Consider the following 72,089-nt stretch of genomic DNA (forward strand, 5'->3'; position numbering starts at 1 on the left):
AAGAACAACACACCACCCCTAACTGTGTTTCATTCATTCAGGCAAAACTCACATCTGAAAATGTCCTGAAATTCCCCTTTTCTATCATTTTTCCTGAAAAGGAAAACAGACAAAAAAGAGGAGAAACCATCCAGACTCCAAAATTCTGCATTTATTTTTAATTTTTTTTTTTAATATGGCACACTGCAAAAAAATACAAAGGTGTTGGGCATGGCAGTGAGCGGCACTCGCTACTGCCAGGGCTGTTCCCCCTGCTCACCTCTGGGGGATGAACACACTGATTTTTTGGAGGACTGCAAGGGGATGCACTGGGAGCCAGCAAAACCCTCTCTGGTTGGGGTGGAATGGGCTGTAGGTACTTGCAGGTGCTGCCTGCCTGGGTATCCCCGTACCCAAGAGATGTGCATGAGCACAGATGGGTGGTTGGGTGCCACCTGCCTGGGATGGCACCACTCCTTCAGTCTCCTTTTCAGCTACAAATTACATTACAAATGGATTTTTCAAAGCCATCTTTCAGTTCTCACTCTAAGCTCAACACCCAGCATATATAAAGCTTCGTTCTCATAAAGACCGTCTTATCAGCAGTGATTTTTGGAGTCAAATGTGATCTTTTTTTGCTAGATTGTGGACAGGAATTGGGGCCAAAGCTGCCTGCTTCCTGACAGCTGATCTGTGGGTTCCAGCTTGGTACTGCTCCAAGGCACCGAGGAGATAGGCGCAACTCAGCCGGCAGCTTTGTCGGTGATGAGGAAGCGTGCTGCACCGGGTGCGGTATATTGGCAGCCCTGAAAAAACTGGAGCTGTGTTTATTTGTTGCCAGATATAGGGTGTATTTTCAAATCCCTAAGGGAGATTTTCCTCTCCAAGGCTGCCGGGGGCTACCCTGTGAGATCTGCCCGGTGGCTCCGGCAGAGCTGCCTCCAGGGAAGTAAACACAGGGCAGCCCCATGATCTTTGCAAGCTGTTCCAACCTTGCAGGATTTGCATAAGTAAGCGGTGTCAAAATCGTTTTCCAGCTTACCCTCCTATGGCTCCAGTTGTAGTGAGGGCTGGAAGCACCAATTACTTCTCCAGAGCTCATCTTTAAGGCTTTTGTGACCTGCTTTTTCTGGGACAGTTGTGCCTTTTCCACAAAAGCAAAGCAGAACGATGAACATGAAGGTCTCAAGGCACGATTCAGATTGCTTTAGCTGCCTTTCAGATCTCGATGGTAGACACAAAGATCACATCTGAATATCCTAGGTCTCTGTACAAAGCTCAGAGGGAGACTGACTGAGGGCAAAGTCAGTTTAGCATTCTGCCCTGCTTAGCACTGTTGCCAGGTTCTTCCCAACCTCCTCCAACAACTGGGAGGCATTTATGATGCAACAGTGTCCTCAACTATTATTATTTTTATTCCTGCTAAGTCAGTGTTGCAGTTAAAGAAGGAAGAGCTGCCTCTTGCCTGTGTGAGTAGCTCATCTCAGCCCCAGTGCTCCCAAGGGACCCCAATGCCTTGCCACCAACTCAGTGGAATCAGCAGGACCAGGCTCGGGTTTGTTGACATGGACAAGGTTCTGACCACTTTGTTTCCCCTCTCCTTCCCAGTACACCAGTTCTTTGAAGACCTATAGATGAAAAATAGGAGCTGTGGAGATGAGGCTTACAGATTAAAGTGATAGAGCTTCTGCTCCACCAGGGGAAATGGCCTCTGGCTCTTCTGCCTCCCAGTGTGCCCAGCCATGAGGCGGAGCTTCATCTTCTGACAAAATGTGCACTATAAGTGTGATGGAGCTTTCCTCCCCAGGCAGTAACCTGTGCTGTATTTTCCTTTCTCTGCTAGGTGTATTTGCTGTTCTGGGTGTTAACAGTCTAAACACACACAAAGCCTTTTACTAGAGCATTAGGTCTGTATATGCATTTTCAACAGTCAGATAGATGATTTATTCATCCACTTCAGTAACCATTCAAACAGGGTACAGCATTCACTACAGTGTAGAGAGCAACAAACACTGAGTGTGTTTGGTTTGCAAGAACAAATAAACAGAACATGATAACAGAAATGATTTTTCCAATGTAAAGGACTCTACTGCCATCCCCGTTAAAATCTCTCTGTCAAATTAAACACTGTTTCCCCAAGCTGTAACTCTGGAAAAGCATGGCTATTATGTTCTCGGTTAGAAACCTGATTATAGCCACTTTGTGTCTGTAAAAACACAACCTCTGATGGAAGGTGATTCGCAGATACTCTGCAGATGCGCACAAGCGTGCTTGCAGCTCTGTAGATGTGTCTCTGTGTGTATGGGGAGAGGAGGGATATCTCTCGCAGGGTGGATGAGGCACTCAATGGGAAATAGCCATTTCTCTGAAGGATAATGTTGTCGCAGCTGTGCAAATCCTGGGCTTTGGTCTTTCTGGCCTGGAGAAGAGGAGGCGGGGAAGGAATGAATACAGAGGCTTGAGATAAAGCAGAAATAGCAGACGGGTAGGCAGAGCTGGCAAAATGCAAAACAAAAATGTTGTCTTGCCCCTAAGCAGTCCTGTAAAATATTGTGTCCTGCCGAGATGCTTTAATTTTCTTCAAAGTTTGAGTTACTTTGGAAGCAAAGTAGAACTCCAGATGAAGAGATCAACTGGGGGCCATACCCTCTCCAAAATACCAGCACAGTTTTGGGCACTTTCACAGCTGCCCAGCTCTCAAAAGAAAACTGCATGAAAAATAAAGGCCCCTATAGACAGGAGTATCACTAGGGTGACAGAGTCCAAAGTAGATCCTGCATGTCCCTTGTTGGATGGAGACAAGCTGCTTCATGGGACATGACAGAGTGTCAAAAACAGGAGCTAGGGAAACAAGGGATACTGTTTTCCCCCATGGTGATTCTAATTTTTCTTCCCTTAGCATATTTTTATCTTGGTTTATTCAAATCTTGCTAAACCCCATGGCCTTATGGCCCATACCCTATTTGTAAGTTTGGAGTCATCCCCACCCCTGGCAGATCCATCGTCTGGGGGAGGTGACACCTCTCCTTGTACAGCCCAAGTGGGCCACTGCCAACCCCTCCAAATAAAAGTTCTGTTCCATTGATGCCAGCACGTGACTGCTCTATTCTGCGATGGATATTTCTTGCTGCACATGTCTGTCTCCTTCCTTAGATGCCTGCAAGCCTCTCCTTAGGTTCCCATCATCTGTGAGCTCCCAGCCTCCATGAGGACTCCCTGTGACTGACCAGCTTCAAGCCCTTCTGTGATAGTTTCTGAGCAAATTTCATGGGCTTTGGGAAAAAGGTGAGGGCTACCAAGTAAAGACATGCAGATGTCAGAAACTGCCTTTTGCAGTTTCTTGAATGAGATGAGTACTTGCTCATCTACTTTCCAGAGCCCATTCAGCTCATTTAACTTTTTGGTCCTCTCAAGTCTTTTCAATCCTTAGACCCATCTCTCTGGGGAAGGGGATCTGTGCATACGAATAGGTGCTGGCCCTGTTGGGGTACTCCTCTCACTGAAACAAACCACAGTCACACAGATATTCTTTTATTAATGCTTCTCATTCGAGGTCTCTTTGCTGTCTCATTTCTCCATCTTTACTGGGTTAGTGGGGCATTTATCTATCTCTCAAAATGTCAATAAAGATGTAAAATAATGATGCCGGCACAGCATCCCCAGCCAGGCACAGGAGAGCTTCTACATATAATGAATACTTATCACCAGCCTGTTTTCAGCCCAACCAACAATCCCCACTTACATCAAAGCCTCATCTCAATTAATATTTGATGCTGGGATTCATTCCACTATTAGATGCTGTTAAAATTCAGGGACCCCCGTTTTTCTTCAGCTGGAGACAACAACAAACCACACAGAGCACGGCCAGTCTTCAGAGGGGGGATTTGTCTCAGCCAACTTCAAATGTCTGCACTACGGCTGCCTCCAGCTCAGCCGGTTCATTATCATTTCTTTATAGTATGTGGAGTGAACTGGCACTTCTAAGGCTCTATTTTCCCTTGACCTGTGTTAGGGTAAGGTGATGCGTGTCCTGGCTGCCTAACAGAAATGCATTTTTTATGTTTCCCGTGTCACAATCCAGGCAGAAATAAGGATGAAAATGTCTCATTATGTTTCCTGCTCATTATCACGCATTAACCCTGTGATTGCTCATCTGAGTTACCTTGCACACGGCAAGAAAGGCAGTTACTGAGCTGGTGGATCCAAACATTTTAAATAAAAGCAAATCATATATGCATCTTGGTGCAAAAGATAGAAATTATAGTTTGAGGAGATGGACACAAAACCACACCACCTGCCCGAGTCCTGCCTATTGTACACGATGTTTCAAAGATGATGCACAGCAGTTCAGTAAGTCGATCAGCTAATTCACTTTACGCTGAAGTCTTAATATCACCTGGGTATAATGACTGCCAGCCACCTCATTTTTCTAAGTGTTTTCTCACCTGCTTTTTATCTGCTATTACATTTGCAAGGTCATCACCACTTCTTAACAATCCTTTTCTCTTTACTTTACTTTGCTTATTAAAAACAATATAAAAGGCAGTTCAGAATCCTTCAGCAAACACAATTCAAGATTTAAGGAAGGATCAAATCTAGTCAAAGAAAGAAGTCCATTGTGGGGAGTTATCTCCTATTGACTCGATAGAGATTGATGTTTGTCTTCTATTTGCTCTCACAGGACCTATGCAGGTGTAACCCAAAGTATGTATTATGTGTCTCCCTCTAACCACTAATAGGTAAAAATCTCATACAGCTCCCACGGGGATGAAATTCCTCAGACCAGCGGACTGAGCTTTGATCCCCTCAAAGCACTATGGCTGGGATTGTTACAGATGTTGTTCTTCAAAGCATCATCACAGTCAATGCAGCTGGTGCTGATGGTGAAGTCATTGATGCTGGGATGATGGAAAATAAAAGCCAACCACGTGACAGCGTGATGGCATTTCTTCCATGTGACTTGTGCCTCAACACTCATCCATGGGGCAGGTGCATGCTTTGCACCCTGGCCAGGCCCAGAAATTCCTGGCTGAACATTAGGGGCAAGTGCTGTGGCCCATTGGGTGCAGTGCATGGTGGCTATTACCAGCCTGGGACGTGATTTTTGTGCCTCTCTACAAGGAGGAGGAGCCCACCTTGGGGATGAGGAGCAGGGAACTGGGGGGTCCCTAGTCTCCTCTGCCTTGTGATCCCTTGAGGATTTAGGGCAAGTTGAAATGCAAACCCCTATGCGCTCAGTTTTACCACTCCATAAGTGAAGATAATCTATATTTCACAGGAACATTGCATGGATAAATCAATTAACTATGAAATCACAGATGGAAGATGCAAAAGAAATGTAAAGATTAGTTCTGCAGAGCACCCCTTCCAGGCACAAGTACATTTTTAGATTTTTTTTTCATCCCCAAATACAAATTACTACCAAGCTGCTCTTTACAGCCCTACTCAGCCCGTAAATGGATTACATGCTGCACCTGTAGATGACCATATCAAGATGGGAGTGAGGCCATCTGGGCTCAGCACCCTCACTTGGAGACCCTGTTCTGGCACCAGGTCTCCATTGGGTTGTGGAGCCCACTGCTCTGTGGTATTTCCCTAGTGAAATGCCACAGGTCTAGGGGGAAAACAACAACTCTCCTCATCTACGTGGACATAAAACAGGGGAAAAAAACATCCAAACCAAGATGCAGTAATAAGCTTTTAATGACAATGCAAAAATGCAAAAGCCAGGAGCCTAATTTAAGGACCATGATCACCAAAAGCGTTTTCTTCAGATGTCTGCTGACTCTGTTTTCCCTGAGGGCACTCTCTATTTTGTGGCAGTGGTCTCCAGCAAGATCACCACCAACAGTGAAACATGGTCTTCAATCTGGTACTGTCCTTGACATTGCCTTTGGAAAGTCAGGATGGGGGAAATATTCCTGCCCTGGCATTGCTCTTTCCTACTGTGAATCTTGTTCCCTGTTGCCTTAGAGCTTCTCTTCCTTCAGCCACTGTCCTTTGAACCCATCTTCCTGGTGTGGTCCTGCTGGAGGTGGTCCCCTGGACTATGCCATGGCTGGGCTTGGGGACCACCCTCAGGGCTACCACAGCAGGGCCTTCGTGCTCATCTCCATGGTGTGTTTGCTTGTCAGAGCTGACCACTGCTGAATTGCTGTAGTTTCTCCTCAGTGTGCCTTTTATTCCTGCAGGGCTTCACATAAGTAACATAGAAATACATTATTACTTTCCTTTTCATGAAGTTTAAGAACAGCTTTAACATCTGGAGTTTTGAAAGACTGTATGGACTATATAGAATTTCTCAAAATCAGTGTCCCAGAGATATTCAAGTGGTCCTCATTTTAAAAAAGCCACTTAGAAACATTAGTGTATTTACTACCAAAAAAGTGATAAACACCCAGAAGGTAAAACTATCTCACCCAAGGAGAGACTGCCAAGGCAGTCTGTAAGCATAAGCATCGCACTTGCATATCCCACATGGTTTTGTGTGATGCTTTATCTAGAAACAGCAAGTCAGTGGGCCCCTACAGCCTCCCCAAACCCAGAGACCTTATCCCAGCCTCAATTACCTAAAATCTCAACATCACTTTATCTTCTAAAATACCAGCATCAAATACTTGGTTGGTTAGATGTTGATAAAGTCCACAGTGTGTACACACACTGTAAGTATTCAATCTCTGCGTGTCTTGTATATATATTTGCAATAGGAAAATAGGAAAATACTCCAAACTGAACAGACTACAGGCTAACCTCATGCCTACTTGTCTTTCAGAGCTCGTTGGCAACTTTTTCAGCAGGATCATGGTGCAGAGAGCAGAACCAGAAACTGTCCTTAAAGGAGATTCAGACTGGATGTGAGGAAAAGGTTTTTCACAGTAAGTGCAGTGAGGCACTGGCACAGGTTGCCCAGAGAGGTGAATGCCCCATCCCTGGAGACACTCAAGGTCAGGCTGGACGGGGCTCTGAGCACCTGGTTTAGCCGTAGGTGTCCCTGTTCATTGCAGGGGACTTGAATGGCCTTTAAGGGTCCCATCCTACTCAAACAATTCTGTGATTCTATGGTTCTGTCAACTACAGTACAGCCTGATCATTGATGGCATCGCTGGCAGCGGGACCAACCCGGACCCCTCCTGGGTACAAATTCAGTGTTTCCTCTTTTTGATCCCTTCCAAAGGAAAAGAGCAGAAAAAACTTAAGGGTTTTCCTCTGACCTGTTTAGATTCGGAGCAAAGAGTCTTCCACTGAATTATCCCATCCTCCTGGCAGTTTTACTCCCATTGCTCTCCTCCCTTGCTGGTACATCAGCAATGCCAGCAAGCGCTCTATAAAATCAGGACCCCACCATGCCAGGGGAGGGTTTATCTACACAATAAATGTTAACAGGACAGAAAAATAAGGGATAATCAAAATCCTGTCTCTCTTAAGTTGTTCTTCCAGGAACCAAATGATCGGATATATACATTAATCCTAATTGTGTGTTACCATCATTTGAAAAGCACCCATGGCCCAGCTCTGCATATCTCAGCTCTTTTTAGTTCCCCTGTCTCCTGTGGATAAATAAGGTTTGGCTGCAATTATGTTTTAGAGCAATGTGAAAAAATATATATTTCTAAGGAAAAATGTAATCAGTGTGATCATGGGAGGACTTTACAATTTAAAAACAGCATCTTTTGGCCTATATATTGTTTTGAGAATTAGATTTTTAAAAACCAAATTAAAACCCGAATATTTTTCTACGTACAAGTATTGTTGGAACTGTCACACCTAATAAGAGCACAAAAAGAAAGATGAAAGCACCGTGCTCATTTCTGAGCAGCTGGGAACGGCACTGAGAAAAGCACAGCAATTGAGATTAAGGGAGAGCCTTCACAGCACAAGATAACCCAGCTGCTCGGAAAATCAAATCTACTGAACATACAGATTTCATGCAACAAAACAATGCCTTGCTGAGAAAGGAAAATAACAACGCTCACATGGAGCTGTACAGTCTTCGATTCAATTTGGAGATAAATGGGCAGCCTCAGATTTTTCCTCTTTAGAAAAAAAAGTCAGAGTTAGCTTCATAATTGTGACTGCTTATTATCTCTTTTTGCCAACTCCGGAAGATGGGCTCGGAGATGTTTGTGTGATAACAATGTACATTGCGATTTACTTGAAAGGGCAGTTGCACAGTAAGTTGGGATGTGCACATTCCCTTCCAGGGTCTTCCACTGACTTTAAGCACCTCCTCCAGTTCTCCTTATCGTCATTCTTCCTATGTTAAGGAGACAGCAGTTCCTTTGTGAAATGTTTTGACTTCTCTAGATGAAAACTGCTATACCCCATAATTTCTGTACTCCTCCCTAATTCATAGCAAGAAGTCAGGATAAACACAATCTACAAAGATGATCACAAAATGTTTTTCCCTGTGTTGTAAGCTGTGTGCATCATAGGATGTTACAATTTTATCTGAAAAATCCTATTTGAGCCCAAATGTTTTAGCTTTTTGAGAAAAAAAGGGGATATTTTTTCAATGGAAGCGATACTTTCCATGGTCTTCAAACCTTTAGTTGAAACCTTATTTTCCAACAAAAATTGATTTTATGGGGTCATTTTTGATCAGCTGCACAACAGCAAGCTACTCGGTTGGGATGGTAAATGTTCATTGGAATCCGATTGTGACCTAAATAGAGTATTTTACCTACAGTGAATTGTTAGTCCAGGTGCAAAATGTTGATCAGTTCCACCCATTCTCCGTCCCTCTGTTTTGCACTATGGAAACTGTGAACCCAGAAGCTCTTTTCCAAAATCAAGACCCAGCCTTCCTTCCCATTCTACAGAAATACACCAAACATTGGAAAGGGCATTACAAAAAATCAAAGGAATATAATAGTTTTATTTCCTCTAAGCAAAGCCTTTTATTTATTCATGAAAAGATGGCTAATATGTTCCCTCTGATAGTCTTTTATCAGGCTTTGGGTATTGTAATAGCTGACTAGTCACTTCTGTTGCCTGTTGTCCTGGCTCGTTTTTAAATCAATGACACAATTCTTTACCTTTCACAGAGCGACTCTAGTTTCCTTACCAGCCTTTGTGAGAAACTTCATCAAAGGGCTTTCAAAGTCCAAGGAAGCCATTGTTGACTAGTCTTCTTTCAACCCATTATTGTATTGGTGATGAAAGAGTTCAGGTAGGCTGGGGAAAGGATATCATATTCCCCACAAGATGCTGTTTGAGTTACAAGCACTTATTTCCCATAGGGTCCCCTACAGAATGGTTCCAAAGGCGCCCACAGTCAGAGCTGCTCCCTGCTCCCGCTTAGACCTGCAATAATACACATTGCAACTTGTAGTCCTGAAATTACCCTCCTGGGTAGAGCCAAAAGTCCTTTCTTGAGAGGATATAATTAACAATGTTTTGATTCTCTCTCCCTTCTTCCCAGGAGATCTGGACTCAGGCCTTTACATCTTTGCCTCGGTGTCCTCCAGCCCTTGTGAAAACGATGTGAGTTTTGGCCTTAATAACAAGCCATGCAAAATCCACATAATTGACCCCTTTTCTGAAAATAATTCAAAGCTTTCTCTTTAATCTCTGAATATGCATGTGTGAAAGGAATGCCCTCATTTCAATGGAACCCTGTTGCATTCAGCAGAATTCTTACTATCATACAAAAAGAATAACTAGGGAATAGTAAGAAATGGAGGAGTTTTCCTCCCAGATGGCCTACTTTTTCATTATGTGTGATTCTGTGAAAAGGAGCTCAATCTCTTTTATTTCTGTGCAAGGAACCCGTGGCATGACGGACATTTCATAATCCCCGTATCCAGTCAGGGTGACTGGATCTCATGTGCAGATTCACAGGCTACTGTGGAACTCTGGGGCTTGAGTGAGTGGTCTGAAGCTGACTGGTAGCACCACTCAGGATGGGAATGCTTCTAGGCCTATGCTCCAGTACAGAGAGGCACCCCAAACAGGTCTCAGGGGTGAAAGCTGGATCCTTAACCAAAGGATCTGGAAACTGCTTATCAAGAACTGGGATATATTAAGGCACTTCTGCTTTGACGCAAGGCATAAGCTGTCAACATGACCATTTTCACCTCTCTATCATTTGATTTGACTAATGCTGCCTGGCCAAGTTCAGAGCTAAACTCTAATGACTGCTGAGTCCAGTTCAAAGTCCACTTGTGTGCGGTCCTCTGCATACTGTTTTACCTTAATCTAACCCAGAGCATTTGCAAATCTGGTCACTCCTTTCATCCCCTTGCAGGAAGAATGCGATAATTCATTTTAGAGGTCCTCCCTTCTGTTTTCTGTTAAAATCTGGGGACATCTACAAGCATTGCCTCCACAACCCATTTCCAGGAATGGTATCACCATGGGAATACTGTACAATAGGGAACTCACAGTATGCGGCACTGTGAATAAAAGAAGATTGCTGCATTTTAAATAGGAAGGAGATGAGGGTTTGCTATAAAAAATTTTAGATGGAGTTTCAAGGCTTGCCTATTCACATACAGCTCCTGCAAAATAAATAAATAAATAAATAAATAAATAAATAAAACCACCAACAAACAACAACTTGAGAATCCTCTGGGAATCCTAGAATCACAGATTGGCTTAGGTTGGGAGGGACCTTAAAGATCAACTTGTTCCAACCCCTCTGCCGTGGAATCCAATCATAAGGCATAGACTGGCAGGTGAGTCTTTCAACCAGTAGGGGCAAAATGGCAGTTCTAAGTTTTCACTGCTAATTTTTCCCACTTTAGACAGCAGTGCTTCACCAAAACCTTTCTTCTCTTTTCCCTTAACATTTCTTCCTCACTGAGACATCACAGAATTGTAGAATTGTAGAAACATTTGAGTTGGAAGGGATCTTTGAAGGTCATCTAGTCCAACTCCCCCGCAATTAACAGAGACATCTACAGTTAGATCAACTTCCTTCCAAGCACTGGACTATGTCTTACCCACCGCTTTCTCACACTGCTCTGTTCATCATCCCTCTCCTATCAATCTGCCTAAAACACTCCCTTTATTCATTCATTTACAAAGCACCATGGTTCTTATTCTTTTATCTGCCAACAGGACTGAGAAAAATGATGTTGAAAACAGATTGCATAATACCTGTGGTTAAAACTCATCTCATCTCCTTCCAGAAAGAAACATCCACATCTCCATCCTTTGGAGCCAGTTAGCCCCTGCACTTGCTGCAAGACAGTTTCTCCAAGTCAATAGTACTCACATGTTTATTCAAAATCAATAGCGCTTATTACAGCTTCTGCAATTGTGCTTCACTATCTCCTTCACCTAGTTAACTCACAGCCTTCCTGGCAGACTCTGAGCTCACTGTGAAGTCTTGGAGCTGCGAGATTGAGAAAAAGAGATCATAAAGTCAGCCGGAAATTGAGACCTGCTGACAGGGGATGTCACATCTGACGGGTTGCCAAGAATTCCCTTGCCTGCTTCTCATTCCCCTCTCTCAGGCACACATGGCCAGATGAGACAGCCACAATCTTTGAAATCTCTGCGTTTTGCTCAGTTTCTTCCTTCCCTACTGCAGAACAGAGTGATAACTCATACTCAGTGCTGGGGTTAAGGCAAGGATCAGCCAGTGGAAGATCAGCTTGGAAAAAAAGCCCCACGTAACAGGGCGTAATGTTTTTACACCTTAATGCTGCCCCTGCTGAAGCAGATGGCAGGCTCCCATTGACTTTAATGAGGCCATAAAAAGCCCATTGTGTGCATGCAATATGTAACAGCTACTCTTCTCTCACAGCCCACATGCCGCGAGTGCTGCTTTCCCTTTTGTTGTTTCCACGTGCCAAGCAAGACCCCACCAACCCCCTGCAGAAACCAGCCATCCCCTGCATAAAGCCGAGCGAGAGCAGTCTGCATTCACATTTTGCTAAGACACCATGGCCAGGCAAAAATCCCACCACTAAGGGCAGTTTTCTGAAAACATCAGCCCAGTCTGAGGGATGAGAAGTGCAGTGAACACTAGGAATTTTAACAGAAGGGTTGAGAATAAAATGCAGACTTCATTATGCAGCTGTAGAAATTTCTGTGCATCCATATTTTAAAGGTTCTGTGTTATTCTGATGGCTTCATCACAAAAACCAGAGAAGGAGAGAGACAAGAGGTGATCAAAAGTGCAGAAGGTCTCTCACGGAATGCAAGAAAGTGAATAGAGAATTACGGGATTGGAAAAGTGGAGAAGAGCTGAAGATAAATGTCTTTTAAATCATAAATAGTACAGCGAAGAGGAATAGAAGAAGAGTACTGATTTGTTTCTCATCGTTTAGGAACTAGTAGGTGTGCAGCGATGTCATCAAACATTAGTTTAAAATGGACCTAAGAGAGAACTTCTCATATAGAAGTACATCATTAAACAGGAATCTATTGCCCAAAGATGCCGAGGAGTCTGAGGTAAAAATGATTCAGAAGGAAACAGATAATTTTAGAGTGGTTTTAGCTCTTTCATGGCTATTAAACACAAGGGTCCAAGCACAACTTTTGACTTAGGAATCAACTTACTCATTGCTGAGAAGCAGAATGATACACATTCCCTATTCTTCTCTCTATATCCATTAGTGGAGACCAAATACTGGGCTAGATGACTATTTGTCCCATGGCTGTGGGGTGCCTTGTGCACCTACATACACTGCAGGCCCTGTCCTATAGAGGCAGCACAGCTGCAAAGCACAGTTCTCCATGATGAAATAATAAAGTCTGGAATAAGAAGGCAGCTTTTGTGTCACAGTCCCTTACAGCAGCTGAGGACTTGGCTCATCGATAGCTCATGGCATTAACTGCTCTCTATGGAAGTTTCCAGTGAAGACCACTGTAACAGGTGTGTGCAAAATGCAGGAATATATACGCACATATGTAACCTTTCAGACTTTGATTCTCATTTTTCCGCTGATTAACTTAAAAATCAGGGGCTATTTATAACACTGCAGTCTATAACTGTCAGCTTTGTGACAAATCACCCACCCAGTGCCTTGTCAACGATGTGGAAAATAGTGGCCACGTAAACAGACCAAATGAAGTGGAAGTTAGAGTGTACGATGGTGTCAGATTGTGGCCTTTGATCTCTAAAGGCCAGAGGTCAAATTTGTCTGGACTGAGAAGAAAAATGGCTCGGCCTGGTGCATGGGGAGTGAGGAAGCAGCAGCTCTGCTCAGGAGAGGTGCAGAAGTTGTAGAGTTAAAGCCTGGGGCACATATGAGGTTTTGGGCTGGGACTGATGGAGGCCGCAGTCAGGGAAGAGTCACTGGTGGTGCTACAGGAGTACGTGATCAGGAGAAAGTTCTATTAAGAAATCTGAATCTCCACAATAAGACATACCAGACTTCAAAGAGAATCATGGGGAAAGGTGCTTCTCTATATGGCATGTTTCAGAGACTGGGTACCAGCACCCAGGATGACACCCAGGTGTACTGTGGTGCACTGCACAGGGAGCACTCTCAGGCTGAGTCCCTTCACTACTGCTTCACCTATGATTTCATATATAACAAAATGCCTTTGATTACTGGGAAGAAATAAGTTATTTTCAGACTAACAACAGCACTGGGTCCCCACCCAGGGGACCATTCCTCTTATTTATTTTTATTGACCCACTCTGCTTTTCCCATTTGATTTACAATTTAACAATTGCCTCTAACTGCACATTTAACAGTTTTTCTTGGCTGCTTTCAGTGCATGAAACTTAAATATTGGGACAAGAAATACATTAAAAGCCATTGCAGTTTTAACCCCTGGCAAGCCTGTGGTGTTGTTTTTGTTTCTTTCTTTTTTTTTTTTTCTGCAGATCTACCTGACTTCAATCATAATATTTTCAACTACATTACCTCTTGTATTTGATAAAAATACATTTGCACTTGCTGTATAGAGAAAAGAGAGACACCCACCCCTGCCACTGCTGGTATGAACGGCAGAGCTGCCACTGCTGCTCTGGAACATCAACCAGTGATTGTATTCTGCACTGGATGAAGCATCAGGGGGGCAAAGGACCCCACCGCTCCCCAATTTTGAACTCCCGAGGGATACTCCGAAAACCCATTGTTCTGTTGGAGTAGCCAAATGAAAAAAAAATAAGGTATGTTTTTGGTTGCCAGACTCTGTGGGGGTAAAGCGCTTGTCCTCCTGCTTGACAGCAGGCCACCTGTTCTGCTACAGGCAGTGAATAATCAGCTCCGCACGATGTGCATTCACCGTCTGAGATTAATTCTTATGCAGTCACGTGTGCTCGGACCCAGCAATCGGGTACAGCTGCCTCCTCACCTAGGCTGTCATCGCTACTTATCAGGTAGGAGGTTCACAGCTTCTGATGACGGCCCAGGGGGTCCCAGCAAACTGTGCTTTCAGAGATGCTGAAGTTGATCTACAGCGCCGACATGGAGCGGTGTGAAACCATCTGGCTCAACAGATGCAGCGGAGCGGAAAGAAACACCTCGTGTCACCAGGGACCTTACAGTTTATCCCAAGTAAGGACCTGCCTTTCTCATGGGACACAGACCAATCTGGCAGACCCTCAGCCCTACAGCCCGCTGTTGGCAGTGGTGGGAAGAGCTGCCCCCCTACTCAGTCCTTGTGCAGAGTAGCACAAAGTGGTGACACAAATGACAGCTCTGACACAAAAGGATGAGCACAGCTACCCTACAATTTCTACCTTCTTCACCTCATCCAAAAAAAATAAAAGGGACAGTCATTGTTTAGCTCTGCAGAAAATTAATATGCTCTGAGAATACCTCAGACATCCAAGAGAGAGCTTACCCAAGTCCAACCTGAAGGTGGGAATTAGGCTTACTCTGTAAAAATAGTCATTAAAGGAAGAATTTCTCCCACCTGAACTCAGACACGCTGAAGCCAGATGGCTAATTTTAAGCTAGTCACCCTAGACTGGGCTTCCCTCTAGCCACAGGTGTCCAGAGGCAACTTGTCTGATCACAGATGTCAATTTTGGGTTGAGATGAATGACCTGTTAGAGTAGCCTTCTACTTTTCTTCACCTGTAAGAAGAGACTAAGGTGATTAGCCCAGAATTAGATGTCTACTTTCTAGGTGTCCTAAACTGGGACAGAAAAGTCACCCCGTGTCCTTATGGGTAGGGATGAACTGCTGGGGCCAACACTCATGGGACACAACCAAAGCAGGTGGTGACAACAAGCGGATGACTGAAGGGAAGAGCTGACGTGCTCCGTGCCCTGATTAAGATGAAGAGGAGTCAGACCTGGAGTGATGTTATCTATCTGCAGTGTAACAAGAAATGCTTTAAAGACATTTCAGGGGAAATGGGTAAATATGAAGGACTTGTGCCAAGGGAGGTTCAGGCTGGATGTTAGGAAATACTATTTTTCCGAGAGGTCAGGCACTGGAATGGGCTGCTCAGGGAGGTGGTGGAGTTACCGACCCTGGAGGTGTTCAAGGAATGTTCAGATGTTGTGTTGAGAGACATGGTTTAATGAGAACTATTGGTGAGAGGTGGACAGTTGGACTGGATGAACTTGTAAGTCTTTTCCAACCTAGCTAATTCTATGATTCTATGATTCTATGATACTTCATTACGTTGGAGCAGTATAATGAAATTCACTGTCATTACTAAATTTCTCTTTAGTATATTGTGTTTTATTTAGAAATAAATACGCATATTTATGCATCCAAAGAGCAACAAGAGCCATCTCACCATCACGGACAGTCCCCTGGTGACTGACAATGGCTGACATATGAAGAATAGTAGCAGTAGCTACTATAATATAATAGTAGCATTTCCAGAAAGCACCATCCAACTGGCAAGCTCTTCAAAATGCAAGATGAGAGAAGAAACCCACCCTAACATCCACCATGGGAAAGGGCTTGCGACAGCCACAGAGCCGCATCTTAAGTCAAAGTAAACCAGGGCTCACAGGAGTTCATTCATCTACACTTTCCCAATCAATTGCTTAAGTGAGATTATCACAAGAATGATGAATTGGATCACTTAATCCAGTTGGATGGCAGCTTAAGTGGATGGGTAAACAAGGGGAGCTGGGATTCTGTTGGCCTTTACTGACCCAGAATAGCAACTGATCAAGGCAGCATCTTTCAGTGCTGCTCTTGATCTGCTACTCAGGATTGACACTGTTAACACAATGCTTATGAGTGCCACTAAAGCTGTGTGTAAATTCAGGAAATGTATTTGCCATCAGAAGGCCAAGAGCTAGAAAAATAAGTGTTAGTTATTTCTTCCTTATTTTGCACCTTTAGGAACAAATAAATTATTCCTCATTCAGAAGATAGCAACAAAGAGAAAGCAAGATGAGGCTTGAATACCTGTTCAGCTGCTCCTGAGCAAGACAGAAGACACCGTTTTGAATGCAAGACAAATTTGTGTCCACAAGGATTGCACCACTGGATTTTGGAGGGTAGGGCAGCACACCTGAGCTACACTTAATGAGGGTGCTCTGATAGCACAAGATATGCACAGCAGCCAGTCCGTCATGTGCAAAGCGCAGTCATTTCTGCCTGCTGATATTTGGTATTAATCAGCACACTGTCGTAATTAAAATTTAACACCTGAATTAGAAAGATTTTGATCATTAATGATTGCACGCAATGCCACACTCAGCATGAACTACCAGATAAGCATTTCCATTTTGTGTACGCAAATACTGTAGCTGGAAAAGGTAGTGTTTAAGAATTTTTCCTTTTAATTGAAGTAATTCCACTCTTCTGCCCTGTTAAGACCAACAAGCATTTTATCCTCTTTTCTAAAAAAAAAAAAAAAAAAAAAGATGATCACAGTGAAATAAAAACATGAGTGTGTTAATATAATATATGCAATTCATTATGGTCTGATGAATGATTAGAAGTGACATTCAACTCTGCCCTCTTACTAAGTTTTATTAAATTAATGCTTGAGCTGGCAAATGGAGGAGGGTTGAGATCTAGAGCTCTATATCTGTGTACTGAGTAAGCGGACATCAAAGGACTTCTCAAGTAGGCTGTGGGTAAGGATTTTGTTTTGGGAGGGCAAGAACAAATCTTCCTTCAAAAGCCAAAAGAAAGGCAGGGAAAGAATATGCATTTGCTGACACCAAACATTTAACTGCTGCAGCCAGAAAATCCAAACAGAGCCAAAAAAGAGAAAAGAGGAAATAGCAGAAATGAATAGCAAATGTCCACGTTTGTTGCATAATCATCACATATATGTGCATATAAATATACAAATACATATTCAAATGCACTTAGCTTACAGATGTTTTCAAAACTTAAAAAAAATAAATAACAGGTTTTTATGCGCTGGCAAAAACCTATATTTTCAGATAATTAAGCCTGATTGCTTTCACAACTGCCTGTTAATAGACTTTCTTTACTTATCAGGGGTCATTTAACATTTGCAGTGCACAAAACATTACCCCAGATCATCAAGCCACTTTCCGCGAACAAGTCTGCTTAAATAGATGACGCTGTGGGTCTGCGTTGAACCACTCCACGGCTCACGCTGCCTGGCACCAACGGCACAATTTACCCAGCAGTTTCCACCTTGAATGCCTTGAACCTCTTTATGGGTGCCTTGAGCTGTCCTGATGCCCATGTGAGGATCCTTCATTTCTGAGGAATTCAAAGATTAGCCAAGGCTGTTGTCCCAGATCCTTACAGAAGGAACCATGACTGCAGTGTCCTCAGGTAACACGGGCAGAGCCACTTGGTGAAATCAAATCTAGGATCTTTCTACAGATTTTGTAGTGAGGTGGGGCTTGGTCTCTTCTACCAGGTAATAGTGATAGGATGAGAAGGAATGGCCTCAAGCTGTGTGTGGGGGAGTTCAGGTTGAGTATTAGGAATAATTTCTTCTCCAAAAGAGTGGAGAGCCATTGGAACAGGCTGCCCAGGGAGGGGGTGGAGTCAGCATCCCTGGAGGCGCTCAAGAAACATGTAGATGTGGAACTGAAGGATGTGAATTAGTGGACATGGTGGGGATGAGTTGATGGTTGGACTAGATGATCTCAGTGGTCTTTTCCAACCTTAATGATGCTATGATTCTATGACTATGATTCTATGTAAGTTTTGTCTCCACATCAGCCCCAGTGGAGGGTGATTCCTTCCAAAGCAATGTCACCCTTCAGAGTTTGAAGCTGTTCAGAGGAAGCAGCAACTAATATGGTCTCTGCCGAGCAGATCCAAAGTCCATGGACCTCAGAGGCCACCCACGGAAGATTTGAAAGAGAGAATTTTTGACTACTGGTAGAACAGATGCTGTCTCAAACATGAGGATTAGCAGAAATTCCTCATGGTGATGTGGGGCCAGAACTGTGCTCAAATCCATGGGGATGACGTGCTGGGTAGGGGCTGTACTTTGTGCCATCTGAGCAGCAGACGTTCGCAAGGACAGACAGCCTGCACGCGTTAGGAAATGGCCACTTTGTGTAACTGTTTCTTCACAGTGTACTGTGGGAGAGACCATGAAGGTGTGTGATTCCACAAAGAATCTCCCTTGTGAACAGGTGAATAGCAGTAATTAAATAACTTCAGGCTGTTTCTTGGGGGAAAAAAAAAAAAGAAATAACATGCTGACAGACGTGTGAGTGCAACAGTTTGCTTCCTCTCCCACAACCACACTCTTCTCTAATATTCATGCAACACTGGCTGCAGCAACGTGTGAACTTCATGTTGTTTGGTGGTTTTGTCTGAAAATTGCACAAAATTAAGTCTGTTTTCTGAAATCAACTTGTGTCTTAAGTACCTTAATTTGCCAGCTCTGCTCAGCTCTGTGGTTTGATTGCACTTGTCAAGTGGAGATCAAAAGTGTCAGAGGAATATTAGAAAGAGGTAATGCTTGACTCTAAGGGAGTGCTGTTAAATGAGTAAAAGATGGAGAGGAAGGAGACCAAACTGCAGTCATTTCATGCTATTTGAGAGCTGCCACCTTTCATCTGCAGATCCTACAGCATTTTGTATTTTTTTCTGAAAGCATCAGAAAATACAAGGTTCACTTTTATAGGCAGAAACGTCTCTCTCTTGCAAGGAAAACAATGAAAATTGATGCATAAATAGAAAACAAAACGAAAACAACCGGAAGGTGGCAAGAAAGGAGACCAAACCCTCTCCAAACTAACCCAGTGAAACTTTATATGTGGAGTTTGGCAGCTTGAAATACGTGATAGCAAAATTAAAATGCCAGCTTGGAATTCTGTGAAAATGTGGGATTAATAGCAAATTAAACTTTTCAAGCATTTCTTACACAGATATTTAAGAAAGTTTGAGTGTTTACTTACTGCAGCTAAAATGCCAAAGTCTGAGAGCCAAACCAGCTGATGAAAACTTTAAAGTCTGGTTTAATGTATGCAAAACCAAAACCAAGGAAACACAATCACATTTTATTTAAAAACATGCACACGACACTCTTTGGTGAATAAAATAAGCTCAGTGCAAATTGCTTACGTTTGCCACTACAACACTGAATTTGTGTGTTGGTCTCTGATCCCTCATTCTTATAGAAGACCGTCAGTTCTGGAATCTCATCCTGGATACTTGCAGATGTTTCTAGTGTTTTTGAATATCGACATCTCTGGTGTTTCCCCCCAAACCACTCAGGAGCCCACAGTCCCAGAATGGCTGTATTTCCCTCCCCTAAAAGACAGGTAGCAATTAAAGTGTCATTAAGCTTCAGAGCTAAATCTCTTTGAGTTAAAGGGGTCAGACTGCCTATTCCATGATACCGCGTCTCTCCAGATGCCGTAACACATGAGATCAACTCCCATTCAGAAGGTTTTCTTCACAAGGAAACAGACATGGCATCTTTTAAAGGAAGATAATTCTGAGAGAACTGATGAGGTCACTGAAGAAATACTGACACAGTGCATTAGCAAGGGCCAGCCTGATCTGACCTCTGCTGTACCACTGGATATTGTGGGATTGCTTTAAATATCGACCGTCCTTCAGGGTGCGGGAGGTCATGCGTATGTGAGTGGTTTGTGGATGACTGATGCCTGTTGATTTTTGGGGCTGCATGGATCACTTGTAGTGAAAGGCACCACATGTGATTAAAAGTAACTCCTGGGTAACTCAGGATTGCTAAGGGGTAAAAGGTTATTCAGCCTGACTGAGACTGTCTACGTGCATTCACATGATTTGTGAAGGCAACTGGGTTTGAGAGGCAGAGCACAACAACAGCAAGGGCAACTTTAAATTGCCCTGATTACACTCCTCAGAGTGTGTCTACATGTTAGTTAGAAAAGCAAACATGCAGTAGTAGGTCTTCCTCTTTTCTTTTTTTCTGGAAAATCACTTGGGCTTGTTTAGCTTGGAAAAGAGAAGGCTCTGGGGAGACCTCATTGTGGCTTTCCAGTACTTGAAGGGAGCTTACAAACAGTAGGGGATTGACATTTTACATGATCTGATAGTGATAGGACAAGGAGGAATGGCTTTAAACTAAAAGAGGAGATATTTAGGTTAGATGTTAGGAAGAAATTCTTCACTCAGAGGGTGGTGAGGCATTGGTATATGTTGCCCATAGAAGCTGAATGTGCATCATCCCTGGAGGAGCTCAAGACTAGATTGGATGAGGCCCTGGGCAGCCTGATCTGGTGGGGGCAGCCCAGCTCAGGGCAGGGAGTTGGAACTGGATGGACTTTAGGGTCCTTTCCAACCTAAGCAATTCTATGATGCTATGATTCTATGATCTCTCAAAATCATCTTGAAGGACCTTAAAGAGAATTGTACAGAGGTGCCAAGACCTACACCAATGTCTGGAGGGCAGCCAGTATGTAAGAAGGGTCTTCAACACCAACTGTTTCACTAAGATTTGCTGCTGTTGTGCCACACTGTTTGCTAGGGAAACATGGCTAAAGACATTAAGCACATTGATTCCACCATAAATTCCATTATTTGTGTAACAGAGTGACATTATGAAATGGTTTAAGTACAAGACCATTTTTGCCTTGTGCAGAGAAAAGAATCCCAGCTCTTCCAAGTTGAGAAACAGATGCAATAATAAAAGGCAACATAAAGACTCCTCAGGGCTATGGTGACGGTCTCAAGCTTTGCTGAAGTTCAAGGTGCATTTGGACAATGCTCTCAGACATAGGATTTGAATTTTGAGTGGTTTTGTATGGAGTCGGAAGTTGAATTCGGTTATCCTTAGTCATGATTCTGTGATCCATGTGGATCGATTCTAACGTGGGACAGCCTATGAATCTACGATTTTCACCTATGAATCTACAGATCAGCCTAAGAGTTGCACAAGAGGTTTTCATGAGCTCAGTATGGCAGAACCCCAGATTTATAGGGTGGAAATTGTTAAAATCATTTTTTACTGCATTTCCTCTGCTACATTTTCCCCCAGTTATTACCAAAGTGGTGCACAATTGCTCCCTTTCCCTACTTTATATAACATTTAATGTGGTCAAGGACTTTCCAAAGGCCTCAGAGGTTGGATTAGACAATCAGGTCTGAACATCAACAGATGGAAGTATTCTTGATTGGTGACCAGGAAAGAAAAATGCCAAATTCAGTACCTGAAGAACTAGGGGAAGGATGGGCTGGTGAACCGGGATTCAGGCTAGAATATGTGGTAGTGTAAAACCTGTGGAGTTGAGAGCTTTCCTGTGCCCTACCCAGCTGTGATAGTTCCATATGGTCTGTTATGGAACAGAGTAGCATAAACAGAGTGTGGGTTACATACAGTACAAATCAGACATTTTCCTTGGTGAAAGCAGTAAGGAATTGCACTTATTTTTGACACATCAGCTGGGCCCTTCGTCTCCATGGCTCTTTTATTTTTTCTTAACCTCAGCTCTTGTTGAAGTGGGATTGAAGTTCCCAACCTTTGATCTTGAAGAATAAGGTTTCAAATGTGACCTTCCAAAAAATCTGAGGAAAAAAATAAGCAAAACAAGACAAAGAAAAAAAACAACCAAAACCTTTTTAGAAACCTTTTTAGTTATATGTTTTTTAAACTGATATCATTAGGGAAGGAGGGAAGGAAAGTGACTCATGATTTTGAGTGTATGGAGTTGGTACTCCATTATAGCACAAACTTTAAATCAAACCTTTCTCATATGGTAGTTCATCTGTCTGCAAGTGGAAGTACAGTCATTGTAGATGCAGTGTTAGACTCTGTATGAACCTTGGTAGAAACACAACTTGAACGCAATTGAGATCTGCAGAAAAAGAACAAAGTGGTAATTCAGAGGAAAAATTCAATTTCACTCTGATCGTGGTCCACATCTGACCCCAGGTGTCAAACAGGCTGTGTAACAAAACCCACAATTCAGTGGGCTGTCTATACCCAGAAGGGGCCCATGGTGGAGAGAGATGGAAAAATTAATTCTGTCTGCCTCTAAGAAAGAGGGTAATGCCACTGACTTAGTCGTAGCAGAGGAAGGGTCATCACTTATGTCTCTCTGCACGCTGTCTAACCGGTGCACTTTAGGGCAGGAATCACAGATGTGAATGGATCAAGACCTTTCCTGCATCTTTTCTAAGAACAGATAAACAAATATGCAGCTCCTGTATATCCTGTCCAACTTAGATCATACCTATTTTCTTATCATAAATTCCTGCTTTCTTGTGGTTTTTAATGGAAATGGATTAGGTGCACTTTCCCAGGCTGGATGGCTGAGCCCAGCACTGGGATATGAGAGCTTGGTGCCTCCATAGAATCATTAAGGTTGGAAAAGACCACTAAGATCTTCTAGTCCAACCATCAACCCATCACGATCAAGCCCACTAACCATGTCGCTACATGGGGACACCTGACCACAGATGGGATTTTGGTGGAGCTTTGAGCACATCACTTGTAACCTCATCACTGGTAACTGGATTCATGTCCCAGCAAGGGTTCCTGCCAAGAAGCCCAAACAGCAAACTGCTCAAAGGAAAACCATGCATTTAATGCAGGGAAAGGCGGTTCACATCTCCCCCTGGAGACATCCAAAGACACCTACCTTTCAAATGATCATTAAAAGGATGTTCGGCCCTCCTTCCCAGGATGAGGTTGCTAGGCACTTAAATTATAGATACAAATTGGGAGCTTAAATTAGGCAGGCTCAGTCCCACACCTGGTACTTATATATTATGAATCAGCCTTTCATTACATGTTCACATATGTTTTTTTCTCCCTGGAGGACTGCTGCTTCATCTAAGACACAGGATGGTCGATCGCTGAGGATGAATTGAAGCTGAGTAATCTGGAAGGGTGATGCTGCTGGACTACTGAGCCTGGGAAGTCCACAGAGAGTGTGCCAGAGAGGCACGTGGAGAAAGAAAAATATTGTTTAAGTTCAACATGAGTGAAGGGAGTTATATACAGAGCTGAAGAAAGGCTGCTCTATCTTACAAAAGTTCAGAACCTGGATTTTTTCCATCCTGGCACAGAATGGAGACACAGGTTCCCGAAAGTGTTGCCATCAGGTAGTTCAAACACTCCTTCCTTTTCACTTGGCCACTTCAGTTTTAAACTCTGCTAGAAATGGCAAAAAATTCCAAGCAAATTTAAAAAAAAATCAGTTCACAAAGGAAAATAAAATATTCAACGAAAAATTTCACAAATGCCTGCTTCAGTTATTTACATTTTTTTCCCCAGATGTCTAAATCTGTTCCCATAAACCTTTTCCACAACAACCTCCATTTTCATAGAATCACAGAATATCCTGAGTTAGAAGAGACCCATAAGGATCATTGAGTCCAACTCCTTTCAGCTAAGCACCATCACCCCAACTATGACACACACAGCCAGTGACGTTAAGTATTCCTGTTGAACATCCTGGGGACACCTGGACGCTGCCTCTACATCTCCCTGCGTGGCATTGGGCACTTCACTTCTTGCTTTCCTCTTTCTCCAGGCTGAAATCAAGAGCAAAGCCAGGAATTTGTTCTGGCATAATACTGGGCACAGGAATCTATTTTAGTAATGCTTTGCATATATATCATGTTGTACAATGCTTTGAAAAATCAAGTTCTAGGTGTTGCCAATAATGTAGCTAAATAGAGTGGACAATTTGACCTTAAACTCTCTTGTACTGCAACTCCTCATCTGTAAAATGGTGGTAACAGCATCTTCCCTTCCATGGAGATGTATTTGAATAGTACTCAGTAACAGTGTGAAGCATTTTATACATAGTTTTGCTTGGGTTTTTTTGCTTACAATTCATATTTGATTGTTCAGTGTCAGTCAAACAACAAAGTATAAAAGTTTTTCTAAGTAAGTGACATTTTTCTACATTCAAATGAGAAACAAACTGGCAAGGAAATTACATGATCCTAATTATGCTTTATGCATATAAATCAGCTGTGAAATCATTTGAAACTCTTGTGTGTTTGGGATCTTTGTCAATGAGGCAGAATAATTATCAACAAGCCTCCATTAAGCCTCACTTTAAAAAGATCTCATTATTAAAAATGAAAACAATTCTGCACTTCAAAGTCAAAATGACTCCCCAGCGGACTGGGCAGATATTAAGGCTTGTAAGCATCAATGTGCATATCTCAAAAAATTAAACTATAATTATTTTGTGTTTAAAATAGGAATTCCCCCCTTTACCTTTTATCAAGGCAAGAAATTGCTGTGACCTAGAAACAAAGTTAAGCTTGGTCAAGTGAGACACAGCGCACAAATAGCCAGTATAAATGCAATGCCAATAAACATAAAACAAGCGTTGATGCAATTCTCAATAATGTCTATTTACAATAAGCACAGAATATTTTATCTTCCCAAGTAGCACACCATGCACAGATCAAGCGACAAAAGTTATCAATTTAACTCTTCGATCTGCTTCAGTGAGCACCAATAATAGATCTTGAAAGACAGATTGAGAAAAGCTTGGTACAGAACATCAGCAATGAAATGTTAAATTAAAAGTTCCCATGAACAGATTCTGAACATAAATAATTACCACAGCTCTTCTCAACCCAGAATTGCAACACATTTTTTGAAGGAGGTAAATAACCGCCTCCTGATTTTAAGCTTATTGAAGCAAGCTTGTAGGGGTGAAGCTCAGAGGGACATGGTTAGTGGGCATGGTATGGTGGTGATGAGTTGACAGTTGGACTAGATGGCCTTAGTGGTCTTTTCAAATCTTGATGGTTTCATGATTCTATGATAATAAGGTCAGAAAGCAGAAGACTCTGCTGCTCGCCTGTTGCTGTATGGGTGCTGTCCTTAATAGACATTTTGGGGTGAAACATCCTCACACTTACCCTATAAATTGCCCATCAGAATGAGGAGGCACTTCAAGAGCTGCCCCTACAGACACCTGACGGAGGCAGCGAGACACCAGGCAGAAGCCTGCATGTGTTAATCTGTTTCCTCCTAACTTTCTGAAATCCATCACTCATTTCACGGACAAGCACTGGAACCTCTTAAAGAGCAATACAGCCATCACAGGGCTGCAGGTGCAGGATGGGCAGGGCCTGAGCGTGCTCCTGGTTCGCAGAGCCCTGTGGGGAACTGCCAGTGTCACAGCTCCCTCTGTGGGCTCATCATCAGGCTGGTTACCAACATCCTCCCTTGGCAGATCCAGCACACTTTCCAAACACAAACCAAACTGTGTGCATGGTGTGGCAGCCTCCCCAGACACACCTTAGGATGGAAGTGGTGTTCTTACACCAAGCAGCTGCAGACACAACTTGCAGGAACTGGCTGATGGTTAGAAGGGAGATTGTGGCACCACGTCTCTTTTTTTCTATGAGATTTTTGCATGGTTCTGACAGTAAGAATGCCCCCGCTTGCCCACAGTGGAGGTGTTACACAAAACTGTATGCTTTCTACAGAAAATAAGGTGATGGTGGAAAAAAAGAGGCAGTTATAAATAGGTATTTGAAGTCAAATACAGGTGCATATAGACACTTCCTTGTAGACAAATTCCACCTCGTATTCCTCGTCCGCCTTCTCACGTTCACTTAAGGGTGGGTTAAAGCAGTGTTTCATCCAGAGACAGCAGCTGTGGATATGGATGGGGAGGTTTCTTATACAGAGACTTTGTGCTATATAAATCACTGCTGAACTGAGGCTGTTCCAGCACTGCTCTGCTGCTCTGCCAAACTCAGCAGTCCTCATGCTCCTGCTATGACAGATATTGGAACTTAGATTGGGTATAAGAAAGAAGTTTTTTACAATAAGAGTGGTGAGGCTCTGGAACAGGTTGCCCAGAGAGGTGGTGGATGCCCCGTCCCTGGAGACATTCAGGGTCAGGCTGGATGGGGCTCTGAGCACCTGATCTAGCTGTAGGTGTCCCTGTTCATTGCAGGGGACTTGGACTAGATGGCCTTTAAGGGTCCCTTCCTACCCAAATGATTCTATGATTCTCTGATCAGTTCTCTCCCACTCTCCCATGGCAGGATTGTATCTTTGTTGTAATGACCAAGCAATGCCTGTTAACACACGATCTTCATGCCTGCACTCTGGCAGCAGGCTAGAAGGGTATAAATCATTGTCTGTAATGAACAGGTTGTGGCCAGTCTGGAAAGTCACTCCATGAATTTTAACCCTAGGGAGCTGGTGTAAGCTCTGACACTGCCCTTCTTGCAGGCAGCTCAAGGTAGTGGTGCCCCTCAGTTGTGCCAGGCACATCCCTCCTCCTGGGCAGAGGAATGGGTAAAAAAGAAGCTTTAATCAATATGGAGAACATGCATCATGAAATTATTGTGTTCCTCTATAAATAGTTCCTAAGGGATGGGCAAGTGAATATACCAGCCACTATGGCCCTGAACTCCACGGTGGGAGATGGACACATTGCCAAGCCAAAGGAACCAGATCCAGCATTTAAACCCTATCTTTTAAACCCTATATTTTAAACCCTAACAGCTGTAGCCTCTTTTTTTTTTAAATGTTGTTTTATGTGCATCAGAGGAACCTGGGCCAGTCCCATTCAGTCTCTCTGGATCCCACTGTCATCCACTTGTGCAGAGAGGCACGTGGAGCAGATATGCTGGCAGCTCTGTCACTGGCTTGTAAGCCCATGCCTGTGACACATGCCAGCCCCTGAGCCAGCAAAACACACCAAAGGGATTCAATACACCTCTACAATGGCCTCATGTCCCAGGCAGCCTCACCTGATGTAAGGAGCCAGGTCTTTGGAGGACACAGATGTGGGATCACACTCTCAGCTACTGTGCTATAACAGCCCTTCCTTCAAAGCTCATCCCATATGAAACCCCCATTCAGTTAATCTTTAAAGACTTTAAGTTTGGAGGCATCTTAACACTCCCACTGCAAAGGTCTTACCGCTTTGGCAGCTGCAGCAATCACATTTTAAGCACTTAATTTCATTACTGAAACTAGCCCAAGGGTCTTCTGACTGCGCTCTCCGCCTTGCAAAAATTGATCTGAGATCTTCCTTCCTATCTTGAAGTCAATGTAATAGAGATTTGAAACAACCAGGTTCAGCCTATTAAGAAGCATTAATGCTCTTTGAGGATGAAAGTTCCATTACTTTAACATCTCACAGCTGAAAAAATTCCCTTGTAGCTGTTTATTGACCTGTAAACATGTGGTATAAATGCATCCTTGACATGAAGAAAACAGTGAGGCAGGTATGACATTTCTCCCTGAGGCAGCCACCACAGCTTAAAATATCTTATCTGCAGGAAAAGCAGCTACAGCAACCTAATCACTGCTTAATTTACTTATAGCCAGCCAAAAAAAGACCACTCAGCAGCTGCACTTGGCACTCTATCCCTAACGTCTGCCCAGCGAGGGCTGCAATTGATCATCAGGTGCGCTAACTATTGCACAACTAAGGAGGGAGTAATTGGGTTGCACGGTCATTTCTGTCAAGTTGGAATTGTTTTCTAATCAAGAAACCCTGTGCTAAAGAAAGCATTTGGGAAAACAAAAAATCCCTCACCACCACCAGCAAAAAAAAAAAAAAGGCCTTCCAAAGGCGATAATGTTTCTTTTGGTCCTGAATTAACCTGCAGTCTAACACAACATATGAGCCCTGACATGAATGCAGAGATTATATTGATTAGCCAGATTGAAAAGGGTAATAGGAAGCGGGAAATTAACATTCAGACAGTAGTTAAAGCAGAGAGCTGGAGGAGAAAGTAGAGATGAGGAGATGCACTCCCTCTCCCTGACATATCCCTCTTCTAATTACATTTAGCTAATCCATTCAATTAACATTGATGAATTTTATGATGAAAAGCATAATGAATCCATTAAACACAAAACAAGTATTGGCATAAACCCTTTTCACCCCAGGAAGTGAATTATATCAGGAGGTCTACAGCAATTTACTAATAAAGTGATCTAATGATGAAAAGAAGCCATTCATTTTGTGGCCAGTTAAGACTCAGCCTCGTGGCGGCGGGATCCTCCAGACTCAATGCTGATGCTAAGGGACTCGCTCCTCTCCTAAACCGCAGTGACTGGCAGTGAAATTGGGCCATGGGAACACATCCCTCCCTGCTACCTGATAGAAGCATTGCGCCGACTTTGCCGGCATTCCTCATACCCTGCCAGACTCTTCTATAAAAAGCCGATTTGTTAAGCAGTTACTCACTGCTTTATAATTCATAGACTCTCCCGAAAGTTTTAACGTTCTCCCTATGAAAGCAGTGAGGGGGAAGTATGGATGGAGACAACTACTTACGAGCCACAAATATGCCGCTATAACACCGTCTCCTCTTGCGATGTGCGCGCTACATTTCTATCATGCGCTCACTAAATTTATATGTCATGCATTCCCTTAACAAGACTATTCATACAACTATGATAAATAGGGCCATAATCTGCAGCGATTTCAATCCTTCTGTATGCCAGCAGGAGTCTCTTAGCAACGGTTGCTAGGGGCAACACCAGCATCCCGCATCTTTTGTCGGATTCAATGGCAACCAAGCTTCCAGGCTTACGGTGGAGTCTCCAGCTATGCCCTGGAGAGCACAAAGCCTCCCTTCCCCCTCCCACCAACCTGTGCTATGGAGAGAGACACTGCACGGCGCGTAAGACTCAGCAATTATTAAAAATTATCAATTCAGCACAATCCAAACATGGACACAATGTGTATCCCGTCTTCTGTCACACGAAAGGGCTGTTCACTTGTTTTGTGAGAACCCAGCAGCCCTGCCCTCTCCCCAGCCTGCTTAACATTCACAACATTGTCTTTAAAGTGGGATAGGGAACCTCCATTGAGCGGGACAAAGAAAGCAAGAAACCCCTTTACTGGTTCCCTGAGGAGATGTGTCACCAAGGCACTCCCAGCACCACATGCAATGTGTGTGCCTGCAAAGTACAGCCACAATCTTAACGTTCCTCTAGTTTTTTATCCTGGTGATAGCCTCATGTCATCTCCTAATTGCTTAGCTTCCCCTGCAAGAGGAGTTGTTACATTTGATCTTTTTTTACAGGATGCTGTGATTTCCAGCCCTTCTCAACCAGACTCTCCAGATCATACAGTGTTCCTTAATGGTCTTCTGGATTAAAGGAGAAAAGGAAAATCTGGTAAAAACTCTCTGAAAAAATGATGGGGGCCCTATGCAAATCAAATCAAGTTGTATTGAGCAATGCTACCTTTAATGATGACATCTCTGATATGGGCTGAGAAGGGTACTGGGCTGCTTCTTCCTCGGGGAATATATGAATTTTTCATCCCAAATCAATTACTGAGTTTCTCTTCTCACTGCTGTCCTTACGGCTGTCAGACACCTCAGCCTAAAACCCTCATTCTTAGGCCATTGACACCTCAGTCTTAAAAAAAAAAAAACAACTGAAAATAAATTTACCTCTATTCTGAAATTTGGCATCAAAAGGGATTACCCTGGAATCACGTCATATTTTGATCAACGGCAAACTTCTCTTCTTTAAAAAATAATTCCAGCACTTTTCACATACCTTTTCCTCATTTGCATTTAAATTACTTCATTAGGTGGCATGCCATTTTCACTGTGTTCTATTTGTCTTCTAGGAATAATTTCTCCCCTTTCCCTTTTAAACTTGCAAAATTTGCAAGTTTAACCCAAGGCCCACATTGGAGCAATACTGAGATTCCAGCCGAAAAGAGTAAGATGACTTAAAATGTGGGTGACACTGTCTTCCCTGTAAGCAGCCACACAGCTGTCAGATCAGTAGAGGAGATGAAATATTATTTGCCATAATACTTTGGCACCAGCAGTTGATTCATGGGTCCTATGTCAGACACAGATTTGAATTTCCTTGTTTATCCTACGGTTGAATCATGATTGTCTTGTTGCTCCCTCCCATGAGAGCCAGTCAGGTATTTCAAGCTTATATTATATTTGCTGGACCAGGGCTCATTCTGTTCAGCTTGAAATTAGCATTGCTCGCGCAGCTTCTGTACGTCTCAGCCTCATAGTCCTGATCAGACCTTCAGGATACAGCAGGGAGCCTGAAAGCTCCTCTTCACAGCTTTCAGAGGCTTTTAGGTGAGGAATATTCTTAATTCTTCTTATTTTACGGTTCTGTAATGTAGAGGTTATAGCCTAACTCTGAGCCAGGCACTTGACCCCCTTCTGAGAGGTGATGAAAGGAGTGAGATCCAGCAACCTTTGAGTGAGCAGAGTGTAAAGGGAGCTGGGGGGCCTTTCCAAGATGCAGGTGACAATATTTAGATCTTTACAGATGAGAGGAAGTAAGTGCAGGACTATAAAGTAGAAAATAACAATTAAATCCTTATCTATACCACAACCTTATACAACCATCTTGCGGTTAGCCACACTTCTTGTTGGAACTTTGAGGTCCCATCTCACCCAAGTCATTCTATGATTCCCATTTGGAAAATGGGATAGTCCATCTCTTCTCCCAGAGTTCACCTTGCCTTTACAAATTGCAGCTCTTTGGGAAGTGGATTGTGCTTTGGACACGTTTGCCCAGTACCCAGCCCTGCAGACTGCCCTTGGGAAGGATTTGGCATGATGCTCCAACAGAGCCTGGGGCTGAGCCCACCCCTCACAGTAACACAGCCCTTGTGCAAATCGGGGTGAGAAATTATCTGAGAAAAAACAACAGCTTGCTTCAGCGGGGTACTTCCGACACAAACGTCAGTGTGGAGGTGATGGGAACAGCAAAAGCAGCCTATTAACCCCTTGTTCCCTGAATGTTATGAGCAGCTGAAGGGAGCAGGGGAAGACACTGTCTTCAATTCTGAGAAATGAGGATCATACAGGGTGCTCACAGATGGGTTCTGCCCTTATTGCAAAGCATTTCAAGTCCTGGGGAAGTAATGGGATGGAAAGACGTAATAAAAAGAATGAGAAGAGAGAAAAGAGAAACAGAAAGGAAAAAGTTGGAGAAACAAAGACTGTGCTTAACACAATGACACTGTGGGATTCAGATGTAATAATGGCAAAGGAGCACAGTACTGAAGTCCAGGGCAAAAGGTTCAGGTTGGATATTACGAAACATTTCTTCTCAGAAGGAGTGGTGAGGCACTGGAACAGGCTGCCCAGGGGGGTGGTGAAGTCGCCATCCCTGGAGGTGTTCAAGTAAAGGACAGATGAGAGCCCACTGAGAGATGTGGTTAGTGGGCATGGTGGGGATGGGTTGATGGTTGGACTAGATGATCTTAGTGGTCTTTTCCAACCTTAATGATTCTATGAATCTGTGAAAAGAGCCCACTTAACCAGCTTTATAAAGAGATGTCCTGTCTCAGGTGGACAAATCCGTTTCACCAGTTTACCAGAATCCTGCCTCTAGACATAATGGGATCCTTGGTATTTCACATACCCTAGTAGTTAAACATTCATACAAATTGAATTCTACTGTGAGAGTATTTTTTACTAAGTATGGATAAATTTGAGAAGGCAACAGGTGATATAGTATAGTACACTTTACACTTACTGAAACCCCCAGGGCTCATTGGTACCACCTCTTTGCTACCTTTAATGTGGAAGATCTTTCCAGAAGGCCATGTGTGCTCCCAGCTGTGTTTAACTTCTTGCATTTGACATGACAAAGTAGCCTTCAGGAAACCACTGCCTGTAGGTTTGCATTATCTGTAGAACAGACACAATTTCTTTTGTGACTGGAACTAATGCAATCTGCAAGAAAATCAATGCAGGTTCACAGGGAAATAACCAGACAGTGCAGAGACATGGCTTGCTAACACTGAAAGATGCTCAATAGCCATGCTTTGATCTTGCTTCCTCCACATTACAGTTAAGCCTTCCAGACTATCAGGAGTGTATCACACAGCTTCCAAACATATCAATCTTGCACTCATTGTTACTGCCGCTGCTGCTGTTTGCATTATGAAGACTGATTTGATTATTCAATGCTGGAGCCAGAAGTGAATATTCTATGTTCATTTGGATTATCAACATGAAAAAAAAAAAATCCTGGCAGAATTACAGACTAATTATTTTAACTTATTGTTTTGTCCTGTTTTGTTCTATTTATGTATCTGTTTTTCCTTACAAAGATGCTGGCTCTACTTACTGCACACCTCTGTTCCAAGATTCATTAAAGCATCTCTTCCTTTGTACAAATCAGAATTTCTTTCAAGGCATCATGCTTGTGCGTGAGTCTTAAGAGGTGCACTTTCCCAGGCTGGATGGCTGAGCCCAGCACTGGGATAGGAGAGCTTGGTGCCTTCACAGAATCATTAAGGTTGGAAAAGACAACTAAGACCATCTAGTCCAACTGCCAACTCATTACCACCATGCCCAATAACCACATCCCGCAGTGCCACAATGAAGAAACAAGCAACAAACATTTTGTACAAAAGGATACATGCAGGTCAGAAGTATTTTTTGCCATGTATCACCATGAAGATATACATTATTAAGGGTGTCTGACTTTCCCAGCTTCGAAAACCCTTTCTAATTTGTTCAGGAAACTGAGCAAGTTGGAAAAGTTCTCGATTTTCTCGGGTTTAATGGCTTGTCCTCTCTCCCCCTAAATTCAGGCAAAAGTTAGAGCTGTTGATAAGAGTGAGGTGGGAAGGAAGTGGGTGGTTTATGGTGAAGTCATTTTTCAATATTCCTAGTAATGTGCAAAGTTTTAGCACCTTCAGACCATGCAGTGACTTGAAATGTTTGAGGCATGGTCTCTGCACCATAACCACGCTATGGGGTTTTGCTACTCCGAGGAAACCTGTTAACTCAGTTCAACTTTATAACTTGGCAAAAAAATAAAAAAATAAAAATAATTTGTAAACTATGATGATCTAAATCCTTGGCCCCAGATAGCCTGCTTGAACTTATAAAATTAAAATTAAAATTCACCAGATTATAAACTTACTGACTTCCTAGAGCATTAAATCGTATTTCCTTCTGCTTGGAATGGTTCCTCTTGTAGTGTTTGCTCCTGCGTGATCCCAGTGACAGGGATGTAATGATAGCAGGGCAAGTACAAGAAACAGGGGAGACAAAGCCCAGCAGGAGAAGACAACATGGAGTTGGCGGAAAGAGGGGATGTGTCTAGGAGAAAGCAGAGAGGGCTCTGGTCACCTGAGGACCCTGGAGAACGTCTGGAAACACTGAAGAAAAGGTTTGGAGGATAAAAATATGTCTAGCTGGACAAAGAATATCAGTAAGGGCACAACAGGAGGAGAAAACTGAGATGCAATTAGATGGTTACTGATGGAGAGCAAGGAGAAGGGAATAAGGGTCAGTGAGGCAGGGCTGAGAATCAGTGAGGAGGAGTGGGAGCACACAGTGGTGGAACAGTGATAGCAGGGGACAGCTGCACAGTGAGGTGCTCTGCTGCAGTTGCACAAGGAAGTCTGAAGCATTTCTTGACTTCCAAATGCGTGAAATGTGTGACTGTGATACTTAATATCGCTCTTCCCCCCCCCCTTTTTTTTTTTAATTACAGTATTAAAAGCCAAAGAACAAAAGAGTTTCTTCAGGCAAGAGTGAAATCTCTTGAAGAAACCTCCCAGGGTTTGTTGCAGGAAGCTGTATTTAATACTGTGATTACTGATGTGCAACGGTGGGTCAACAGCAGAACAAGACTCAGCGTACATTGTATATGGCACAGAGGGCTTGCTGCCATACACAATCACGAATCACGCAGCATATCTGACATCAGGGACTGCTACTGGCAACAACCTCACAGCAGACTTTTAGAGATGTGGATATATCCTGTTATCAACTAAGCCCAAAGCTGGTTGGGTTTATCCTCTTTGGTGCCTGCTATGAAGGTGCTGAGCCCTTGTCCTGCCACAGGAGGTGACACGCTGATTGACTGTCTTTAGAAGGTCTGAGAACTACGGTGAAGACAAGGCAGATGATCACTGTAATGACATACAACAGAAAGAGTAGGCTTTTTCTCCAGTTGGAACAGCAGTTGAAAGAGCAGATTGTAAGATAAAATAAGACAAGGACTGGGGTCCAACAGACCTCAGCATGGTAGTCTGCTCCCAGCTGTAGGCTGTATAAACATGATATAACAAGTTCCCTACCAGCTCATCGTGCACCCAGGCTTGATACGGGCATGAGTGAGCAGTCTGCATGCAGACACCTTCTGGAGCCTTTCTGGCTTTGGGCACAAAGCATGACCATGGACAGAGTGATGTACTGAGGGCATTCTAGTTCCCAAAACAGGATTTGGGAGCTAGACAAAGATTATTCATTGCTGGTTATGGATTTCAAGTCTGAGAACATTAACTAAGTGGTACAGATTTTCCCAGGAGTGCAGAAATTCCAGAGTCTGATCTGAATCCCAAATCGGATACATTTACTCTCACACTGAGGAAACTTCAAACTAAATACAGAGGAAAGATAATATCAGCAATATCAGTTGCATGAATATCTACCAGACCTCTACAGGAAGGATTCATGGTCTCCGAAAGATCCCACAACATTATTACTCTCAGTATAAAACTGGTCAGCTCTGAGCTAGACAAGTTGTCAACTGAGTTTGTAGTCACACTTCTCCCAGCCATGACCATGAGCTCCAACCAGCAACATCTGATTTGGTACAAAAGGAAACAAGAATGGATTATAGTTCTGACCCAAGGAAAAGACAAGCTGATACACGAATGCAAATCAAATCCCAAAGCTCAACACACAAACAGATAGAGGAGCAAGCAGACACAGATGTCTTTTAGTGAAAATAGCTGTAGCAGCAACAGTTGAAGGAAATCCATTTCAAAAGCTAAAACTGCTGCCTGAAAAGGGGTTCCAGCCACTAACCTGGGAGTCTTATCTGAGGAAAGGAATGGAAAACCCTTTGCCACTGGAGGCTTAGCCTCTACACTGTCTTGTTTGGCAGAGCCTGGATAGGGATGCAGACAGTTTCTGCCATCAGAGGAGTCTCTGACTCCCAGCTGTGTCTGGCTGCTTGGTTCAGGTTGTAAATTCTGTCATGAAACACAGCTGACCTTTAATGAACATGTCTTCTCCATATGCATAGGGTCAATCACAGTGAACACGAACACCCTTCCTGGGTCTGGTTGGTCTCCAGCTATTACAGTAGTAAACGTGATGAACTGCAGCCATAAAAAGCAATTTCATTCTGACTGGTAACCTCACAAAAGGAAAGAAAGTTAAATAAACCAAAGCATGGGCTGCATTATGACATTTTTACATCCTCATTCAGAATCATAGAATTTTTTTTTATGGAGAATCTAATGGTTTTTGTAGGGAAAAACAGCTGCATTTGTATAGTTAGCATTTGCCATCACCATTCTGTGGGATGGAGGTACTGTATGTAATTTCCACTACAACAAAGGAGAGAACTGCATCCTTTCCCCAAGACTGCTGTAACCATTGGCAAACGTTGGTGTCAATCATTTGTTATGTAGCAAGACAGTCAGAGTCCTTTGCCAAAAGAGCTAAAGCCACTCTTGCAGCCTCAGATGACCAGTAACCTCTGCTGGATGAACAGAGTTGCAAAGGATAGGGCTATAATTAATCTTGAAGTTATTTAATGTAATGTATTTAATCTAAAATACATTAGAGGAGTCTGTTGCCATGGCTCAGAGCACATAATGTCATGAACATCCATCCAATGGGAGTGTATTAGAACAGAGCCCTGTGGAAGCAGTTCAGTTTTCAGAAAACTTGGAACAAACTGAACGTCAAACATGTTATTTGTTATTTTCCTTTCTTTGTAGATTTTTAATCATCAAGAGAATACAATATATCTCTTTGATCATCTTGAAGAACTCACTTAACATAAATCGTATTATCCTGAAGCTTTTTGATTTACCAGGAAAGACTGTAACAATATCCAGTGGCTGAAAGCTGAGGTTTGCAGAACTTTCATACAGAGATGTATATTTTTAACAAGAAGAATAGTTCATTATTGGAATAATTTATCTGAGGATAATCTGTTGTGGATTATTCATCAGCTATACCCTTTAAATAATATCAGATTTTTCTGAAGGATTGGACACTTCAGTGTCCAACGTCTGGAGTAAAGACAGGCCCTCAGATCTAATTTGCACTGGCTATGCTCAAGTTATTTCCTATGACCTAAGTCTTTTCGCTGCAGATGGTGTTTTTCCCATGCTTTTTATAATTTTATAGCCAAACTCTGTGTGCCATTCTCTTAATTTTGCAAACAAAGCTCCTTTTATCATGTTTTAAATTAAAGGGAAACTTGAATAGGCATTCATACAAAATATTCACAGCTACATAAATCAACTCAAAGAGGAGATTAGGTGTTTATTAGCAAGAAAGCATAAGGTATAAGAGCATGCTTTGTACCTTCTTTTCTTTGTCCTTCTGTTGTCAAACATTACGGATGTCCTAGGATGTGAGGTAATTAGGCAGATAGTGTATTACAGGCAAATAAATGCCACATAGTCCATCCTCTCTGGGCAGCTTGTAACTCACTGTTTATTTCCTCACTACAATATAGGTGTTTCTGGAAAGGCTGCACTACCCTGATATGGAAATTGTAAAAATATTTAATTATCAGAGTTTGTTCTGTGAAGACACTTGAAATGCATGCGAAGGGATGCAATCAGAATTTAATATGCACAGGAAACAAGGAGAAAATGAAAGAGCCAGGCAATCTTCTCGATGCTCAGCACGCCCTCCCACTGCCAAGTTAAAAGCGGTAGGAAATAACCACACACAGCAGCATGAGGTTCACTGTCTGCATGAAGGAACATGAGATTGCACTCTTGGGTACTTTGAACCATCAGTCTTGAAGCCTACATTGTGCACTTCTGTCTGCAGTTGTGGTCTGTGCCTGTCTCATGTGGTCTTACTGTCTCTCACTCCCATCCAGATTTGGGGTTTTGTCTTTGAGGAGAATGCAAAGATACAAGCCTATGGCTGAGCTCTGTGGACATTACCATGCCCTAGAAAGCCCCTCTGTAAATTCTCTTCCCACATTTTCTCTCTCCTCCTTCTCCCAGCAGCCCAGAAGGGCTTTTTAGGGGCATTTGGTTCAGCTGATGCTGCAGTGAAACCTTTCAGGTGCTTCCGGATCAACACTTGTTAAAAGACAGCAGACCCTGCCAAGGAAATTATGTTGTCAAGGCAACGTGTTCCTTGAAAATCTGGACAACAGGAGAGATCTTATCATTTAGTGAGATTACATTTCCTTAAGTGGTCCTCTATCATTATTTCTGCATTGCACTACTTAAGAAATTGAGTGCTAAACATCTGCAGACAGACTTTTGTTGCTCACTGCAGATCTTTCCAAGGCTTCGACCTGCTCAGCCAGGATGGTTCCAGAAATTTCAGCTTTCCTTACTTCTCCCATCCAGCCAAACCTGCTATGGAGCTCACAGTTACTTAAGATAGGAGGAGGGATGACGAATGGGACTGTGATCCCCTTGGCCATCCCAGCAAAGCCCCCTTTCAGACCCAGTACAAGGTACCTGTTAGACCAACTTGGAGGTGAAAAGACATCAAGAGAGACCCAACAGTTAAATATCTAAACTAGAACTGTGTAGGGAAACTTACAGATAGACCTGGCCTCACACACTACTATGAGTTGATCTATTTGTGCACTGAAGTGTTTAAGACAATTCCAGCTAATCGACATGTAAGCACAGCTTCACTGATTAAAAGGGAGTTATATGTAAAAACCTTCCCTTTTATTTTTAATCACATTACATCCAGACCATCTGGATTTTAAGACTGGCTACAGCAGAGAATTTCAATGAACATCTTAAAATTAATTGCACGTTAGTCTCACAAACAATGGCTCAACATCACAAATGAGAGGCGGCGCTCGGAGATGTCACACGTGAGGAGGAACGAAGAAGTTTGTCCCTTTGTGGGTCCTTACATTCAAGCATTTTAAGTTCAGAAAAGAGCGTGCTTGACCAGCTGCACAAAAAGGGCAGAAGGCATCAGCCCTTCCCAATTGAGAATTTTGAAATCTTGCTTACGCGTTGAAAGCACATTTCAACAATACCTACAAAGTGCTTTGTCTTTATCCTATGGTACCTATTACCCTGCTATGTGTTCTGAGGAGTGCAGTCCAGAAGTGGCTGCTGGAAAATCAGAAATAATACAATGCTTATAAGACCCACGGTGCCCTCCCAGGGGGGACCTTATTCCTCTGCTACCAGCTGACAGAACCAATAACACTACTGGCCTCTACAGGGGCCTTGGAGTGCCATGGGGCTCCAGATGTGTGTTTCAGGCTCTCACCCCAAAACCCTCAAATACTTCACCCAAAGAGCTCAGACTCTTTGGAACAATTTCACCTCAATAAAACACATTTTTTTTTAAGCAATAATTTGGTCTTTTTGCAAAAGCTTTTTAAATATAGGAGAACAGTGGAGAATTTTGAGGGAGCTGTCAAAGCGCTGTAGCCCAAGATGCAGCCCTCTGTGTATAATTTCAACTGTTAACACGCAGTGACCCCTTCTTCCTAGTTTATGACACCTAGTGCTTTGTCTTTCCAGTAAAACACATTTATTGCAACATTCCTATTGTGGTTTTATCTTTTTCTGTCCCTCAGTCTCCTCAGGGTAATTGAAATTAAAGCAAATTGAAGTTTGAGACTAAGAGGTAGATACTGGCTTTTTTTTGTAACAGAGCGACCCCACATTTCAATTACTCATTTATGTTATTGTAGTATTTAAAAGCAGATGGTGTGCTGCTAAGACACCAGAAAGATATATATTTTTACTGTATTTCCTCACTTCAAGAATATATGGTCTGAGATGCTGTGAGGGCAGACAGACAGAGAGAACTCAGGGACCAACCGACGAGCAGATAAGACATTTTCCAGCAGTGCTCTGCCAAAAAATTGCAGCTGCCCCACATCAGCCCGCAGCCTAAGACCCATCTTTGACAGTGCTTCTAGGCAAATCCAAAGGCATGCTGATAGCAAACCCCTGAGTCTGTACACCACATCTCTATACGACACAACAGATGAGTTTGATGAACAACAATGAATTTTGCCAGCAAATTCAGAGCTTTTGAGATGTCAGTCATCAAGGTTTCCTCACTGATACCTGCCTTCGCAATGTACTCTGCACAGATTCACTCTCAGCTTCCTTTGCTTTGCTTTTGCATTCAGGACCACATAGAAAACAACTTTGGCCTAAAAGGTAACCTTTTATATGCAGGCCTGAAGCCACTAAAGCCAAGGCAGAGCTCTCAGTAGGCTCCACCTTGGAAACCATCTCAGCTGTATTGCAGGCTGACCCAGCATTTATTTTTCCAAAGATTTCTTTTTCCCTCCAGTCCATTTGTTCCACCCGTGTCCTGAACAGGTTGTTGCTTGCCCTCATACAAACTAATAAGGCAGATTTCAGTCTCCGCAGCAAAGTAATTTGGCAGTAAGGGACAGTTCAGGTTTCTCTGGCAGATGCAAATATTTACACCAGACAGCATACATGTCATGAGGTCAAGCAGCAGAGCAGCTGCAATACCAGCAAAAAGCCACAAAGTGTTCTCTTTGGCTCCAGGTTCACATAATTGATTGAATCAGCAGATAATCAGTTACACTAAACACCCACTAAATTTTCTCTCTGTCAGCAAAGATGCAGCTTCTTACAGAGAGAGACATTTAAAGCATTAGATAAAGCTATTTCCCATAGTCGTGTGTAAATACAAGCATCATTATTCAAAGTACACAGTGCACACATTTAAACTACCCACTGCGGCCTGTGGAACAAGCCAGCATACTCATCATCTGATTTTCTCCTTAATTTTCATTAAATAATGAAAAGATAATTTTGTACTGAAAGTCTAAAAGGGGATGTTCCCAGCTGGGACATTTGAGCCCAGCCAGCCGCATGGGCTCCCCGTTGTGTTAATGGAAACAGGTGTGTTTGGGTCATGAACCACCTCATCCTATTTTAGCTAAATTGAGACTAGATGAGTCAGGTCCCCCAAACATCTGTTTCTCTCCTCTGATAATATGATAATACAAGGTGTGGAGATAAATAGCTCACATGTAAGCATGTACAATGGAGAGACAATATTGGGTCAGACGATTTCCCTGCTCAGCATCAAAATTAGCCTTGCTAAGCAGCGGTAATAAAAATCTAACAGAGAAGTTACCAAACTTCCAGTTTTGGTCAAAATAGTGAAATGCTATAGAAATCTGTCTTCCTCTTTGACTCATTTTCCAAGCCACATTCTACCTGGTTGTCCAAATTTCTGCTCTTGTTAATCCCACCTTTGGAAAAGACCTCTAAGATCATCTAGTTAAGCTGTCAGCTCTTCCCCACCATGTCCCTCAGTGCCACATCTGCACATTTCCTGAATGCTGTCGCAGAAGGGTAACTCCACACCTCCCTGGGCAGCCTGTTCCCAATGCTTTATCACTTTCTGAGAAGAAATGTTTCCTAATACCCAAAAAGAACCTCCCCTGGTGCAACTTGAGGCCATTTCCTCTCATCCTTTCGCTGTTACCTGGGAGAAGAGGCGACCATCACCTCACCACAACCTCCTTCAGGGAGCTGTAGACAGCAAGGAGGTCTTCCCTGAGCTTTCTCTTCTCTGTACTAAACAACTCCAAACCTCTTCAGAATGCATTTGATAGGCCTTCATCCTGTAGGCTGCTATGAACCTCTTAGGGCACACTCCACTTTTTAAGCGATGTCTGGAAATATTTTAATGTTCCTACAACACATGTAGCACATATTAACAACCACACAAAGGCTTACTGCAACACTGATGGATGTGGAGCAGCTTGTAAAAGGTTGCATAGACACCTAGTTTGATAATTTTTCTCCACTGCCTTCTGGGAGATTTCTCTTCAGAGGAAGGCGTTAAGTCAAACTGCAGCTGCTCCAAACCTTTCATAGAATCATATCTTAGAATGGCCTGGGTTGAAAAGGACCTCAAAGATCATCTAGTTTCAACCCCCCTGCTGTGTGCATTGTGTCGCCAATCGCTAGACCAGGCTGCCCAGAGCCACATCCAGCCTGGCCCTGAATGCCTCCAGGGAGGCACCCCCAGATGACACTGCATTTCTTATGGCTCTGGAGCACAGTTAAATGCTGGGATTTGTTTTAATCTTCTGAAATGGTTCTGCCCAAATTGTGAAAATGGAGCACGAAAAATTCCTCCAAAACAAACTGGCTGGGGTGTACTGGTGGGAGGGAAGTGTGCTGGAATTGGACTTTGAATGTAGATCAGGGAAATCGTAAAGTCATGCAGTTATACTTATATATATATCTTTATATTCAGTTATTGATTTGTATGCAGACATATCTCCCAACCATCACTCCTCTTCAAAATTGGTTTGACTCTTTCTGTTGAAGGGATGTATTCCTCTGGAAACAAACATCCATGTGAGCAATGATAGAGGAGAGCTTGGATGGAAGGAAAAGGGGATGAAAGATTCTCACTTTGCAGAGATAACAGGAGGCCTCAAAGTTGCTTTTGAACCTGTATCCTTGTCTTCACAATCCTTTTCCTTACCCACAATATCCATGGTAGTATGAAAAGCACTCTATGAAATCAGCTGAGAGCATTCCAGTGATGCTGGCATGCATCTACCTTCCAGAGATTTGAGGGCAGCTCTTCAGGATGTGCCTCCCCTTAAATGTACAACAGCCTCCCCATTAATGACGAAAGTTTCCTCCTTGGAGAGCTAAGGAACATAAAGAAGCACAAACTGTGCAGTCCTTTCACTGATCTTCAGTGAGACAAAGAAGAACATCAGCTGATGCTATCCCACAACATTTTTCTTTTGCTGGCTAATCAATTGAGCATCTCAGCCAGGAACAATTGTGTAAAAGGACATCACGTTTAAAAAACAAAACCTCAGAGTTTAAATGTATGTCTCAACATAAATAAATCATGAGCAGAGGAGCTCATTTCAAATTCACAGGAAAGTAAATGAAAGGGAGTCAGAAAAAAAGAAGTCTGCTTTATGCAATAAGCTTTACATGTCTCTCAGGTGTGAAACTCTGGTGACTTGAACAGAATTGCACCAGGGATGGATTTAGTCCCATATATTTGCCTTAAAGAGTTTATCTGCCCCAAAGCAATAGGTTTTCCCTGAGGAAGCAATCAGAGCTCTGATGTGCAGAACAGGGGAGGGTCGGTATCCTGCTGACTGAATTTAGCAGTAGCAGAACGCATTAGTGTGCAGGAGAGAGCTCAGGAGGAGGCAAGTTTGCAAAGGGATGCTCCATTAAATAGGAGCAACGTGCATTCAACCACAGGCACGAGCTGCACACGTTGCCTGTCTTACTATTCTCCCTTCCCCTGCAGATGATATGAGGACAACTAAAATTGAACAGTTTGCAAAACTGAGTTTGGGACTCAGATGAAACCTACTTCTGCCCCAAGTCTGCTCCTGGCGACAGAGTGAGTGCCTCGTGGGACCACAGAGCCTCCAATTGCTTGCAGTCTTTTTCTGGAGCAATCTGACCAATCTCTCCCACTTCCTCTGTTGTTGTCTCCCACATTTCATATGCTCAGCTTTTTCAGCTGTTATTTCAGTTTATCAAAGCTCCCCTTAGTCGCTTTTTTGTTTTATTTTCCCCCTTTTGAAGTGCCCAAGACATAGAAGCTTCAGGCCATCTTGGCCTTCACTTTCAGTACTTGTAGCTTAATGATTTGCTGGGAGATTTAGTTATACAGTGACCAGTGTGTTTTAGTAGAAATGATAAAGGCCAATCTGAATCTGCTACTTGCGTGCTGTGGGATGCAAAAGCCACGGCTGAGACTTGCCTGTACAACGTACTCACAGAGTTGCGAGCAATTGTGTATCTCCACTAGGCTTACGATGTAAGCAGAAAGAGGTTAATTAATGATAACAAATGCCAAGAAAAAAGAAATAACTGATGTAAATTTGACATAAACCACGCAAATATACAATGGCAGAAATAGGAATTTACACAAACCACATTCGCGTTGTCCAAAATCGTTGAGTTCAGTGACAGATCAGAGAAATACAAACAACTGTAGAGCAGAATGGTAAGTTTAGATCCTTAGTTCATCAGGTGGTACCAGACAACAGAAGGAAAAGGGCTATTCCTTGTCAGAAAAAAATTGCAATGAGCGAGTGTTTTGGACAAATATAAACCTACCAAAGGAGGATATGGGCACTGAGCTCAGGCTCTGGATGAGCAAAATTTCCAGCCAGGAGAATCAAAGCTGGGTTTTCTTTGTCCACTTCATCTTCTAAGCTCCTCATACTCTATTACACTGCTTGGAAGCAGACCAACTTGTTCCTTATCCCATAGAAAAAAACACATATGAGAAAGGGAAAAAAAATAGAAATCAACTACATGATCCTACTATTTAAAGTAAAGAAAGCATGTTTAGAGTGGCACCTTCCAATTGTCCTGAGCAGAGGGATTAATAACAACCAAACAAGAGAGACATAACCCAGGCAAATTAGAAGACGGTCTGTACAGTGATTGCCTTGTGAAAACATAGCAAGTTTAAATGAATTCACTTGATGCCCCTCCAAAGAACATCTTTGTCTCCATAAAAGCATTGAACTACTTTAATGGTATTGATTTTGGTCAAAGTTTACAAGGCCACCAATGTGGATACAATTATGTTGGCCTTATTTCAAAAGAATTCAGAAAGGAGAGTACATAAATTTGTTGTATATGTACATTCACTCCAGAGATTATTTTGGTATTGATACTTAGATTACACTTTTCATGTATAAAAAAAAAAAGAAAAAAAGGCTAAACTAAATCAGTTAAAACACTAGCCCCAAATGTTAAACCCCTACATGGCTGGAACTAAACACAGATATTTTGCTGTTTTTTGAAATACCAATTCAGTTAGTGTCAACCAGATATTAAACTATGGCAGTTTGAGAGTGAATATGTCTTCCATTGGGATGTCCCACTGGAAAGCTCTCCCAACAGCAGCCACACTGACTGTTCCAGTTCCATCCATTTACAGGTGGGAATGGGATCCTTCATTTTTGGACAGTAATTTAGAAGAGACTTTAAGGAGTGATTTCAAGAGGAATGGTATACCTTATATCACAGATGAACAGATTAATCATTCCATGTTGTAAATCAGTTTTCCTCTGCCTTTGTTGTACAGCTTACACACAAGGGGCTTGTCCCCTCAGCTGATGGAGGTAATTTGCCACAGTGAGAGTTGTTCTTGTAAGAATAACAGCTGGGTCAGGCCGCAGAACACTTACAGAAGGAGATTAGTGCTTAATAGGAAGGACTTTATCTTTGAGACTTGGGAAAAATAGAATAAATAATACATCCCTTAACCAAAATCTTATTTTCAGCCCAAGAGCCACTAAACTGTTTCATAAGACTCTCTAGGAATATAATAAGTGATATTCAGAATACGTCCAAGGGACTCTCCCTTGCAAATAAATAAACCAAATGAGCGTGCTGTGCCACACTCCAGTTCATAAAGAGAACCAGAGGGCAGACTGCAAACAGAAGGAAATTGCAAGAAGACAAATAAAATGCTATCCTGATCTCATGCCATCAGCCGGACTAGGCAACAGGGATAAATAAAGTCACAAACTTCTATATTTATGATTCCTTATTGTTGCAGAACTCCTCTCAGAACAAAAATGAGGCTGGAAGGGAGATGGTCATGTTGCTTTCAAATGGCAGCGTTTAAGAAAGGAGAACCATATGGTTTTGAGTTGGCTCAACTGCCGTAGTCAGGAAACTAATCCGCAGATTTATTAGAGCTGGCATACATAACAGAGTGGCAATGCTCTTTTCATTTGCTGCCAAGAAACTCTCTGTGGCAATGAGCTTTACCTTGAACAGCAAGTGCTTAGTGGGCATATGGGCCTTATTTCTGCAAATGGGAGTGGAAGAGACTCAATTTGCAAATCAAATTGGAATCCTCTTCCTCCTGCCGCTCCAATTTACTACGCAGACTTTATTCATAGCTGAAGGAGCTCAGATTTCTGCCTCTTTTTTTCTCTAACAAACTTGTTCTCTTGATTTAGGACATCTAAACTGAAGGAACGCGATGAAGAGAGAAGAAACCATTTAGATCATTGCCACTGACCAGATAAAAGTTATTGCAATAAGTACTTTACCTAATAGCTTATTATACTGTGCCCAATTGCTAGGAGACCCCTGGCTATTATCATTAGAGTTCCTGACATCCTGATTTTTCTTGAAAAGGTCATACAAGAACAGCGAATGCCAGATCAGTCAGTAAGCTGTCTAAGGTATACGATCAGCTGTTCAAGTGTTTTTTTCATCTAGCGTATGAAGCACGATTAAGAATATCCAAGTACTCTTTGGGCATATTCAAAGAAAGGTTCTCAGAGCTCCCGTAGGGCTCTCTTGGAAAGGGGTATCAAAGCCTTGGCTTCTGAAGAGAGGCGAGGTGGCAGGGGATGATTGATAGGTGAGCTGCAACCCCTTACAAGTGCAAATGCCAGCACAGTTGAGTTTGGAATCAGCCTTGCTCGCTTGGGAAATGTGCAGTGCCACGTCTGAGGTCTGAAGCAAAGCCCTGGGTTTTTCAGGGAGGGAGACGCACTAAAGCAGTGTTAAATCACTGTCACTATAAGCAGCAACTAGAGACAGCATGAAATGTATATAATTTCTCTGGGAAGCTATTCCTGAACACCATACTGATCTATTTTACAGTATTTATAGCACCGCTTTCTTCAACAAAAGAAGAGAATAACAAAGGAAACTAGAAATGCTTTGCCCAGTAAGACTGATCATCGATCCAACCACAAACCTGCTGTCTTCACTGTGCTCAGTACCAGATACATCTGCGAGAGGTAGGAATGGCCGCAGTGACCATACATGTACAGTTCCATAATACACCTCTCTCTTCATGCCCAGTTCCCAGAATGCACGCTTGGAAACACTGGTGTACCCAGTAGGAGCAATAACTTACGAATACAGCAGCTCCATCAGCCCCTGATACTAATCAGCAGAAGTCTGCAGTGAATTAGGGGAATAAATCATTTTGCTTTTAAAGGTTAACATTTGCCATCTCTCTCTGCAAGATAACTCCTCTGTAAAACTGAGCATTGCTCCGAGCACAAAAATATTATTGGAGAAGTTAAACTGTCTCCTGAAGACGATACTAAATCTGAAGGTGGCATTCAAATCAATTAAGCGTGGATTCAGAGCAGTCAGTAAAGACAGGCAAAACTACAAGGACTGCCACAGGTCTCCGAAGCCCTTTGTGACCTTATTTTGTTAAGTCTCTAACACAATGAGTTGGAACAATGCTTCACTTTGGCAAACAATTCAGATATTCACAGTTCTCTCCGTTCATTATTTGCTATCGGTAGGAGGGCAAATGTAAAACGATGTATTTTTCATTCTGCCTACCAAAGAGGCAAAAAAGCACATATAGGCACAGACAGACAATGAAAAATTAATTACATGGGAATAATTCCGTATTTTACAACCTTAACTTATCGCTCTGGTACAGTTGGTGGTAGAAATTCTTCATTTTGAATAAGCATCCATACACAAAAACATATTAATCTATACATTTGCACCATTGAACTAAAGTGCCATAAAGGAAGACTTCAATCATCCACCTCATGAAATTAATGTTTCTTTGACCGTATAAATGATTTTAAGAGGTGATTTTTGAATGTAACTGTAACAGTCATAACCATATAGAAATGAATTTGTTTGCAGTTTCTACCACGAGCATTTTGAATGCAGAATGATAAAAAATTGGATATCTGTCAAAACAACTCTGCCCACTATGCAGATAAATGAAACAAAAACCAGTCAGATATTTCTGTACCACAATACTGAAAAGCAGCACATGAGCTAACACTGACCCACAGAGCCCTTAATACCATGTCCTCATCTGAAAGATGGAGAACAAAACCAGCCTGATATATTCATGAGAAAGGAGCATCTATTCACCAGTGAAAGCAGACACAGGCACTGCTATGTGTCCTTTGAAATTGCTTTAAAGATGATGTGAACAGACAAGAAGCCTTCACATTCCCAAGCATCAGTTAGTATGCCTTCTCTCTCTGAACTAATGGATTAAATCATTTGGAATTCAGAATGTGATTCCACCAAAATAAGATCAAGGTCTGATGAAAGGAACAAATTGCTTTGTGCATGCAAGTGGTGGGAGTCTCATTCCTTCTGCTGCAGAAGAGCTGCCTTCAAAGCAGTGACTATCTGCCCCCTCCCAGCCTACACCTGCAGTGAAGCAACAGAGCCCTTCTACTTATGTGGGTATTCAGGAAGTGGCCAATGCTTTGCACTGACTCTACATGGACTACTTGCTGTCCACACCGCTGCTGTGAACCAAAATGAGGCCAGTTTAAGCTACGATCCCACTGCATCATCCGAGGAGTCCATCAGGCCTACAGAGCACTGGAGTAATGGAAACATGCTGCCCTGGTACCCAAGAGAAATCCTACATCCCTGAACCATGACCTCCTGTCTTACCGGTCTGTTTGGATATAAAGACCTCTGGGATATGGCTACTGCTACGAGCATGTCAGTGAGCAGCAGAAAGCAGGGCAACCTCTGGAGGTAGCCAAAAAGCACTATTGCCAAGAATACAACTTTGCATTAGGCATCTCTTCATTATGGCATTATTCCAGTGTTTTTAGCCGTAATTTGGTTCTGTCAACTATTAAACGTGCAACTTGCAAACAGCTACGCAAAATATTCAACATCTGAAACACTAAGCATGTTATTCTAATTGCAACCTTTCAGCTCTCCCAAAATGTCAGGTACTGGTCTTGCAGATATTAAAGGTAGCATTATGCTTGGCAACACAAATAAACAACTCAACTATATCTTGTAAGCTAGATTTAAAAAAAAAAATAGCTCACCAAGGCTTTCAAAATTGAAGGAATTCTCAAAAATAACCCCAAGCCTTTGAGCTTCCAGAAGAATCCTCTCCTCAGTCCACATTTAAGAAGAAACAGCTTACTTTAGTCCACAGAGTCTGTATTTCACAGTCAGTAAACGAGAACAGTTCCTCGCAGTGCCCTCCAAAGATGTCTTCCATTGCTGTCCACAGTCAAAACGAGTGACAGATCACACAGCAGGATTTTTGTTTGCAGATCTCTGAAATCAGTGAGTGCATCTGAACACCTCTCATCTGTATCACTTTGTCCCCGGTCCTATTTGTTCCTTACAAACAGGCCTGAGCACTCTCATTTAACAGATTGCTGAGCTCTCCTGCTCACTCCTCTGTTCATTAATCTTCATAAAATAATATGGCAACAAGAATTGCTGGAGTTCTCCCTGTGCTACCTGCTGCACTCTGAGCTCTGCTGAATAAATGGAGAGTGCCTAAAATATGGAGAGAAAGGTTTAAGTCCGTGTTCTTTTGTGTATTGGAATATCTATAGCCTCTGTCCCTATGGAAAAGTAAAGATTTGTATAGGCTGATTTGCTATGCAGTGCCATGCAGCAGGACCTCTGAAGGCACATTCCAGAGGAGTTAAAGCAATGAAGCAAGTTACAGGTAGCACAGCGCTTTGTGTGGTGTGTAAATCAACATATGCCACATGATGAAATTCTTTTTTTGAAGGCAATGGTTGCATTAAACACATTTCCAAAGGAATCCCCCAAAAGAAAATATTTTTAGACCAGCAAAAAGAGTATTGCATTCTGTCTTTTGACACAGGAAAGGCATCTGCAGACAGCAGAACTTGCTCCTCAGCACAGAATCACAGAACTGCTGGGATTGGAAGGAACCTCTGGGGATCATCAAGTCCAAGCCCTCTGCTAAAGCAGGTTCCCTGCATATAGTAGGTTACATGTCACATGTGACACCTGTTGGTAGTTTCACCCACAGCTAGAAGGATCTGACATCCCACATTTTAGACTTGCAGAATGCCAGTGCAAGCCTCAAAAAGAGTAAACTATGCTCTCAGCAGGCTGCCAAAGGCATTACTCGAACCCTGCATCTGGAGCACAATGTTGGTTGGCCTCAACATGTCACCTCAAGCTTTGCTTACCAAATCACAGAATGCTTAGGAGGGAAAACAACCTCTGGAGGTCATCTCATCCACCCTGTGCTCAAAGTAGGGATGTGTCCTGTTGGACTTCCAGTGTTTCCAAGTGGTGTTCAACCACCATTCACAGTAAAAAGTTTTTTCTTACACTTAAATGGAAGTTCCTGCATTTCAGTTTGTTCCTATGTCCTGACAGTGGGCATCACCGAGAAGAGCCTGGCTCCCTCTTCCTTATTTCATCCTTTCAGGTATTTACACACACTGATAAGATCTCCCTTCTCCAGGCTGAGCAATCCCATTTTTCTCAGCCTATCCTTGCACAAAAATTGCTCTACTACCTTAACCATCTTCACAGACCATCCTGGACTGCCTCTGTGCGCCCACATCTCTTTTTACTATACCTACCATGCCTAGACCCAGCACCCCAGATGTGTCTCACCAGTGCTCAGCAAAGGGGAAGGATCACCTCCCTCAACATTCTGGCAGTGCTCTGCCTAATACAGTTCATGAGACTTGTCACAAGGTCACACTGCTGGCTCATGGACCACTTGGGTGGGTCCTTTTCCTCAGTGCTGCTTTCATAGAATCACTAAGGTTGGAAAACACCACTAAGATCATCTAGTCCAACTGTCAACCCACCACCACCAAGCCCACTAACCCATGTCCCTCAAAACAGCCAGTTGGACATAGCCTATATAGCATGTGGTGCTCTTCCTCCCCATGTGCAAGTGTATGTGTTTCACAGAATGTCATGAGGTTGTCAACCTGTTTCTCTGAGGAGTTGATCTCCCTCTGATGGACGGCTCAGCTCACCTGGGATATCACCCATTCCTCTCATTTTTATATTTTTTCATTGTGAACTTTGTAACCTGAGTAGTGCCAAATTAAGTAGCACGATTTTCTTGCAAGATAAATACTTTTCATTCTTAGTACTATCTGATGTATTCTGCATCTTTAGTGTGGGCAAAGGCCAGTTTGTACAGGACATGGCAGCAATTTCATGATCTTAGAGTGCTCAAACTGAATAAGTGTAATATAACAAGCACTAGAGATGCTGAGAATGTTTCAACAATATATTGATGATAAAACTGTGACATGCCTTTTGTTCTAGTTTAGGGAGAGCAGTCTTCACAGACTAAGTCAGATACAGACTTTTTCCCACAGGAAATTTTTGCTCTGGGACATAAAAAACATTGATTGCCTATACTGATAGAAGGCAACAAGAGACTTGAGAAAGTACTGACTAGCAGTGCTTAGTTCAAAAGAAATGGCATTTTGACCTATACTAGACATGTCCTAGATAGCTGTGTGATAAAGATTTGTATCAGGAATACTGCAGTCAAAAGCAATAGGGAGGTGATCATCTCTCTATATTCGGCTCTGGTGAGGCCCCACACCACAAGAAAGACATTGAGGCCCTGGAGCATGTCCAGAGAAGGGCAACAAAGCTGTGAGGGGTCTGGAGCACAAGTCTTACACAGACCAGCTGAGGAAGCTGGGATTGTTGAGTCTGGAGAAGAGGAGGCTCAGGGGAGACATTACCACTCTCTACAGCTGCCTGGAAGAAGGTTGCGGTGAGGGGGAAGTTGGCCTCTTCACCCATATAATTAGCAATAGAATGAGAGAGAATGGCCTTAAGCTGTGCCAGGAGAAGTTCAGGTTGGACATGAGGAAGTTGTTTCTTCTTAGAAAGAGCAGCGAGGCATTGGCACAGGCTGGAGTTATTCAAGAAAAGGGTGGATGTGGCACTGAGTAACATGGGTTGATGGTTGGACTAGAAGATCGTAAAGGTCTTTTCCAACCTCAATGATTCTATGTTTCTATAATAACTTGCATGATATTCATCAGACCACTCACACACTCCCACATACTTAACATATATTTTTGTTAAAAATACAGCCTCAAATTCGTATAGTCCTAAAAACGCACATAAAATGTCCAGGCTGAACCATGCTATGAAGCTACCTTTTTTCTTTGCCCAGTTGTAAAGGGAGGCCAGAAAATCTAGATCTGGTGGAGGGTGATAGTAGGCACAATTGAGACTGGACAGAATATAAAGGTTGAAATTGCTCCAAGAACTGCTACACACGTGACTCTTGTGCAGCATGAGTGGCACCTTGTTAAGACAGCAATATAGATAAAAACACTATCATCTAAAATACACTTTCTCTGAAATTTCTTTGTTAATGAATAGCACTTGGCTTTGCGAGAGTTGACGAGCCATCCGCTGGTCCTCAAAGAAACAGAGATGAAGGTGTTTAACTGAACTGTCTGCGGCAGCACAGGACCACAGCCTACAGTCCTGAAACACGGGAGAAGAAACATAGATTTCTAGTTGGGTCTGGTGGTGGCTTGGAAACTCAGATCTCAGAAGAATTAAGGAGAGAAGAGGTAAACATGCAATACTTGGAAGTAATACGGAGAGTGTTTGTCCATATATAAGTATTACAGTGTAGCTCTCAGATGAGTTTCTTCTAAGAAAGAAGTTTTCATCCCCTATGGAAACACTGAGATGAGATATTTCAGTGCTTTTGCAATTTAAATACAAGAAATGAAATCAAAATTGCCCCTTTTTTGAACAAGGAAGAAAAAACAACCTTTGAGTTTTGTAGCTTCACTGTAAACTGCTTTGATATGAAATTCCTGGTCAATAGTAACTTCACAAGGATAGGGATCTTTCCCGCTTTCACAATCTTTATTGTGAAAGATCATATAAACTGATTCCACTTGCTATTATCAATATATATCTTACATCAGCATCCAAGATGAAATTCAGACACCCTGTGGCTTGAAGATTTCAGGATACACAAATTTGGAATTCTCCTGCTTGCTTAGTGTAGAACTTATAGACTATTGATACAGGGACATTTTGCATTTCAAAGTCTTAATTTTTTTTTTCTTGCTGCCTTTTAAACAGCTCAGAAAGAGCAAGTAATGATCATACTTCTGATTTTTATTCCCCTCCAAAAGTTGCCTTCCTCTCAAGCCCTCATTTACTCTGCACCTTCTTCAGGGTAAGCCTTGTTTGTTTGAACAAATTTAATTAGCAAATGTCAGTAAGTATACATGTGCTCACTGCAACAATGCATTGTGATTTCCTTGAAGCATAAGTGTACTAGGGATGTGAACAGAAAAAATTATGCTCTTAAATGTGACAATTTGAAAAATGGGTCCATAAAAAAATAAATTCTAGGAAACATGAAGGTTATGTTTCCAGGAAAACTGTAGTTTTATGAAATCTGTTTCGGCCTTTGTGAGCTTTTACTGACAAGATGCTGGGTAGTTCTAAAGTGGAATTAGACAAGATCCTAGCTTCCATGGATTTGCTGAGACAAGAACAACAAGCATCTTTGGAAGAGTCTGGATATTAGAATACTTGTTTTATAGAAAAGGAAAAGGCAAAGGAATAGATATGACAAAAGATTTAGAAAGGACTCATAAAAGATAAAATGAAAAGCAGAAGAACATGAAGCTTTGAGCAGAAGATGGAATAAGCCATAAGGTTGTGTAACCAAAAAGTAGACTGGAGGATCAGAACAGATGTGAAAGTTCATCTTATTGAAAAAGCACAAAGAGGTGAACCAAAAATAAATCTTGCTCCACCAAATGGGATCTAAAATAAACTGCCAAAATATGGAAGAAGAGGAGGAGGAAGTCAACAAAAAATAAGTGGAAGATCTCTTTCTACAAAGAAAATAGCTTTGCTTGTCAGTAAAGCTGTAGTGTACTACCCCTCAGACAAAATCCTAAAGCTGTTTCTCATTTATATTTTTATCAGTATCTTGCCATTACCTTTAATTGCAATAAAGTGCTTGTATGTTGTCCTGTGATTCACTGAGGTTTTTCAGCCAAAAGCCATGAAAAAATAAATTTCTTTATTGAAGGAAAAGGACAGTAGACAAAAATCTAGGCATTTTATGAAAGAGGTAAGAACAAAATTGGGACTTTCCCAAGGAACGTTAATCACTGACACAGGTCTCAGGCCAGGACTGTGGATTCACTTCATTTTCATATGGTGACTACTCATGTCCCAAGCAAGCTTGTGCACATTCAGTATCAAAAAGACAGTAAGCAGATGAGAAAAAAAACACTTTAAAGAGTTCCAAAAGTACAAATCAAATATATTCAGGTTGGCCGAAGACTTTGCTGTCTTCCAAAGGGAAAATTGGTTTGTCATATTTTCTTCATAAAAATTACTTATTGGGGTATTTGAATTCTGATAACTTTGGTATTTATTGCAGACTCAGTTCTTGAGGAGAAAAAGTGTGGTTCTTTTTCTCCCCCTTCATCTAATGGAAAGCAATAGAGTTTTTCAAGCTGACAGAGGATTCTTTCAGGTGTAAAGTCCTCTGAGCGGAATCAGCCCTAAGTTTTATGACTAAAAAAGGTTAGAGACCTTGTCAGCAACAAATCAGGATAGTTTCAGTAAATTCAAAGAGGTTATGCTGGTGTATGCTAGCTAAGGACATGAGTAAATTCTTGAAAGGAGAAAATTATACTTTGAATTTATAGCAAGATGTATGTGAGCTGCCTATAAATTAAGACACTTTCTCACAACTCACAAATAGAACAAGTCTTTTAAAAAGTGTTAAAAATTAACACGGAGAATAGAGAAGGAGATCAAAGCTAAAGTAGAGGCTTCAGCAAACTGTCAAAGCATCGACAGAAGAAATCTTTCAGATTTAGTTCATAAGAAGAGACCAGAAAAACATTTCCCCTTTGGTGGAATGAAGCAGGTTTCAATCGAACAGAAGAGAATTTGAAATGAGGTGTCTACAGGAGAATAAGTCTCTTAATTCCCCTCCTAATGGGGAAAACTTGCTTGATCTGAAATCAAAAGTTGAGAACTGATCTTTCACTTTCTCACCTGAAATGTATCCAATTGCCCTCAGTGATGAAAAAGGACATGTGAAATCCTTTAGACCAAGAAGCACACACTTACACGCAGAACAGGCACTTAGAGCTGCAGTATTATCCTGCGGGGATCAAAAGATTTTATTAAGAAGTTGCACCATAGGAGGTTCCAGTTGGAAATTAGGAAAAAATGCTCAGAAAGTAGCGAGGCATTGGTACAGGCTGCCCAGGGAGGTGATGAGTCGCCATCCCTAGAGGTGTTCAAGAAAAGGGTAGATGCAGCATTGAGGGCCATGGTCAGTGAGCATGGTGGGGCTGGGCTGATGGTCGGACTAGATGATCTTAGAATCATAGAATCATTAAGGTTGGAAAAGACCTCTATCATGTAACAAGAAATACGGAACAGAACCTTTGAGATAACCTTGGAGACCTCAGACATTATGACTGGATCAGATAGGGATTACTACACAGTTCAAAGACTTTGGCTGTCCTGCAGAAGTCCAGATTTTAGGTCAAGATTTCAGGTTGCCATCTGGGCTCATGCTATAGCTGGAGAGAAGCAGCAGTCCCCAATGGGAGGTTAGTCCCATTCTTAGACAATCCTTGAGATTAGGGAACTGGTCTCCTTCTCAGTCTACCAACCTGAAGCTGGAGAGCCTGGTATAGGAAGAGAGAAATCATACCCCACAGAAATTATTACCCAGGCTGCATAAGCAACTCATTGCAAAGATGGCTCCTAAATTTGAGTTTAGCCTAGGTGCTTTTTCAACACTGTTCCCTGGCAACAAGACAGGACCCAGCTTCAGAGCTCACCTTGCAGCCTTTGCATGCATGGCTGGCAGAGAGACCCACGCAGCCTGTGACAAGCCTCGCAACATGCAGACAAGCCAGAGAAAGATAAGGGCAGGTCACAGAACACATCTATAATTGTTTTAAGTTAAAAAAACGTTGTTCATCTAAAACTTTCACAGCTCTCAGTAAAGCAAAAGGACTTTATATTCATCCTCCCTACAAGTATCATTTTGATTTATATGAGCAGAACAAAGACAATTAAGCTGCAAAAGCAAAAACAAACAAATAAAATACCCACAGTAATTCCTAAAAATAGCCACAGATTTATTTTAACAACATACAGTATTGTTAAAGAAGTATTTTATCTTCCATCCTCCAACCAAGGGCACATTTCTTTCCACCAGAGCAATTTGCTTTACTCTATTTTAAGACTACCAGAGAAAAACAAATGACAGGGGGCTAAAAGTTGTCTAGCAGCTTTCAGGATGTGCTGAAAAGGTAAGAGTTACTGTCCCCCTCCAAGCAAGTAGCAGTAATATACTGCACAGCCTACATCTCTCAGCCTGACAGTCTTTCTAGCTCTACTGAACAACTTCTGTTTTACACCAGCGCTAAAAAGGGGAGCAGGAGGGAGAAGTCAGATATCATAAATCTTTTCATTGAGTGACATTTTGAAGGGCTCATATATCACTTTGAAACTAAGGTCTAAACTCTCAGTACAGATGACCTAAAGAATGGCTTATATGCCCCAAAGACTCTGCTCTTTTCCTCCGATAGCATTTGCCTCAGAAGATATTAATTCTACCTACAAAGCCTGTCTCACTGGACTCTCAATAGCATTTAGAATCCAAAGTTCCATTGATTGTAAAGACATTTACTTAATACCATCCACTAATATTAAGAAGACAACAACATTTTCACAAGCTATTCAGCAGTTTAATCGCCTGATTTGAGCACCAAAGGGATAAGGTTTCTACATGATTTGTAGAAACAGCAGCCTTTATAGTTCATTAGGCATCCTGCAGGAAAGAAGTCAGTGTTGGCAGTGCCCGACCTGACCATGCAATGACTGTGCAAAGCTGTGGAGCATTACAAGACATGTTCATTAACATGTAGTCAGTGGCTCTGCAAGGGGCTCTGAACAAGGGACAAGGCAAAGCTGTCTTTTGTTCCTTGCAGCATATTCTCATCTTCCCTTATATTGTAGTTATAGTGTTAAAACATATTCCAATGCAGTTTGCTTCAGTGCATACACTGATATCACAATATCAGATTTTTTGCTTATTTCTCATGTGCACCTTCACAAAATCATAGAATCATGGAATTATTAAGGTTGGAAAAGACCTCTAAGATCATCTATTGACCCATCCCCACCATGCCCACTAAATCATGTCCTTCAGTGCCACATCTGCACGTTTCTTGAACACCTCCAGGGACAATGACTCGACCACCTCCCTGGGCAGCCTGTGCCAATGCCTCACCACTCTTTCTGAGAAAGAATCTTCCACATATCCAACCTGAACTTCCCCTGGTACGACTTGAGGCCATTCCCTCTCATCCTATCACTGTTACCTGAGAGAAGAGGCCAACCTCCACCTCGCCACAACCTCATTTCAAGCAGTTGTAGAGTGATAATGTCTCCCCTGAGCCCTTGCATCTCATCAGTCCATACAAATAAGAAAATGAAGGGAATACCTCAGCAAAGTGACCTCTCCACATCTCCATTTCCCCATGTTGATTCAGTGTGCTTGAGCCACTAAGAAAAGTCTCACTGGGCTGCAGAAAAGATGTTGATCATCTCCCATTCAGCAGAACTGTGAAAAGCCTAAGTTTAGAGTATGTTCCTGGGTAGAATTCAAGACCTTTCTTAGGGTGAGACTTTGGCATCCAGACAGGTCATATGAGTAGTAGTATGGAAAGAAAGGTGCTTGGCCTCTTCCAACTGTGGAGAAGGACTGGTATATTGAAAAGTGCTGTAATTATGTGCAGTTTTTATGAGTTAATGAGAGGAGAAAAAGCTTCTAGTCTGATAATCTTATGAGTAGTAGGATCTATGTCACCTGTGATTACACATCCAAACTGTAGGCCTGAGCATCTGAACAAATGGTCTGAGGCATGCATTGTAGCATATGAGGTCAAATGAATGGGGTTTAGTGTGCAAAGCATGTAACCAGAATAAGGCAGCACTGACCAGAGTCTGCATTTGAATATAAAATTATATTATAAAGCAATCTTAGGCTCACTTAAGTTTATATTCAGTAGGCTAATTTTTCATAGAATTGCTCAGGTTGGAAAAGACATTCATGATCATCAAGTCCAAAAATTTCAGATGAATTCCAAATAATTGTCTCAAACAACTAGTTTGATTTTAGGAAAGGATCAAAAGTTACCCAACTTGAAAGATCAAGTATAAAAATCAAATGAGGAAAGTAGAATGTCCTCAACCACGCTCTGCTTTAAACCCCCCAGAATTCACCAGCTCACAAGCCCCAACATGGTCATCAGAAGACATATGAATACATTCCTGCATGAACACTGAAACTTGTGAAGTTAAAATCAGGTTGGAAGACATTTTACCCCTAACTCATACATGAGGCTAACACATTATACTTGACCAGATGTCAAATTCAAGCTGTAGAAGCCGTATCTCTTGGTGGTGATGAAATCAATGATCAGTCGGTGACAACTCTGCTGGGCCTTAAAATGGCATTAGCAATTAGCCTGCTGAAATATTAAAGATAATAGTTCCAACTCTAACAACATACTATTATACGGTGATTCACAGTCTGAAAGCATAACTAATTACAGACTGAATTTTGCAGCAAATATATTGGTAGGGCTTGAGACAATATTTAAATGTATGTGTGGGCAGTTATACTTCCAGAAACTGGAACAAAGACTTTTGCAGAAGATTATAAAACTAAATCTTTGAAGAGAAGTAGCGTGCGAGCCGTGTCCTTTACACAAACCGTATTACTACGCTGTCACTCACTTAGCAATGGATTAAAGTGCTTTGTGCTGGAATCCTATTAGTGGCTAACACCAACATAATACAAATTCTGGGTCTTGAAGGTGCAGTGTTGCAGCTATGTCCTGCTTGTAGCACTGTTGTAGAAAAAAATGATGTTAAATGTACAACAATGTTAAAATACCTCAGCACAGTTTTGAAAGAATGTGCCTATTGCTACAATTTTCCTACCACTGAATTTCTTGTTACTGATTTTAAAGCTAATACACACACACCTAAAAAATTTAATAATACCAGGGAGGAGGGCAGTGAGCGTGACCTGTGCTTGTTCACAAAGTCTGAGTTGTGTCATTAGGTACAATCTACTTCCATCCTCCCCAGGAGGGATGGAAGACTCAGCTGCCCTGATGGAGACAAGGATTGAGCCTTAGAAACACTGCTGTATTCACTGCTTTTTCCCTTAGGTGAAAATTGCATCTTTTACCCTCTCAGACTCCCTGACTCACTCATATACACAGTAGGATGGGGGAGGTGTCAGCAAAACAGTCTTTGCTTACTAAGTCTAACCTGTAGCCCTGTGGGCTTGCACAGAACCAGGATGCAATTTTGCCTTGGGTTAGGATTCAGAGATGTGAGTCTCTGAAGGTTTTCTTCTGGACACGTTTTGGGTCACCACCACCAGAAATACATATATGAATGTCCTAAGACCTCTCAAATGGAGCTGGATGCCTTTGACAGAATCACAGAATCTCATCCCCTACACATCAGCCAATACCATCATTGGTAAAATTCAGCTCTTCCTAATGCAGGATTCTCCTGATGCAACCATGTCTCAACTCCACTATCTGTATCTCCACAGATAGCAAGAGCATAAACTTGTTCTGTACATATAGATGCCTTAACTGAGCTTCTGAATCTGTGAGCTGCATCCTAGGGGACATGGATCCCAGCTTAAGGGACACAGCATGATGTCAGAAAACTGAATTTTCAAATTTCTTCAGATTTTAGTATTCTAGAAAAGCAGATTTTTATTAGATTTGCCTAGCAAAATGTTCACTTGATTTCTTTTTTTAACCTTCTGCAGGCTGCCAGTTCACATTTCTGTACAGAGGGAGGGTCACAGGCTCACCCCCTTACAAATCTGAGCTGAGACAAGCAAGTCCCATTGGAAGGGAGCCAACCTCAGGAGGGACAGAAGGATGAAGCCCTTAGTATCTCAGTAGGTCAAGCCAATTGCTCAAAAATGTATTACATCTTTTATCCTTTTACTACAGGAAAGCTGCAGTTTGCCACAAGAACTTTACTACCACTCAAGGAAGCATCTTGCTGACTGGAATATGTACCTTACTGATACCTAGATTCCTTTGAGAGTTCATATTTGAGAATCCTGCTTTAAACATTTGGAGAAAATTCTAATCTACAGTCCTTATTTTCATTTCTGGTGTCATTCTTCTGTCTCTGTTTCACATTTAAAAGAAAAGCCTCCAAGAATCAAGTCAAATCTGATAGCATTTTCAAGCAGCAGCCACCCAGATTACTTTTTAATTTTAGCCAGAAAATAGATTTCACAGTACATTTCTCAGCGGCCTTGTCAAAGATTCAAAGTAGACAATCTTTTATAACTTGGCTGTCTGCCATTACAAGTTTTCTGCTCCAGTTTCCATTTATTAATATTTATCGCTGCCATTTTTTAGCCTCTTCACAGCAAAATGCAGTGTTATAAGGAGATTGAAAGTGTCATAAAAGACAAAGGCAACATTATGAAGAACAAAATGACTCTAAATTCACAAGTAAGATTCTATATTATACTTTGCAAAAAAGTGATGCAGTTGCATTTCTCAAGTAATAGCATCAGTATTTCCGGTCCCAAGTATCATTATTTCACATCAGCTGTAGAATATTGTTTGTAAAAACTCTAAAGAAGATCTCTGGTGATACAGCTTTCTTTTGTCTGATAACGTAAACTTCAACTAGGTTGGCAAATATCACTTAGCTGAGTCATCAAGATCTACTGATCAGTCTTTTTATTAGGCTTCAAGATCAGATATTTCTTCTTTGCCTTTTAAAACTCATGTTTTATCTCTGTGAAGTTTCTTCTCTTCCTAATTATTAACATGGCCATCATTTCTGTACAGACAGACCGAAGAATCATACTACTAAAGTTCCTTGTGAACTAGAGAAGACATATTTTAGACTGATAGCTTTCTGAGCAGTAAATACTGGAATTGCTAGTTAAAAACTCTATTGCCTAAATTGCTCAGGAGGTCAAACTTCACTACCACCCCAATGGCTAGCCTTGTACTCCAGGAAATAAAATTAGAACTGCTCGTACACCAGATGGGGAAAAGATCTGCTTTTTCCAGAGAGTTAGGCTCCTCCTTAAACTCAGAACTAAAAAGGACTTTTGCTTATGTACTTCTCCTGGGCTGCAGCAAAAAAAGCATGGCCAGCAAGGCAAGGGATGTGATCCTGCCCCTCTACTCTGTGCTGGTAAGGCCTCACCTGGAGTACTGTGTCCAGATGTGGAGCCCTCTGTACAGAGGAGACATGGACCTGTTGGAACACATCCAGAGGAGGCTATGAAAGTGATTCAAGGGATGGAACACCTCTCCTACAAGGACAGGCTGAGAGAGCTGTTTAGCCTGGAGAAGAGAGGGATCCAAGGTTACCTGAGAGCAGCCTTTCATTATCTAAAGGGGAACTACAGGAAAGAAGGGAACAGACTCTTGTAGTGATTGGAAGGACCAACACAATGGAAAAGGCATTACAAAAGAGGTGGAAGGACCAGCATGATAGCAAGGTGCTACAAAAGAAGGGAAGTAGATTGCTCACCCGTATCAGAAGATTCTCAGTTTGCAGGGAAAAGCTTCCACCAAGGAGGAATCTCCAGAAAGAGATCCTTTCTCAGTGGCAGTCAGCCCTTAAATGTGGCCTAAGAGGGGTGGAGCCAGGCTTGAATTGCCTTCACCTGTGCTCCCAGGGCTGACTGGGTCTTTCCTCCAGGCGCTCAATCAGTGGTTCAGGCCATGACTCAGCAGTTCCCAGACAACTCTTTAGCAGGGTCTGTTGTGACGGGACAAGGGGAAATGGTTCTAAACTAAACTAAAGGAGAGGAGATTTAGGTTGGATATAAGGAAGAAGTTTTTTAGAATAAAGTTGGTGGGGGCAGTGGAAGAAGTTGCCCAGGGATGTGATGGATGCCCCATCCCTGGAGGCTTTCAAAGTGAGGCTGGATCAGGCCCTGGGTAACCTCATCGAGCTGTGGATGTCCCTGTTCATTGCAGGGGAGTTGGACTAGATGACCTCGTATTCTATGACTCTGTAGTTTATTTTAAATGTTGCTAAACACCTTCCACCAGCAGGCAAACAAACAGAAATCAGGTGCTAGAAGATCTGATGAAAACTTGTATGAAAATGCAATTAAATATAAAGAATTTCACTTTCATTTTGCATGTAACAGGACATGAGGGCTCTTTCTTAGAGTAGGAGGCTGATCTCTTCTCTTTCATGATCATAAAAACTTCAGTTGTGAGGATATGTAGCAAAGGTAGTCTATACCATAAGTTTGTAAATGCACAATATGTTCAATGCATGAATGAAATAGGAGTGCATGCACTGATCTTGCAGCATGAATCCAAAGCTAAGATCTGTGACAACTGTACAGTAAAATTCAGGACAGAAGTTCACAACTAGATGAATACATTTAGTGTTTTAATTCTGTTAAAAAAATTAGAGACTAGAACATCAGCTGGTAAATCTCATTTTGATCCTTCCTAATTTTTGGCTTTTGAGATATTTGGTCAGAGCTGAACATGATAAACAAAATAAAAAGCAATATACAACAGAAGTCCCTTCATTTGCCTTTGGTGTGGTACATGAAAACAGTCTCCATTTTAGAAAGCTTTTTTTTTCGTGAATCAACATTGTTAGCAATCAAAGAAACAGCTATGAGCACTAAGTGCAAACGTTTGAACTCTATAATTTGCATGTCATTAATAAAGGGCCTGGAACAGTTTGGTCAGAAAGTTTTCTTTGAAAGTTCCCATCACTGTTACAGCTTGTGTCAAGGTACATGATGAGCTTCCTAATTATGTCTAATTTAGTTTCTAGGGAGCTAAAAGTCACATTTAGCACCTCAGGCTTGTCCATTGAAGCATGAACCTCTGCTTACGCAAATACCCTTCAGAGAGGAGGAAGAGTTTGAAACCACTCTTTTTTTCTTCACTATATATTCATCTTTGTGCATAGGTCATGTACCTGCTTTATTGCTCCCCTCTACTGTTACTGTCTTATTGGATTGCCAAAATAGCACACTTGCAGAGTGTAGAGTAGACATAAAAGGCTGTCCTATAAAAAAGATGTTGACCTCATTTAGAAAAATATAAATACCAAGAGGTGAAGGAGCCTGCCCAAGGGCATAGAGGAAATCACTGCCTGTGGTTGAAGTCTAGTCCTCAAAATTCAAATGTAGTACTGTGAAGTTTAGAAGCTGAGGAGAAAAAACAGGCAGCTATCACCGAATTATTGGTTGATTGCTACTGGGAAGCAAAAATAAAATACTTTGTACCATAAAGACAGAGCCAAAGATGAAAAAGAAAATCAAACACCAAATGAAACGAAGCTGGTCAACTTGACTAGTCAAGTTTTCCCTTTTTTCTACTTCTAAAATTCATGATCTAGATGGTTATTTTCATCACCACAGTAACTTGCAATAACCAGCAGAGTGACACGAACCAAACCAACAACTGGAGAAAATAACTCCAACTTTTTGATTAAAAATAATCAATAATGCAGCACGGATGGGTTCAGTAAGTGGAAAGAGCTGAGAACTCAGCGAGATGGGAAAGACGGAGTGAGTGAAACACAGAGCTGAGTTCCTCTCCTCTCCTGTGACTGTAGGAGGGAGAGTGGGTACACGGCTGCGGTCCGTGGGCGAATGCAATAACTCTGCTGAATATTGCAATCCACAGTTGGCTGACCCAGAATGATTACTGCACACATCTCATGCCTGCAGTAATTTTCTGTCCTGATTCAGAAGGATTCCAGGGGGTGACCCAAAGAAACAAAACTCTTTGGCATTGCTCAGAAAAACAAACAAAAACATATCATCCTAGCCCTTGCTTTCCCTCATTAAAGTGTTTTAAAATCACCTTCAGATCTCCAGTGGCCACATCACCCATTCACTGTGAAATGGCCTGATCTTTAGAGAGGCAGTTTGAGACAACATCCAAAGAAATCTGCACACACTTCTGTCCCAGCTCAGAAAAGTAGCAGGGGACAGGTTGAGTCCTATCAGATCATGATGGTGCTCCCACTCCTTGCAGAAGCCCTAAAATCCCAACTGTGGTCAAGCAATCAGTATAGCACTGAGAGAGATTTTTCTTCACAGAGAATAAGCCAACAAAATCATCAAGATCTCCAGAAATTTGCACAGATAAAATGTAAATGGTATGATTTTTTTCCTTTTTTTTCATTTGAGAAGGAGAAGTGGGCGCTGGGAGCTGAGAGAGGGATTACCCCCAAAAGAACCTCCACACCTTTGTGTTTGTTTGTTTTCCCCATTTAAAATTGCCCACATTGCTTAAAAACAGAAGAAAATAAGAACAAGTGTGTTCTGAAGGTGTGCTGGCTCTGCTCTACTGGAGGGGTTTGGAAACCTATGACAATGCATCCTCATTCAGGAGGATCCAAAGATATTTGCTGTGCTATTTGGACCCACGCTCAGCTTTCCAGACTGTTCAGACACATGCAGCTCTTTGGTCGCCGTCACTGTCTCTTGCAGTAGGACAGCAGAGAAGAGAAAGGACTCCATGGACTTGAGCTGTTTGCTGTGCAAGTTGCCCCAAAATGATGGAAATTATTCAGTCTCTGAGTGCAGTGGTTGCTGCTGCGTTGTCCTCTAATCTTCCTTGGTCTTCCTGTCTGTTCCAGTATGATCCCATAGGCATCACTCAACTGGTAGGCTACAAGAACGTTGTTCTCAACCAGTGCCCTAGCTTAGCCTCAGGCAGGAAAGGGGCGACAAACTGACCCATGTTTCTCCAAATATTCACTGCATGAATCAAATTTCATACAGGTAATTTTCAGTGGAGAGTAGGAATTTCGTTAAAACTGCTCCACCCAGAAGTTGCCACCTGTGTAGGCCACTAGAAATTATGAAAATAACACTGGTCTTCCCAACACAAGGTGGATGCTTTATCTGCAGTTTAATATTCTTTCCTGATTTTACTGCAGGCTGCAGCATTCTTTGTTGTTGACACTACAGTCAGATGAGTTTTAATTCTGTTCAGCTACACAAATGTACATGTGTTCCTCCAGCAATCAGCAACAAAAGTAAAATAGACTCAATTTTTATAAACATCAAACACAGCCTACATACTTGAGTTACATAAAAATGTTTGGCACAGTACAAAATTTATAGCAACCCTTTTAGTGCAAGATGCATCACAGCAAAATCTTGATTTGAGTAAGTGTTTGATATTCTCATGCAGCCATTTCTGCTAACAGGATTCATAAGTCACATTCCTCTAGCATATGTAACTTTAAAGAGGACCATTCACAATGTATTTAAATCTTACTATAAATTTCCCTAGAGGAAAGCCTACAAAGAATGCAGTCATCCTTACCAGCCAAGGGAGACAAATGTCCAATTTACAATGATCTAAAAGATTTGGAAGCAAAAATGAAAAGGAAATATAATTTTTTTTCACAATATCTGTGGAGTTTCTGTTACAGTAAAGCTCCTGCTTCCAACAATAATTCATGAGCCATACTAATGCAAACACACTAACAGCACGGTGGCATATAGAGGTATGACTGGGAAAAAGGGAATAAGTTTAAGATGGTGCTGGCTGACTGCTGGCATGGAGGGTGGGAGATAGGAGCAATGAATTCCCAGCGGGAGGTTCACTCTTCTTCCTAAAGGGAAAAAAAGCAGATCCATCTACCACTGCCAGTGTTGTTCTATCCTGTGATAAAAATGTAGGCATATCTTCAAAACATGACTTCTTTCTTATATAACTACATGAATAGTACAATAGGGAATGATAACCCCACCACATCTGCCAGAGCAGAGAAGCAGTTACAGTTACTATTCCTCAGCATATACACAGAAGTTAATTTTTTTTTTTTTGCAAAGTAATGGAAAATAAATTCACCCAAAATCTCATGGTTGTTGAATTGTCTTTTGCACAAAGAGCAAAAGGGCAGACAGGGAGAGGAACTGCATCTCAGCTGGGAAGTAAGTACAACCCTCACTCAGGTTGGGTATTAGGATGAATTTCTTCTCAGAAAGAGTGGTGAGGTATGAGAACAGATTGCCCAGGGAAGTGGTGGAGTCACCATCCCTGGAGGTGTCTAAGGAAAGGATGGATGTAGTACTTAGGGATGTGGTTTAGCGGGCATATTGGTGGTAGGTGGATGGTTGGACTAGATGATCTTAGTGGTCTTTTTCAGCCGTAGTAATTCTATGATATGATTCTATGACTAGCTTGGTTGTTTGGATGGCAAAGATGATCCCATGGGCATTCCCTGCAAGCTTAACTTTCAGCTACAGTTACTTAGACTTCTGTCCTGTGAAGTCTGCTGCCCAGCAAGGTCCTTCACATGGCTGAGGGAATATTCCAGAAGGAAATATTACCCAATTGAATGTAATATTAATGTGTAGAACCAAAGACAAAATTCGTTTCAGAGGACTGCATTTTGAGGTACTTCACATTGGGTTTTCAGTGAGAATATTGACAAACCCAGTGTAACCCAAAGAGTAGTCAAAGATCTAATAGTACCTCTCCTGTACAATGTAGGACACAGTGCAGCTGATCCTTACTGCTTACCAGAAGGACACCTTCAGAAAATGTGATTCTGGCAATGACACTTTTTCTAATTACGGCAGATTTCCCCTCCAGATGTTGTGCTTTGGAAGCCCTTGCCGTGGTTTCTCACACTGTAGTGCCTTTGTAAATGCTGCAGCTAAGAGCTGCTACGTACGGAAGCTGCTTTCTCATTTAGACTGGCAGAACTAGAATTGAAACTGATAAAATTGAAGTAGAAGGAGAGACAAGATGCAAGTGGGGAGGAGAAAAAACTTGTTTCTTTCAACAGAGAGGGCCTTTAAGCCCACTTTCTGGAAGAAATAGGGGCTAACCAGTCTCTTAGGATGGTTCACATGGCATTTTTTCGGACATTCAGTGGATAGCTCTCCTGGTTTCCACTGGGACAGAGTTGATTTTTCCTTCATAGTGTCTGGTATTGGATCAAAATTAGAATTTATTTACTCTGAGAGCGGTGAGGCACTGTCATAGGCTGCCCAGAGAAGGTGTGGATCCCTGGAGGCTTTCAAGGTCAGGTTGGATGGGGTCTTGGGCTGCCTGATCTGGTGGGTGGCTACCAGCCCATGGCAGGGATTGGAACTGGATGGGCTTTAAGGTCCCTTCCAACCTAAGTCATTCTTTGGTTCTTGGATTCTGTGATTCTGTGATCAAGAAGGCAAACTTACCTGCTGAACATATCCCTGAGTGTCCTGGTTCTGGAAGCACTCAGAAGTCCATATCCCTGCTCCTTGGATGAGTCCTCAGCCTTCCCTAGAACCTATTTTATGCAAACACACCTGCAATGTGGTACTGGGACAGACTTCCCCTGCATTCCACTCCATCAAGTGTACTGTACCCTCTCTTAGTTCTCTGTGCTACTGGAAGAAAAGGGACTCCACATACTCAAGTCATTTTTATGAGTTGTGAAGCTGTTATGTATCCAGCAAAAATTCATTTTGAGACTTTTTAATTATAATAAAATATAAAATTTATTGCTGAAGTATTGTTTTTAAGCAGACAAATTGAGGCGACAAAAACCACATTTTGTTTACAACTTGTACTAATAGGAACTGAATATTCAGGCAGTTGGTGACTAATGTTCCAAACCATTTTCTCTATGGCTGATATGCTCATCTGAGTATTACTCATCTGAGTACCCCAAGAGGGTAGCAATGAAGCTGCTGCAGTGCCGAGTTTGCAGATGTGTGTCACACAAGGAGATACTCGACCTGCCCTTTCCAAGATCCCAGCTTTAAGCTTCCAGCATCTAGCAAGCTTCTAGCTCCCTTTAAACACAGCTGAGTCCCCTCTGCATATCCTTCTCTGTCAGGCAGTCTCCTGATTTCTTACGTGCTTTCCAACATGCTCCAGGCTCAGCCTAAGCACTTCCTTACCTGTGCCATGCTACTTCATCCTTCCTCTCCACAGGTCACCTTCCCACCTAGTATGAACCTCCGCATCTAAAGAGGAGCCTTTACGCTACAGGCATATCCAAAAGCTTATTACAGAAATTAGAGAAAGATACCAGAAGTCAGAAAAACAAAGCAAACAAAAAATGCACACAGACAACAGTATGAAGTTTTTCTCCTTCAGATGTCACTGCTCTACATTCAGGAGTCCAAGGAGACCTTAACAAGGAGCTACATGGGAAATATTAACCAGGCATTGTACTTCAGCTGGATTTCTGCTTGTTTATCACACAGAGCACCCAACATGGCCATGACTAAATGTATCATGGAGGATTGTTTCCCCTTCCCACGTTAATGTTTAACAGTCCTATTTTAGCCACGTTTACAGTCTCTTTTGGGTTGCTGCTCTGTTGTCCATTAGCTTGGCTGATTTCTTTATACAGCAAGAGACCCGAAGGGAAACAAACAGAACAAGGCAAATCTGCAGTGCCCCACAGCCCCATTTCCTTATTTCACACCACCCCCAACCCCAAATCCTTCCCCACATTCCCTGTCCTTTCCTTCTGCAGCATCTCTAGCCCCTCACTTGGTCCTCCACTTGTGCTGCCACCCGACTTAAGGTCATCTGATGGCATAACCACCAGCCACAACAGTCCTTCAGGTACAATTAGACTGTTATTACCATTGAATACACTGAAATATGAGAGCAAACGTTCAGCCTTGGGAAGACCCGGGGGATCCTTTTACACCATGCTGGCTGCCATGTACAGGCAGTGGCTTTTGATAAGGATACCAGCTGCAAGACAATGGACCTTGGTTTCTCTGGGCACTAGGAGAACTGACTTGAGATTTTTCCTGGCTTGAGAAATTATTACATGCAACATCACTTGCAATGCAGTCAGATTCAGACTTCAAATCACCAATTTTTCCTTCCTTTGAAGCTGAATGCAAAGCCCTGTAAAATCACTGCTGCTCCACAGCGAGTTTAAGTGACATGAGTAAAAGCCACTGCTGTCAAAAGGAAGGGCAGCGGCTTAAAACAAAGCTGCTAACCTTCTGCCCTTGAAGTTACTGGCCACATTTCTCTTTCTTTGAGCATGAACAGATTCAGGCCTTGCGTATTTGCAGAAGGAATATCTTAGAAGCCAGTCATGGGTTAAAATTAAAATCACAAGTTTAGCAGCTGCATTTCCTTTATGTAATGACAGCACAAAAAATAAAGTAACGCATCTCTGTTTCTCCATGTGTTTAGAACTGACTACTGTGGTTTTTATCTCTGTTTTTGATTTAAATAGTCTTCACCCTGGAGAAAAGAGCTCCTTTGATGTTACCATTGACCTGTTGGGTTTACTCTACATTTTTTTTTTTTCCCTGAAAAAGATTCCCACCTCTGCAAAAGACAGAAAAATAAATCAAATTCCTTTTCTTTAATCCTAGAAGCATCCTGCATTTACTTCAGTGTAACTGGATTTCAGATCAGCATTTTAATTTTTCCCAACAATTTTTCCCTTTTCTATACTAAACCATGCAGGAATAAGAGTTTTCCCTTTGAAAACTCCATCCTAACTTATTTACTAGGCTACTGTAAGACTTTGGGTTAGCTAACTGTAAGTTATCTTTTAGTGAATCCACCTTCTAAGTATTCAGGATGTAGTTATACTTCTGGTAGGGAACATATGAGGACAAAAATTCTCACATGGGTATTTAGGATCATACTGTATAAACAATTACAGCATTCAGTGTCTGCAAAAAATCAAGTGGTAAATCAGCAGTGAATATCAATTATACATCTGCTGCATCACAGAGGCAGATGGCACTTTAATTGTACATCAGAAAAATTATAGACCATTCTCCACACTCCAGCCTCATTGAAATTGTGGCTTTAGCACCCCAAAATATCAAGGTAGTGTATGCATGCAATGACTCATCACTAAGAATTCATTTCTATTTGAAAATAAATATTCCACCAGTAAACCAGTAATAATCTCATAGCTCTCATGCAGCAAATCCTGCTATCTTGATCAAGGTAAGGACTTCTGTCAATGAAAGGCAATAGATTGACTTCATGGGTCACAACACTCAGCTCAGAGTGTGAAATTCTCTAAGACTTTGGAGATCAATGAGCCAAATTCTTTTGATGGCATCTTTAGAAATTGGAAGAAATGTCACAGAGATAAACAGAATTATATGGATTTACACTCTCTTCCCCACTTGATCCTAAGAGAACAAAGATCAAATCCTCCTCCCTCAGACAGGAATGTTTTTTGCAGTGGTTCAAGTTTCATGGAACTTAAACAGACCCAATAGTACAACTATTGACCATGGAGAAATCAATTGACATCAAACTACGAATGGAAATAATGGCTCTGGCTAGCCAGAGGCAGTTATGTTAATGCACTAATACCCGAAGTGTTGTGAATGCTTACTTAATTAAAGATTATTAAAAATTAAAACTGACCGTTTTCTTACTCAGATATGACTATTTGTTATTCTGTGTATATCAGCTTTGGCAATAAAGCCACTTCTACTCCATCATACATTCAATCATGCACATTTCAAAAAGGATTTGCTGTTCCTTACTCCCATCATGCACAAAACTTCTCTGTTGTGTTCCTTTGTTTGTTGCTTGGGTTTTTTGGTTGGGTTTTGTTGTTCCTGTTGAGGGTGGTGGTGGTTGCTGGGATTTTTATTTTTTTGTCACTGATTTCTCTGTGTGGTCGTACAGCCTTAAAAATGTCTGGTATACCTCAGTATACATTTAATTGTGCAAGTGAATTACACTCATTCACTCCTCCCCAGATACGTTTAGGGTTAACTACAACAGACACTTTTTACCTACAGTGTGATAACAAGACCTTTTTTTGGAGAGAAATAAAGAAATGTTGTGGTAAAATCTCTAATTGGAAGTGGTATCTCCAGTAAACCTGTAAGCATAGACAAAGAAACCAAAAAATCTAAATAGGATCCATGTCCAAGACACCAGACACCCTCTGGACTACACAGCAAAGGTTTAATTCCTATTGGTGAATCAAAGGGAAACTTCTCACAGATCATTCTCTAACCATTCATATGTAGACGATGCATCCAAAATCCAGAAACTCCCTAAACTGACCTAGGCACTATCTCTCCAAAGTAGTAAAACTGATGAAATAATGAGATGAAATATTCCCACAATGCAAAAACCCTTTGTGTTCAAACTGATGCAAACTGTATGTTTTGCTTTTTCCCTCTTGGAAGGCACTGGACAGCAAAGAGGCTGTATCTAATATAAGATACAGAGGATGAAGAGAATTCAAGAGGAGAAATCCATCAGAAGAAAATGACTCTGAACGAATAAACCTTTGCTTGTATATCTCAGTAAGGATGATGGAAAAATGAGTTTTTATAGTGATGAAGAGGGTAATACGAGCCTCTTCATAAGGAACTGTTTAATTCCTGACTCCAAAACAAAACTTCAAGGCAGGGGAAAGAACACTGCTAGGAGCTTTGGAAACAAAACTTCCCCATCATTTTTCTTGTGCCATCACTATCTTTTGCTGTCTCTCATTCTGTTTCATTGGAGCTGATGAGCTTCCTCGCAATCTCATGAAAGCCAGTGGCCTTAGAATACTGATTCAAGGATTTTGGTCTGCATGAAATACTCACCCTTGCTTTAAATGCGATTAAATAAAACAGGATTCAATATAAAACTGTATTTAACATGGCAAATAAGTGCTTGTATAATTTAAACAAAGATACTAAAATAAGTTTGGTTTCATTGGCACTTCTTTTGTCTTTAACCACAAAGTAAGGAATTTTTAACCACACCAATCTGCCAGAGGAACGTCATTCATCATTTTTAGAACTTTCATTTCAGAGTTTTAATTTTCAGTAGGAATATCACCCTCCTGCTCTGGGCACTCCAACCTACAGAGCAGTCTGAGGGGCAGCAAAATATGCACATTTCCTGATAGTTCCTGCTTGAGTTGGAAGTTAGAAGCCCTTCTGTGGGCAGTAGGATAACTGAAGTGAGGGCTGTTTTTTGAGATTTTGGTCCATTACCAAATGAATTAATTTAAATAAGAATCAAACCAAGCTTGAGTTATCACAGTGCCAACACCACTAATCCAGTATGCAGCCACAGCACCTCTGACAACGCACGTGAATGGTGGGGCTTTTGCTCAGTCCTCATCCAGTCCCATGGGAATGGCAATAAAAGCACAGGCTGTGCCAATTCACTGGGAAAGCCAGCACTTTTAGCTTTGTAAAGCTAGATGACCATTCTCTCGATCACTTCAGCTATTTGGTCCCTGCTTTTAAGAATGTGGGCAAACTCTAATCTTCTAAAAAAATCAATGTCAGTACAGAATAATTGAGAATAGTCTTTGCTCCTCAAAATCTGAAAAGAGAACAGAATAGGGAAAATGGGTTTTTGAAGAGCTCACGCCAACTTTTTTCTATTTCAATAGCTTATATAACGGCAGTAATAATGACCTTCACTAGACGTTTCCTTGAGTACTAATGACCTGAGGTTAATGGCCCAAAGCATAGCTTTATGCAGTCAACTATCACAGCCAGCAATTAATTACCAGGAAATACAATGTGCTTTGACCGCTGTGGCTCAGTTAGCCTCATATTACTCAAAAATGAAAAACATCTCAATCTTATTTACTGTGGAGCTGTCCCAGATTTTACTTTAATATATTAATGTAAAAAAAAAAGTGAACTCAAACCTATATTAAGCCAAGCATATGTTCTACAACATTCCTCCATTAACTTCGCACAAATTACAGGGAGCCAAACCAGAGTGTCTTGCAATACAATGATCATCACAGTCTACCCACAGATTGAAAAATATTGTAGAGCAAAGCTCTGTGTGATTTCTGCTTCTATACTAGCAAAACATCCCCCGAAATAATCTTCAGCTCTCTGGTGGCTATAAGTGGGTGGAGAGAAGGGAAAACAGAGGAGAATGCTCTGTAGAGAACAATCCATTGTTATCAAGTGGGCACTTTGGGTAAAGATAGGAAGGGGAAGGGATATTCTGCTTTTACCAAGTTGTATGATGCTTCAGAATCTCTGTACCTGAAACAGATTGACAAAGATATCAGGGTGTATGGTTTT

At 42.0% G+C, this 72,089-nt stretch overlaps 3 long non-coding RNA genes across 3 annotated transcripts; 2 read left to right on the top strand and 1 right to left on the bottom strand.

Moving 5' to 3' along the window:
- On the top strand, window positions 13,766-16,593 carry LOC110392639. The gene is made up of 3 exons (XR_002434527.1): window positions 13,766-14,053; window positions 14,134-14,441; window positions 16,200-16,593. It is a non-coding gene; the product is annotated as an uncharacterized LOC110392639 (long non-coding RNA).
- On the bottom strand, window positions 21,621-28,617 carry LOC110392638. Its single transcript, XR_002434526.1, has 3 exons — window positions 28,529-28,617; window positions 21,986-22,096; window positions 21,621-21,806 (listed from the first exon to the last, which is right to left on the bottom strand). It is a non-coding gene; the product is annotated as an uncharacterized LOC110392638 (long non-coding RNA).
- Window positions 28,735-35,794, top strand: LOC110392637. The gene is made up of 3 exons (XR_002434525.1): window positions 28,735-28,877; window positions 29,283-29,376; window positions 33,709-35,794. It is a non-coding gene; the product is annotated as an uncharacterized LOC110392637 (long non-coding RNA).

The sequence above is a fragment of the Numida meleagris genome, chromosome 1 (assembly GCF_002078875.1).
Source record: "Numida meleagris isolate 19003 breed g44 Domestic line chromosome 1, NumMel1.0, whole genome shotgun sequence".
Lineage (NCBI taxonomy): Eukaryota > Metazoa > Chordata > Aves > Galliformes > Numididae > Numida > Numida meleagris.